This window comes from Uloborus diversus, unplaced genomic scaffold, assembly GCF_026930045.1.
Source record: "Uloborus diversus isolate 005 unplaced genomic scaffold, Udiv.v.3.1 scaffold_503, whole genome shotgun sequence".
Taxonomy (NCBI): domain Eukaryota; kingdom Metazoa; phylum Arthropoda; class Arachnida; order Araneae; family Uloboridae; genus Uloborus; species Uloborus diversus.
Window position 1 is genome coordinate 5,720 of NW_026558685.1, and position 72,089 is coordinate 77,808.

The 72,089-nt window shown below is 33.5% G+C and overlaps 1 protein-coding gene across 1 annotated transcript; it reads left to right on the top strand.

Annotated features, from left to right (window-relative positions):
• Positions 1 to 4,973: 4,973 nt before the first annotated feature.
• Positions 4,974 to 56,739, top strand: LOC129233531 (transcription factor GATA-3-like; the record flags this gene model as incomplete). Its single annotated transcript, XM_054867542.1, has 3 exons — positions 4,974 to 5,119; positions 32,216 to 32,341; positions 55,613 to 56,739. Coding segments are annotated over 3 exons (650 nt in total), but the record flags the coding sequence as incomplete, so codon positions are not given.
• Between the last annotated feature and the right edge of the window lie 15,350 nt (positions 56,740 to 72,089).

A 72,089-nucleotide genomic window follows, 5' to 3' on the forward strand; every position in this document is an offset into this window, starting at 1 on the left:
AAAAAAAAAATCTCTTATTTTAAATGTCAAGAAAGAAAAATAATAAAAGAGAGAAACAGACAAGAAAGGAAATAAACAGAAAATTCTGCTTTTAAATGCAGGTTAAAAAACAAGAAGTTCTGTCTAGAACTAGACGAGCCTACTTTCCCGTATACCCATACTACTTTCTAGTACCTGATCAATATACTCAAAAATAGCTAAAATCGCGAATTTTTTCAAACATATTTTTAAAATACTTTAAGCTGATTTCTAGGAATGAAATATTCCTCACGCATCTAAAAAAAATCGATGCGTAAAAAAAAGCAGCAATTTTTAAACAAAGCAGCTAATACACTTTTTTCCAATAAAAAAATCTTTAACAGCTTTCAAAACGAAAAAATTATAATTAACAATTCATAAGCTCATTAAAATAAATACATCATATCAAAATAATAAAAATATCGTTTCTTTTTCCCCTGTTGCCAAAAACAATTTTTTAAATGAATTAATGCACTTACCAAAATAAACAAAAACAATAAAATGTCAACTTAAAGAAATAATTTTCATTGTCAAAAAAAAAAAAAAAATCGTCTGCGCATATCTTTATGTAGAAACATAAATGACTTCGAGTTTATTCGCCGAAAACTGAATACCTAAATTAAAACTTTAGCGTAAAAATAAAAAAAAAGTCAGATCAACAATAATTATTTCACAGTCAAAACCATAGCTGTGGAGTCGGAGTCGGAGTTAATCTCATTTTGAGATAAAGCAGTCGGAGTCGAATATCTAAGAATCGGAGTCAGTCATTTGTCCTCCGTGTATAAATTTTTGCCAAGGCTACGAAGTCAGAGTCGAAGTCGGGGAGTCGGAGTCCGATTAATTGTTGGGCACAGGAGTCGCAGTCAAGTGCCCCTAAATTCTCGGAGTCGGAGTCAAGTGCCCCTAAATTCTCGGAGTCGAAGTCTGGAGTTTGGCGTCAAGAGCTATTTCCAACAAAATTTGTTTGAAGTAAATCCGCCTTCAAGTACGGAATCTACATTGACTTTCAGTTTCCCCGTAGGCACTAATGTTAAGGGATTTGAACTGTTCAAACTTGAACGGAAAATTGTTCAAATCAAAAAGATATTTTATATACAAGTTTTTCATCAAACGCTTTTTCCTACAAAGTTTGTTTGAAGCAAATTCGCCTCACAGTTCGGAATTGCCTTGAATTTCCCCGTAGGCGCTAATGTTAAGTTTTTTTGAACTGTTCACACAACAAAAAATAGTTCAAATCAAAAAGGGAAATATGGGAATGAGGTGTCCTCAGCCGAGATCTTTCGAACAAAAAAAAAGTTTGTTCGAATCGGACGATTCATTCAAAAGTTATTGGGGGGGGGGGGGGGACAGACAGACCGACAGACATTTTTCCCCATCTCAATACCTTACTTTCCAATTTTTAATTTTTCAATATTTATTTAATTATTTTATTTATTTTTGACTTTTTTTTGTTTTTTTGCGATATTTTTAAGATGCATTAAGCCTTCTTTCATGCTTTTTTCTTCTTTTTCTGACTTTAACTGGGAAAGTAGGCTAATATAATAGTGTATGCTTCGCATTTAACTGCAAGCCAAATAAAAAAGTTTTTTTTAACGTGAAATTAATTTAATGCTAATTTTGTACAGGTTTTTGTTCGTAACTCTCTTAAATCGATGCTTTGCATAAATAAGCTTTTTAAGTAATGTAAATAGATTAATTGGTGGCTATTTTCTATCTGACTGAAATCGAGTAGCTTTTCATTAAGATCACTCAAATTTCATTGAAAACGCTTTAATGAAAACTCATTGTTAACATATAGTTTTAAAACCACCATATTCTTTCATCGAATTAAGTGACAAGAATAAAATAACGCATCAGCTTCTTTTTTTTTTCTGTTTAAATTCTTGAAACATATAAAGAATCGTTTTTTTAAATTCCGACATTATCAGTAATTTGCCTCACATGTCATGGAAATATTACGCAAACGATATATTTACACCAATAACCATATACTCGTTGAAATGCATTTTGATCGTTTGTTTTCTCTCTGAAGATTTTAATTCAGTTTTACTTGTGTAATTTTCTTATTCTGACCTCAAATTCAACTTCTAAATTTTTGTCTGAATTTCAAGTTGTGTATAGTTGAAGTTATTTTTTTACATTTTAAAATATATATTCCCAAATGACGAAGCAGCGTTTCTCTTTTTCTTTTCCTTTCTTCTTTTATTATTTTCCTATCTTTTTTTTTTTTTTTCTTTTTTCAATGCTTCTTGTAGTATTATACTTGAAGAGCTAAAATCATTTCCTCTAACATGAAACACAGGACTAAGCCCAAATGGACAATAAATGATTCAGTGGTCATCAAAAATCTCAGTTTAAACCAGACCACTGACTCTTGTCCTGTAAAAGGTAAAGTGAATTTTATTTAAATCGTATTTGACCCCCAACCCTTCCTTTTATAGATGACAAGAATCTGTGGTCTGGCTATAGCAGAACTTTGACTAACAACGGGATTGTATTGTGGAGTTCTGATACCGACACACACTATTCTAATCCTTGTGGTAAGCTCTGTCTATCTGTCTGTCTTTCTCTTTTTAAAGACTCTTCTTCTATAGCTTGCACTATTTTAGCATGCATAACTCACTAAAACTTAAATTTTCTTTTTCCTTGTATTTTCTCAATCATATTTCTTTTATCATCTTCCTTTTATTACTATCTTGCACTTACTTTTAATGCTTGCTTTCTCTTCTTGTTTCCAAAGTGTTGTGTCGTTATTAGAAAATTTAGTTTTTCGTAGTGATTTTTCATTTTTATTAGTTCGTTTTTAACCGTGTTTCAGTCTTTCGTAGTTTTCTGTGATAAATTTTTGTTCTTTTGTCGTGGAGTTGTTGCACTGTTATTGAACATTAAGAATGATATGTTTATTGGCTATTAATAGTGACTTTTAATGTATTTAAAAAAGCAATGCTCACAAAAGCTTTTCACTTGGAATATGAATAATTTACTGTTGTAATTACTTGTTTAATTTTACTGTTGAGTGAGTCAACAAGTGTTATTACTAAACATTATCGGTTTTGCCTATTTTTATTAAATTTTCTTCCTGCACTTCAATTGCTATAAGTACTAAATATTTCTTTTTAAATTTTATGTGATGAGAAATTTAGATTTTATGAGAATCAGGTATTTTTGCTTAATAATCTAATCTCTCGATAAATATAAATCTGAAAATATTTTTATCTGAAATTATACAGAACTTAATGATTGCTAAATAACCTTTGTGCTTGAAAATTAAATGAATGGACTACCAACGTTTAAATGCACAAAAATGGAAAATTACTGCAGACACGTGTTTCGGGGTTACAAGGAACACCTTTTTCATTGCAAAGAAGTGTGATATTTTGGATGAAAATTCATCCAAGGAAAGCATTTCCTCGGATAACTTTTCTGGTGTGTCTGTACGGTAAATTACTTCCACGTACAAATCATAGTCTTTTGAACAAAAATAAATATTTCAGAAAGTTGAGACTTCATATTGTGATAGACAATGGTTCCTTATGTTCAAATAATAGAAATTTAAAGTCAAACTTTAAAATTCTAGAAATAAGCTGCAAAGCACACATACAGATGTTACACTCGTGCAAATGGACTGAGGAAGCTTTAAGAGTAAAAACAAATGTTAGGAATATCGTATCTGTCTTTTTTGGGCATTGTTCTCTCATTTTACATCTGTTATTCAGCATCGTAATTTGTGAGAATTGTCCTTCGTGAACGCATTTAATGTTCCCATACTCTAACTGCATACTTGTACTATTTCCACAGTAATATGTGAGTCAAAACAGTCTGGCAAACTGGAGATTTGTTCTTCATATGCTTGCATTACTAACGATGTCTAAAACTCAAAGAGTTTGTTAAAAATTTTACGTACAATGAACAGAAGAAATTAGTTGAGTTTGCCTTCTGGTGCACACAAAACTAACTGGGAGGGGGAACGCTTGAGGTAAGTTACATGTCTATAGACTGGAATAAGACTCCGTAGTTCAACTTATAAAAGCAGCCTCCATAAGCTAATCGTGTTATTTATCATTTTGTCCAGCTGTTAAATTTCAGTAAACATGCTCTATACTTTTATGATGAATGTAATTCTTATTTCAGAATGTGTCTTGATTATGCTGTTGGAAACTCTTGTCACGACTATTTTTGAAATGTCTGATAAGGCAACAGCTAAAGGCATTTAATTTTTCTTCATAGGCATTGTTTTTTCATAATTGTAGATAACAAAAATGTCAGTAATTCTGTATTCTGTATATTGACGTCATTTTCTTATAATGGCTTTCGCTGCTAGATCATGGCACTAATTATTAAGCTAAGTTTACACTCATTTAGGAAATGATAACTGCACACTGCAAACTAATCACTGGCAGAATTTCTAAACTATCAAACTTCATTTTTTATTATTTCATATTGTAGTCATATTGTTTAAATTGATTATCAAGGTGGTTGGCAGTTTCTAGAATGCTGCTGTCGATTACTTTATGAGTGTAACTCAGCTTTGTAATAAGTTGCAAGTTACCGTTTTCTCTCAAGAGCTAAGACTATAGGCATTATACCAACAGCCAGGCTACGACTTCCAGACTACAGTGTCGCCCTTGTTATGAACTCATAAGTTTTAAATTTTAGTCATTAAACGAGCAGGAGTCATATGTCCTCTCCTTGAAGCAGAGATTTCCTTCAGTGGTTCCACCTTCAGTGGAAACCAAAACTGATACCAGCGAGCGGATACCTGCCTCCAGTTCGACTGTTCCAGATTGAGGAGTTCATAACAAAGACGAAACTGCAGTCTCTGGATGTTGTAACATGGTTGTTGATATATTGCCTGCATCTTTACAATGATGGAATTTGCTGAACTGTGTGCTTCAAGTGGTGACACTGAATCTTTGACTAATGATTGTTTACTTTTTCTTTTTCTGCTGACTCAGAGGGTCGAGAGTGTGTGAACTGCGGGGCCACCTCGACGCCATTGTGGCGCAGGGACGGCACGGGACACTACCTTTGCAATGCCTGCGGACTCTACCACAAAATGAACGGTCAGAACAGGCCGCTCATTAAACCTAAGAGGCGACTGGTGAGTACACTTAATATAAATCTCTGCGTGAACATTCAATGCTTTTGACTCGTTATGAAATTTTATAACGTATTTAGTGAATGAAACCAAATGCGCAGTGGTTAGAACACCCATGTGTTTAATTCAAAGTTCGAGGCCATGAACCATTTTCAGGCACTATGATTCTTAGGAATTATCGTACTAAACTCAGTTTTTAATTACTTTTAAATTTGGTTTAATATTGTAGCAACATAGACATTATATTTTCTTCAAAGAATTTTTAGAGGAAATTCAATTTATTTTCAAATTAAGACAGCTTATCCATATTACGCTTTTTTATTAAATGTTGGTTATCAAATTGCTAGTTAGATACTTATTTTTAAAATATCAATTCGGTAAAAAGCATATGTATCGGTGCATTGAATATGTTTCAAAGGAGCGTGTTAAATGTTTCAATTTATACTTAAACCTTTGATAGGATTAAGTATCTAAAATGCAAATATTTTAATAAAAATAATGAATTACTTTTTCCTTTTTCTTTTCTTTTTTTTTTTTTACAATCTTAATTCTCACTTCACCCGTATGTTTTCTCTCACGCCACGCTCTTGTTCATTCTGGACCTGACTTAAGCATATTTACAACAAGATTATATATTTTTATGAAGAAAATAGATTATGAAGAACGAGAAAGCTAAATGATACTCCAAATCTGCTTTTTAATTGTGGTCAAAAACAAGGTAAAATAACAGTATTTATAAAGTAAATTTTGTTAATAAAATTCAACGAACGAACTTCAAGGCTGAACTTAAGCACCGTGGTTACGCTGTAAACTGATGACTTAACTTGAATTATATGCTTACATAATTAATTTATTAAATTTATTAACGAAACTAACTTTGTAATTACTATTAGTTTTCATTGTTTTTTGGCAATCAAAGAACTACTTCACTTCCGCCACACAAAAAACTTACGCATCAGAATTTCAAAACCTTCGCATAAGATGCTTCACCTTTCACATCAAAACTTCTTGGACAACAAAACTGATTTAATTATGTTAAAAATCCGTCAAAAAATGGAGAAATATTTCCTTTTTGAATAGTCGAAAGAGGAAAATTTGTCATATACCGCTTCCTCTTTGAGTCCGGTTTTATGAAAAGCTGCGTTTACAACTTCCTATAAAGCACACTCATTCTTTTCCGATTTCAAACATTATTCAGTCTGGTGTCACAGCGTGTTGCACCATCTCGAGACTTTGACCTTCAAACAAAAAAACCGGCAAGGTCTCTTCAAGGAGCCTTAAGCAGTCATCCCCATGTTCCGACGTCTTATTGTCCTGTTAAAACTTTCGTAGTTTAAGGCTCGAGTGTTTAGCATGCTAAGAAGGTAAATCGCAGGATGTGACGTTCCCGAGATGGCACGAGGGCCTCAGTTTCCTCCTGCTACCAGTTGGCAGCACCTGCCTGAAGATGTGGTCAGCAATTGCGAAAGTAACGTCTGTTTACTCCACGTATTCTGATGGTTGACATTCTTTCGAAATTTTTGTGTGTTGTTACATTTGATTTTCAGTTACTTCCAAAATAATTCATTATTTCGTAAGACTATCTTGACTGCACATGATTTCCAGGTCATTGGATACTGTGACAACACTTGTCTAAGACAGTAGTAGTCTTGTACTATCGGTACTTCGAGATAAATATTCCATCCAATGGCGTTTCATAACTTTACTAGCTGCGTCGCCAGGCTTTGCACGGTGCACATCGAAAATAATAGTTATGTCTAGTAACGCGTGTTCAACAATCAGGCTTCAGTAAAACTTTGCGGCAGATTGCTGAAAAATAACATAAAAGTAAACATTTTAAATCCTCCGATTATAAGAAAAGCTTTTAAAACTAAAAGCATAAATTTTATATGTTCATATTCGAGAAACAAAAATGGCAACAGATCTTTGATCTCAATGATTTTCTTCAGGCTACAAATTTAAATAAAAGCATTGTTACGGAAAGTTGTGATGAAGCACTGAATATTAATTTGAATGGAGAAAAGCCTTCGAAAAACAGGGATTTTATGTCGAAATCTAAGTGTTATAATTAATAGCATTTAAATGATATCTCCGCTAACTATTATCGGAGGATTATGTTAAATAGCCAAACATAAAGATGAGAAAAATAGGAATCTATCGATACCTGGCTCGATGGTCAGTTTATTGGCGTTCGGGAGAAGTAACTTGGACATAGATACATACGCTCAGTTTTTAATTATATAAGATTTAACACTACCGCTGATTCTATGTGTGTGGGGGGAGGGGATGGATTGTCTTCGTCAAATTTGGGCATTTTGTGAGACGCTATTGACAATCGTGCTTACAAAAGGTAAATATGTATATGTGACAAGGGCGCAGTTGGAGGGGGACAGGGTTTAAACCCCGGAACCATTGGGTGTTTTCCCGCATTAATAATTCTAGTATGGAAAAAAACATGGATGTTCAAGGTCTGTCATGACCAAATCCCTACAGTAGTGAGTAGTGGTGCAAAAAGTTAGTAAAACGCAATATGAGACTGGAAAGACAAAGGATGTAACTGGACCCTTTTAAGATTTAAGTTGAACGCGAGGAAAGTTAAAACTCTAGTTAAGCTTTCATCTAAAAGTTTTTCTAAATCATGCTGTAGAGCAGCATCAGGGCTACCAATTCCATGTTTTGCTCTTAAACAGATGAGTGTTTGTTGTACCATTTGTACTATCGATTGTTGTATCGAAATTTTTAATTTTATTATTTACACCCGTATACTTCTAAATGTTCCATGTAATGCATTCTAGTTGTTTCAAAATTTTTGTGAATTGACAAAATTAGCAAACTTCAACTTCTCATGAATATGCAGTCTGATTTCGGAGAAACATTCCATGAGTGTATCATATTCTAAAAACAAACAGCGTAACACTGTGGGACTTGGCCATTAGTTCAAATACATTTTTTAGAATGTAAAATAGAAAATGTCTGCTGATTCACGTACTAAACTCTTCCACAGAACACAAAACTAGAGTCAGTTCTTTAACGTTATCCCAAAGAATAGAAACAGGGTTGCTAGAGACGTAATCATTTGATCTTTTCCAAGATAATGATTTTGCAATTTAAGTTTGCCATTGAAACTATAAAAATTCTGAAAACACTCCCTTTTGTATTAATTTTTTCCTGTATCATTATCAAAATTGTAGAGACATTGCTACTGACTATGCGTTTAAATTACACATAAAAGGAAACAAGCAGTAGTTAAGAAGCGAACGTACAAGAAATTAAAGGAAATAAAAATTATGGGCATTGTCTCCCAAACAATAGCGTGTCGAAATGAAACTACAAAAGGCCACTTGAAGTAATAATGCATTTGTCATTTTATTTGACAATAAACATGCCGATCGGAATTTCAATTTTGAGAAGTTTAAGGTTTGGTATGTGATGCGCATAAAAATAAATAAAGAAAAGACGAATAAACTGAAGAAATTCTTTAAATTTGAAGCACGTGTTGAAAATAACACTATAAATCAGAAAATTCTAAGATAATAAAGAGGAAGTAGTTAACAACAGTAAAAAAAAAAAAAACCTATGAAGTTGGAAAGTAATACGTATTTGTTACTGCGGATCTTACCGTTGAATTCTATAAATAATAAATCGATATTGTGTTCATTCTTACAACAATGAACAAAAATGTTTAATTTTCTGTTTAGTATGATTACGTTTTTAACACAAGCATAAAATGAAGCATTTTCGATGCTCGAATAGTCATAAACGGCTGAAATAATCTGAAAATTAATGTTCTAATGCGAATTTTGGCTACCATCTAGCGATATCTCGCCGAATTTGAAAACAAAACTAAGATTCAAAACCCAGTACATTGATGATATTTTGCGAAGTTTCTATAGTTGTGTCAAACCGTTCTCAATAAAGTTGTAGTTTCTACGTGTAACCAATTGTGACATTTCCCCCCAACAATCTCTGTAAAACTGTTTTTCTTGCCTGTACTCTTGGTACCGCAAGAACAGCAGTACAAAGGAAATCTCTTACGGAGAAAGTTTGTTTTAAAAAAACCTTACATTTCTGTAAAAATGTGCAATGAGTGTAGGTTTGATCTCGGAAATTGATAACGTGTTTTTTATATTTTTCATGAATTATTTTTATAATTCATAATGTATTTCTTTTGGAATGAACCATTGAGAAAAATCTTTACTACCACTTTAACAACTAATCTCGTTCAATCAAACACCTTGAATTCCTCATCCCCCCTCCCTCCCCTTAGACTGTCACTCTTAACAAGTTAAAACGGTTCTGCGACAGCAATTCCATCTCTAAATTTAATCAATCATATTGTTTTATGGTATTATTCGATTTTGTATTATTTGTATTGAAATTCAATGTACATTTGTTACTCTTTTATCATAATTAATGTTACGGTAAGATAAATAAATACCTTTGTGCTGAAAAGTAAAGTAAGAAATAACAACGTCAAAAAGCACAAATTGCAGATTATCGCAATATCGATTATACAAATTGCAGTAATCTGCAATTTGTGCTTTTTGACGTTGTTATTTCTTACTTCAATGCTACGGTATTTGAGCTCGTACTTCTTTTTCATCTAAAAAGTTTTAAAACTTACATTCGTGATTATCAAATACTGCTTAAAAGAAACAGACAACTTTCTAACTGTTTCCATCCGATTAAAGTTAGCTTGTGTAAGATAACTTGTTTTCGTGATTTGATGGGCAAGCTCTGATTCCACTGCAAATCGATGTTCATCACGAAACAGAAAAGGAAACCGTCTGCTTTTTCACAATAGTATCCATATAAATAGAACACCACTCATACAAAACAGTTCTTTTCCATGCTTTTATTTTCCGTTTCATTTTCCAACTTTGTGGGGAATATTTTAAAAAGTACACCGGCGAAAATGACAAGCTAGGACAATTTTGCAACTTCCTTTTTCGTTTATTCTTGTTTTCAACTTTCAAGTTTGATTTTCTCCTCTAAATATACAGGGGTCCGAAAAATTCTTGACACATTTAAAAAAATTATAGAAAAGCAGCGAATTCTCGTTTGAATATGTGATTTGCGCCATAATACTTCACAGTTTCAAGATTTTTTTTAACACACAGTAAAAAGAGAAAAGGAAAAAAGAAAAATGTAACTGTAGGTAATCGCTGTATCGTCACGCAATGCATTGTGTATATATATAAACAACTAGATGTTTAACTTCTCTGAACTTAAGCTGTTGCTCTGAATTTTATCATTGGACTTTTTATTATGATGCAATTCGTTGTTATAATCTAAATAATCAACAACTAGATGTTTACCATCTCTCAATTTGAGCTGTTGTTCTGGATTATATCTATAACCTTTTTCCTGCGAGGCAATTTGTTGTTATAGCTAAATAGTCAATTGTTACTACATGTTAAATGTCTCTAAATTTAAGTGGTTGTTCTGGATTATGGGTTTAGATTTTTTATTGTGATGCAATTTGGTGTTATAATCTGAATAATCAACAACTACTATGACTCGACCAATCACTTACTTCAACAGGATGTGAAATAGAATACTGCTATCTTTAACCACAATGAAAACTGTTCATGTCTATAGAGCAGTTTGTTTTCGTGTTGTAAGCAAGTCGCGTGCGTGCGTGAACACGGAGAATCAGAAAGGATTGAATGTAGTAGCGTGATCGCTTATTGGACACTATTTTCCGTTCAGGCAGGACTCATGGATAGCAAAGAAAGCGAAATGGCAATTGTGTGTGCAATGGGTTTTCAATTTCGGTATTGTAATCTCGTCAGAGAGAGTTATTTAGTCGGTTGTCTGTTGGTCATTACTCCCCTCTGTCTGAAGGCATCGCACGAAACGAATTGTTTTCACACAAAGTCTGAAACGACGTATTCATTAGCACGCGAATCATCTCGAGAAATTTGAAAGAAAGATGATGTTGCTTTAAAATTGCACCTATAGTGGTGTCATACAAGAGCATTTAAAACACTTTTTGAATTTTAATTAAAAAAATAGTCTTAGTTATTCGTGACAGTCTAAGTGAAATATGAAATATTTTTAGTGAAATAGTCACAGATACTATCGTTTATTTAATGATGGCTTTAAAGAAGGAAATGCTTAGTTTTTTTTTCTCTTATTTTTCAAACTGAAATTAAACCATTTAATTTCGGTTTACAACTGATCTGGTTATTCATTATTACAGTGGACGCCGCTTATATAAATCACGTTTGTTCTAAACAGTTTTAATTCCATAAAGCGACTTATTCAAAATTGCTGGATTTTGTTCTCTTTCTGACGATTTGATTCCTTGAAGTGATTGATGCAACTAACCGGCGTCCACTGTATAAAAAAGTAAAACTAACAAAACTATTTACAAACATTTAGGCAGTACTTTAATTTCTTCTCTCAGGGTGCATCAACATAGTTTAAGTGAAAATTTAAGTGATCATTAGAAATGTCATTACTGGAATAAATAACTTGAACAGATTTGCATATTTCTTTTTATTTTGTTTCTTTTTCGTTTCCTTCAATAATTCCATTATCTAAAATTAAATTTAAAAGAAGAAGAGGAGCCGACGACACCTCTTATTGTCTTTTTTAAATCGAAGTAGCTGTTATTTTTTCTTCAGCTAAGCAAAGGAAAGAAAATGATTGGGAGTTAATCAGAAAAACCAATAAACATAACCACCACAAAGACTTGAGCGGCAGATAAGAGAGACGCAGAGTAATTGGACTGCTTCTAAATCAGCCTCTTTGCCTAAGAGCGGACGATTTGGGGGTTAGCCAAAAAGGGGGGAGGGACACTCCCATCATCCATCGTATGTCGTTTGGAGGTGTGCGTGCTAGTTTGATGATGTTCCTATCCGTGAGAAAACATAGCCCCCGGGCCTTTGCGAGACCGAACGATGCTTTATTATTTATACAGAAGGTCAACACATGATTTGTTGTATAATATGCTTTCCCTTTTCGTTAGAAAATAAAAGTTATATGCCCCTCCTTAGTTTTTAAAAAGTTACACATTATGTACACAAATACTCATACATAGGTATACACAGGGTTTAATTTGCGCAGGAGGGCGCACGGAATTTGAGTGCCTGTTAATAAAAAAAAACCATTTTAGGCTATTTTCCTTAAGAAATAAGTTGTGGGGACTGTGGGCAGGGCAGTATCTGCGGTAATGAGTTTTCGAGATATTTGAAGGAACTCGTTTTGGATTCAATACTAATACATAATAGGGAAAGTTTTGAATTAGATGTGTTTTACGCACTTTTTATTTCAGCTGAAACTAAATAAGCAAGCTTTACAATAAAGATAACGTACAATAGATGAAAAAAAAATGGAAAAATGAAAAATTTGCAGTTACTACCCCACGCCAGTATAGGTTTTTAATGCTTCTTTTGGCATCAATTAAACCAAAATCTCACAACCTAATTTATGTGTGAACTGACAGTGGCTTTTTTTTCGTTTTGGAAATTAATTCCTGACGCACACACTCACCATATATACAGTAAAAATATATGTACAAAACGTAACGGCGACGTCTTGATTATCAGAATATTAGTAATACATATTCTATTTTTCAGACTAAATAACAACAATATGCATTTGCTGTGTATATATGGATAGATTGATAGATAGATGTGAAACAGATAACAGATTTGATTCCTTAAATTGGAAAATATTAATAATTGCAGAAGCTGACTACTGAAGGAAAAAAAAAAAAAAAAGATAAAACTTGGTTTTTAATAAAACGTTTGTTTTGTGCTAACTAATGTTTAAAACTACTGACAATAGTTTTATTTACAAGATAATGTTTTATGCATTAAAATATATGTTACATGCAGCCAGTGGCGGATCCAGACTATGGGTTTGGGAGGGGAACTTTTTCAGCAATCTATGTTTATGGGGGGGGGGGATATGATATTACTGATTAAAAAAATAACCATTAAAATTGAACTATACAACTGATCCTCTGCGTCTTAATGCTTCTTATAAAAAAATTGTGCGTTACAAATTCTGCAAGTATAACTCTCAAAAAATAATTTTAAAAACTTTTGCTCTTGCTGTATTAGTATTGTTGTTTTTATATTTTAATCTGAAAATGTTCACCAACTGGTAAGGGGGTCCAGGGGTTCTCCCCCGGAAAGTTTTTGAAATCGTCGCCCTAAGAACAGTTCTAGACGGTCTGTGGGGAGGAAAGGTTGGGGGGGGGGGTCTTCGGTGGAAATGTTTAGAAATTGAAGTTTTAAAAAGCGATAGTTGTTGACGGTAAGGTAAGAAATGGGACTTTTTGGGGCTTACACCGATAGATTTTTTTTTTTTTTTTTGTAGAATAGATCTAAATCGATCACCTTCCGCCCGATATTTCGAAATTGAAGTCTAAAAAACGCAGTTACAGACACACTTTGATGATGTTACGAGCAATGGAGTTCTGGGGCTCTTCTCAAAAAATATTTCGAAACTGAAGTCTTAGAAAGCGAAGTTTTTAAGCGATATCAGTGACGAAGGATTTAAACGCTCTCCTCCCCCTTATATTTTTTGAAATTGTAATTTTTCTCATTTTTAGATTTTCTACGAGAGCATTCGAGCCCATGTCCGGAAATTTCTGTAATTGTCTTAAAAACGTAACTATGGACCATATTCGGTAACTTAAGGGTTCGGCTGTTCTTCAAATTTGAAGCTCCAAAAAAGCAATATTAAACGATTCTCGATGTTTTTAGAATGCGAGGTGTTAGGTAGTCCTCCCCTGGAAATATTTCGAAAATGAAGGCCTGAAAACGAAATTTGAGGACCTTTTTAAAGGTTTTGGCGGGGAAAGGATACTTCCAAAGCGTAGCATCATGAAGACTTTCTTATTTTTAAACCGAATAGGGAAAAGGAAAAAAAAGGGGAAGAAGGATAAAAGAAATAGGAAGCGCGGGATGTAATTAACTGATCAAAAAATCTGCCACGACTAAAAATTTTCAAGATTCTTTTCAATAGAAATTTAGATTATTTTCGCAACATTTTCCCCCTCTTATTAAAATAATTTCGTTTTCCCCAGGCACGTTCTATATATTCTTCTCTTTAATTATAATAATTTTTTTTTAAAACATTGTAATCTGCCTTCTGGGACGGTACACCCCCTCCCCTCTGGTTGTACCACTGTGGAAGTTTTACTATATAATGATACTCTACACCAAATAAATACAAAAGACAGTTTAAACAGATTTGTGTTCAAAAAGACTTATTTTAAAAGATTAGTACTGGAAAACAGCTGAAAAATTTTCCTGCACTCTGTTTTAAAAATTTTTAGGTACACGTGGGGTTTTTTGGAGGCAGGGGAACATTTCCCTAGTTCCCCTCCGTGGATCCGCTTCCACTATTGTCTAATCGCTTTTCCTGGAGATTTTCGTCAAGTTCTAAAAAACAAAAACAAATTCCTATACTCTGTTTTCTGAACAGTCTTAGGATCATTTGGGATTTTTTTGAGGGAAAAGGGGAACATTCCCCAGTTCCCCTCCTGGGATCCGCTTTTGAAATTCTCTCTTCACTTTTCTTTGTGCCTTTCTTTAAGTTCACAAGTTCTAAAAAACAGAAGAATTTTGCTGTACTCTGTTGTGAAAATTTTAAGGTACACATGAGATTTTGGGGGGGAGGGGAACGTTCCTCCAGTTTCCCTCCGTGGAAACTGGATGAATGTTTCTGTTATTTTTTATCGCTTTTCCTGGAGCCTTTCTTCAAGTTCAAGTTCGATAAAACAGAAGAATTTCCCTGCACTCTGTTGTGATATCTTTTAGGTATCTTTGAGATTTCGAGGGGGGGGGAGAGCATTCCCCCTGTTCCCCTCCGTGGGTCCACTTCTGCTGTTGTCTAATTGCTTTTCCTAGTTCCTTAGTTCTCGTTCTAAAAAACGGAAAATTTTTCTTGTACTCTGTTTTCTGAACAGTTTTAGGTACTCTTGGGATTTTTTTTTTTTTTTTGAGTGAGGGGGGAGAACTTCCCGAAGTTATCCCCTCTTTGGATCCGCTTTTACAGTTCTCTCAACGCTTTTCCTAGTGCCTTTCTTCAAGTTCAAGTTCAAGTTTAAAAAAACGGAGGAATTGTCCTGTATTCTATTCTGAAAATTTTTAGGTATACTTGGGATTTTGGAGGGGGAACGTTCCCCCAGTTCCCCTCCCGTGGATCCGCGCCTGCATGCAGCAACAAGAGTTCATTCTTTCATTGTTTGACTTACTGGATGCTAGAAGCATCGGATGAAGATTAGGTGTCGAGGACTCGACCACTTCCATCCGGCAAAATGCGTTCACGTGACAAAACAACTGACAAATGAGACACGCAGAAGCCCCGACCGGACAGCGGATGTGCCAACTGGCTCGTGCCGGATTTTCCGGTACAAAGCAATCCCCTTTTCAGCGCGGATAACAAAAGGCTTGCCTCCAAAACAAACAAGGTCCATCAGCACGATCGTTCATAAATTAAAACGGAGGCGCTTTCATTTAAGCTCATATTCAGAGTCCTGATAACGAGTAGAGGGTAATTAAATTCGCATTTCAACGATGAATTGTAACATCAGAGCCGCTGGTGGCTTTTATGCTTGCACAAGCAGTGCTTTCGGATGAAGAGCCACATTGGCTTGTCAAGTGAAGTGCACTGTTTAAAGATCAGTTTGGTGGGCTCTTGAATATCTGATTGGAGCGCCATTAAATTACCATTCCATGTAATTACGTTTTGTTCTAAGATGTATTGGAACTTAGTCGTGGCAAAGTTATTGCATGGGATTTGAATTTGGGTTAAAGCGACATGAGGGTTCTATTTGCTTCTTTTTGAAACTAACACTGCATACAACTAATACAAAATCGAAGTGCGTATTTATAAAAAGAAAAAAAGAAGAAGAAAAAACAGCCAAAGTGTCGGTGTATTTGTTGCTAAAGTGGAGAAGTCTAAAATTGAAGTTCAAAAGCGTGCCCTGCTTGTGAAAGATGCACTTAATTCAAAAAATAACAGTTGGAAAGACAATGAAGGATTTTTTTTTATTGAATTGAGAGTAGTACCAATATCTCATTTTTAGTATTTGTTTTGTTAGCAACTGGTATCTGATTGCATAAAATTACATACCAGCAGTAAAAAGTCCCTTTCACAGAGTGAGGTCCCATGTAAAGATTAGCATAAATGTGAAATTTATTTTATTTTTAAAAAAGTTCCGCGACTTTTCTTACTCGGTTTAAAGATTCAGCTTGAAGTTTACTAAAACACATAAATACACTTTTAGAGTATGTAGGAAATAAAATGGAACAAAAATCTATTATCGCTTTTAAAATGTCTGTAAGGACAAATTATCACCACCAACGTGACGGCTAAAGCCGCGGCTCAATTTTGAAGAATGAATCATGGAAACTGTGCATAATATATATATCTATCGATGGTCTAGATTCTAGAATGATAACAATGTAGCTTAAAAAATACTGAGTTTACAGGAGATGCTTAAGAGCCATTGTCTGTAAGGATCAGGCAGGTTGTGATTGTTGGGATTTTTAATTTTCTTTATTTTTACATAGGTTGTTCCTTGTCATGAATGTAATGTAAATACGAAATTTGAGCTTTGTCTGACTCACCGTTTTTGAGAAAACAATTTTTTTTGTTTAGGGGCGTCGCATATTTTTGCTAGTTTTCCAAATTTGCAGATTTTAATGCACTTGTTGCTTGAAGCGTCCTTATAATGACATGGATTTTTTAATTCCATATTACTATATGGTCTTGTTAGATACTGTTACTGCTGTCAAATCGGTGACACTACGAGGGCGACGCCCACAAACTCCGTTTAAAAATGACCGAAAATGATTTTTTTTCTATATTCAAGGCCAATTTTCTCAAAGCGCCTTCATGATGACACCAACATTTTTAGATCATTTTCTAGCCACACTTACATACATCAAAAATATGTATCAATATGGGTGTCACTATAAGGGCGCCAAAAGATATTGGAACTTTTATTCGATAAATTTCACAAAAACACAAATACTTAAAATCTAACTACAGCTGTCGCCCTCATAGGAGAGATCTGGTACTACATTAGGTTGATAACCAACATTTTTGTCTAACATTTGCACACAAAAAATCGGTGTCACTCCTATTATTTTTGGAAATATAATCGTTCGAAGTTAGTACGTTATGGCGTTTTTTTAAATATTTATTTATTTAATCTTTTCACCCCAGATAGTTGTTTTGAACATATTTATTTTTAATTTAATACAAAAAAGTGTATCTTTTAACATAAACAGCTTTGGGCTGTTAGAGCGTCTTTTTCTTTAATAGAAAATGCCTGTTTTGATATAGGTACAGGCGGATATATTGTGCATAATATGTCTAGATTACCATACCAATACTCATCTTGTTTTTTCGGACAAACAAATCTATTAATTACAATTGTTCTTGACATACATTTGACTTCAACTTGCAAATGGATTTTATACGAAAGATGTATAGAGAGAAGCTCTTACAAACATCTCATATAAATGCTTCAAATTTTCAACTAATAAACACCACTGCATTGCTACAAGTTCAATTTAATGAAATTGGATGGGCCCTATCTTTACGAGTTCAGTTCAAGTTCACTTCAAAGCAGAAGCAGTATTTATAAGAACAATTTACGATTGGTGAAAGTACTGGGAAAAAACATCACTGTCAAGTTACACACTTGATGAGAAATGCAGTTCGTAACGGGAAAAAAACTCTTCGTTGCTTCAGAGTATTGTACTATGAACCAAATCCTATCCCTTTTTTTCGATGGAAGAAACAAAAAAAAAAAAAAAAAAAAAAAAAAACGAATGCATTCTCAATACATCAAATGAGAATATTTGAAGAAAGCGAACATTCAGAATCTGAAACTGAATTTGTGGATAACGTAGACCAAAACGAAGAAAACATTAAGAATCAAATCAACCAATTTCAGAAAGACGGTCATCTTTTATTGAAAACTGCTAATTTTGTAGCATTAAAGCATGGGAAAACATGGTGTCCCAGAAAAATAGTAGAAGTTGACCATTTGCAAGTTTAGGTCAAATGCATGTCAAGAACAATTGGAATAAATAAATTTGTTTGGCCGGAAAAACAAGATGAGTATTGATAATCTAGACATGTTATGCACAATAGATCCACCTGGTACCTATATCAAAACGGGCATTTTCTATTCAAGAAAAATACTCTCTTGCTGCCCAAAGCTGTTTATGTTATAAGGTACACTTCCTTGTATTAAATTAAAAATAAATATGTTCAAAAAAACTATCTGGGGGTGAAAAGATTAAATAAATAAATATTAAAAAAAACGCCATAACGTACTAACTTCGAACGATTATATTTCCAAAAATAATAGGAGTGACACCGATTTTTTTTGTGCAAATGTTAGACAAACATGTTGGTTATCAACCTAATGTAGTACCAGATCTCTCCTATGAGGGCGACAGTTGTAGTTAGATTTTAAATATTTGTGTTTTTGTGAAATTTATCGAATAAAAGTTCCAATATCTTCTGGCGCCCTTATAGTGACACCGATTTTGATACATATTTTTGATGTATGTAAGTGTGGCTAGAAAATGATCTAAAAATGTTGGTGTTATCATGAAGGCGCTTTGAGAAAATTGGCCTTGAATATAGAAAAAAATTCATTTTTGGTCATTTTTAAACGGAGTTTGTGGGCGTCGCCCTCGTAGTGTCACCAATTTGACAGCTGTAACAGTATCTAACAAGACCATATAGTAATACGGAATTAAAAAATCCATGTCATTATAAGGACGCTTTAAGCAACAAGCACATTAAAATCTGCAAATTTGAAAAACCAGCAAAAATGTGCCACGCCCCCTAAAAAAAATTTTTTTTTTCTCAAAAACGGTGAGTCAGACAAAGCTCAAATTTCGGATTTACATTACATACGTGATAAGGAACAACATATGTGAAAATAAAAAAAATTAAAAATGTCAACAACCACAAATGCCTTAAACTGCCTGATTCTTACAGACAATGGCTCTTAAAACTTGTGAGATTCGAACTTATCCAGCAATATACATTTTTAAAAAAATGATTCTTTTTTACGGAGTTTCTATTTTTGTCTTTTTGAGATACATATTTAAAGTTCTCCATTCTGTCCGTTATAAAAACGAACAATTAATCAAATCGCTAGTAAAAAGAGTCTCCCTAAGAAACTTTCATTCAAGTCTTTTCAACGGCTATCTTTACGTCTATAGATCTAAAAATAAAACAATCAAACGGGCTCACACTTTTCAGCAGGATGTCGAGCTACAGCGCAGATCTGATAGTGGAAAACCAAAATAAAAACACACAAATTTAAACCCAGTTAGAGCAGAGGCTCTAATAGACCGGCTTCCGTTGCGTTTTAGTAACCTACTAAAAACAACACCTAACTGAACGGCGATCATTGAGGAGTGCGAAATGTCGCCTTATCTGCGAGCGTAAAATGAATAAACGAAAGGAGGGAAAAAAATATGTTCTTCGCAGATACTGATATATATCGCACGCCGTAGCCTGTAATGAAAAGTAACTTCGCACTGAGTGTGCAATAGGCTCCGAAGAAATTACTCGCTTGGCCATCAGTGTTATGACGCCCATCGTTCGATCTTCCAGCCCGAAGCGATTTAGGTTGACAGCTGGGTTAATGAATATTGGCATATTTGGCGATTTATCGCTTCATTAAAATTTCTTTTTGTTTATTTCTGAAACGAATCATAGAACGCGAAAAGTTATCGCTAACATGAAGGAAAGAGAGAAAGAGATGGAGTAGGATACGTTTACATTTTTCCACTAATTTCCGGGGAGAAATAAAGCTTTCTTTTTAAAACTAGATAGAAGTGGACAGAAATTACTTCATTGGACCAAAAACATTCCGAAATGCAAATCAGCGTTTATTCTTTTCTCCCCTACCTTTCAATAAAGCTCCTTTACAATGTTTTAAACTCTTTGTTGGGTTTTTTTTAAATTATTATTATTATTATTTAAATGTATCACAACAAATTGGAAAGATTTGTATTGAGTCAATTGGAAATCATGGCGAGAGGTCCTTTTTCTGATTTTCACAAATTTTAATGCAACAAAAATTATCATATTTAGTTAATGAAAGATTTGCTCTTCACTTCCGTTTTTTCTGGGTAAATTAACCTTTTTCAATTTGCAACTTCAATAAATTATAGGGGGCGCTGCAGCCACTGTCTAATGGCGGATGAAAAAGGTAAAACAAACGCATGCCGTAACTTATAACTTGCTTTGACGCTTAGTGAATGACAGTATTTTTCCATCGTGTTTGTGGGAAGCTTTCTTTTCTATTCTTCTGAAATTACATTACACCATAAACTGTCTGAAGCCTGTAATTTACCCCAAAGAAAACATGCGGAATGGAATGTTTTACCTTTTTCTTTAGTATTATTAATCACCGCAAGGTAGTGTATTCAAACTCTGGAGTTGCGAATAGTTTCTGAATATGTTCTAAAAAAATTACGCAAGTATTAATTTTAAGTCGTTTTCTCACATTTTTTCCTCCACTCAATCCATCTCTTATAGTCAAGAAAGTATTCGCGTCATACTTGGCGAAAGGTGTGAAATAGACATCTCAACACCATTTTATTACTTTACAATACGCATTGGAGGAAGTTTTGAAATTGCATAATGTTTTAAAAACATATTTTGACAAAAATATTTTTTTAGTAATTAAAATGTACTTAATTTTAAAAATAGAATCCCCATCAAGTTTTCGTATGTAATATTCTTATAGTATTACTACATTCCTGTCTTTTCGTATTAAAAAAAATAATTATTTGTACGGGCTGCCATTGCTGCGTTTAAGAAACGGACTGAGCAAAGTCATTTGCTTAAAGAATCGTTTATAGAAGCAACCAAACACGAGTTGCTAAAAATAAATCGCCAGTAAGAGCTCATATCCAAGTAAGCAGCATTTTTCTTCGTGTAATTGCGAGGAGACACCTTACAATTTGAAAGCTGTAATTCGATCTCAAAGCATATAATCCTTTGCTAAATATTTACCTCCGGCCCTCTAGAGATAAAGGAAGGAAGGGAGGGAAGCTCGGCCACGAGTTTCGCTAAAAAGCTTGCGAAAAGGAAAAAGGCAAAAAAGAAAGAATCACCTTTGCGCGCTCTACGCTCCCCCCCCCCCCCGCCTGCATGCATCACGATTGCGCAAAAGATGGATGCTGATCTTGAAGGGTGAGGTTATATAGAGAGAAAATTAGCGGGAGGGATGCATATTATGAATCATGGGGGGTGATATCTCTAGCCGGTTCGACTGAATATCTGAAGTGTGGAGGGTTTGACCAAAAAGTCTCGTTCTTGTGGTTAGTAATTGCACGTGTGTACTCTGCAAAGCATGCAAGTCCGCAAGAGGATGGAAATAGACGATATAGGCTGGGGATCGGGGTGCATCACGCCCCTTTACCCCCACCTCATCTTTACATTTTCGCTTCACCGCGATAGATCATTCTTAACAGCAGACAGTTTGGGCAAGCCCACCTTATCTACCAAGACAAAGGCGCCTATCCTGGAATATTATTTGCGAATACAAGGTCCATTATCACCTCGTTAGGACCTGTTCTCACACTACCGTGTCCCCCCCCTTCCAACCTGTCAAGAATACACCCCCATTCAGGGGGCCATGGCAACTAATAAGGAATAGCTCAGCAGAGATGCCATGTAAATGTATTGCTTCATATTTGATTCATATCAAAATCCCGAACTAGTGATAGGGCATATATTTAGGTAACCAAAATGTTATGAATTAATAGGGATATGTATGTTAGTATATATAAGTTCATAGACGTGATATATTTTTTTAAATTTTATTTCCCGTTGCCGAAAGGCTATGTGTATGTAATAATCAGCACGCGCTCAAACTGAATCACACCCAAATGGTTGTCAGCAGTTAAGCTAAGAATGGTCTCTGGGTTTATTTATGTTCTTTATTGCTTTCGCTTCGTTCTTGAAAGGACGAGTTCAGTGACCAAAAGGCTTTGAATGAAAGCGATTGATCATCGGTTTGGAAACTGGTAATGAATCGAACACTTTTCATATTGTTCTTCGCGAGTTAATGACTTTAAGATGGGTTGGATGTTCTCTTGACATGATATTGATAGGCAATAAAAGCACTTTCAAGATTGTTCAAAAAAATTCTCTCTTAATTCAAGCAATTGAAATGTATTGCATAATTATATTAATTACAGCTTAAGATGGGTTGAATGATGTATTTCGTAATAATTATACAGTTCTCATTGACACTTTTTTTCTTTACATTAATTGATTTTTGAAAAAAGTTTATATATGTTATTTATGTTAAAGTTTGTTCACAGACAATACGTAATTTTTAAAATTTGTTTTTAAGTATTAAGAATCTAATTTTTGCTGAACGTAAATGCCATTCTTCGTTTATCTCTTTTTTATATTGCTAAAAATGCAATAAATAAAGAACTCGTTTTCGTATTTCATTCTCTTTTTTGTTCCCTTTAGTTTCACAACCATTTTCGTACGTTTTGTATGATACAAGATAAAATAAACAAAAATAAATAACTGTAAGACTGAATGAAATAATTTTTCGATAAATAGCAAGATTTTAACATTTTGATATAGATTTTATCGATGCGTTGTAGCTGTAGAAAAGCATTTTAAGTGGAGGTTTGAGGAAGAGCTATTGAATTTCATGCATTTAACTTCTGTTGCAGAGAATGAAGATTAGAATTAACTGCTATTACTATTTTTACAATCAGGACCTTATTACCGCACAGGCCTACTAGGCCTGGGCCCCCTTCTTCCTAAGGGGCCCCAAATTACTTAAAGAATTATGCATAGCATTACAACTATACAAAAATCACGCACCTTTTTAAAATAATAGCCTTCAGGTAACCTCCAAATTATTGTGGGCCTTGGGCCTCACTTTTAGTTAGTCGGGCCGTGTTTACAATGTGCATATATTTGAACACTGAGTTAATAGAGCTTGAAAACTGTTTGTCCATTTGAAACAATATTTCGAATTGCACTTTGTTAATTTGAAGAAAAGTGATTTTTTTTTTCTTTTTAAGTCGCGAATGTTTGCACTTCTTGCTTGGTTGATAACCTTTTTCACACCTCTTTGCATTCAGTTTGATTAAAAGGATTTATTTTAATAATAATTTAAATCGGATTTCATTTTCTATTAAAAATGGGATGAATCATTTGCACTCAGTACTGTAGTTAGAGAGGGTGGGGACGCAGTTCACCAAATATCTGTTTTTTTTTTTTTAAATAATGGAAATGTAATGTACATTGGTTTTCACCACCTTTTCTTTTGGTGGATTCCCTAAATATTTTTTTTCCTACTTCAGCACTGCTTGCTGTACACAAGAAATTTAAAATCCGTAATTCGGGGCTATTTTCCTCAAAAACTTCGATTATGCTAAGAATAAAAGTACAAGTACATTTCCATTCTATATACAGGGTGTTCCGTTTTAACTGCAAGACCTTTATTTTCGCAACCGTTAGTCCTAGATGTATACTTAAAATTGCAAAAATGTTCAAAATCAGATGCAGAGTTAAGATATTGAAAGTTTGAAGTAAAAATAAAAATAAGTCAAAAAATACAAAATGTAACGTTTTATGCGGTCCCCAGGTCCCCTAACTTATATTTAGGGAATAATCTCCATTGAAAAATAATTCTCATGCAAGAAATTTGAAATTAGTCCGACCAATATTCAGCGAGATATGAAACGCAGCATTTTGTGACTTACACCACTTTTCATTCGCCGAGAATAACACCTTTTGGGGGAAAATGTAGCGGTTAACAAGAGTTTAAAGTTATGTGTGTGCATAGAGTATGGTTTTTCAAAATGTTCGAGGTTTTGTAGTGTTTTGCGTAACACGGCATTACATTTACATTTATTTTTGAACAGCAATGAAAAAAAAATACCTTGATTTTCTGACTTTGACGACCTGACATTCTTCTGAAAGGGCGATAAGTTCCAATCTCATCTTCTGTATGGTCCCTTAAAACTTTAAACTGAAATATCTCCTCGAGTTTTGGTCAAACAAACTTCTAGCTTTTGTGTCAGTAATAGTTTTCAATGGAGATTATTTCTCTAAAGATTTGTTAGGGGACCTAGGGCCCGAATAAAAAGTTGAATTTTTATTTTTTGACTCATTTTTATTTTTGCATTAAACTTTCAATATCTTAACTGCATCTGATTTTGAACATTTTTACGATTGGAAGTATACATCTAAGACTAACGGTTGCGGAAATAAAGGTCTTCCAGGTTAAAACGGAACACCCTGTATATGATGCAAATGAATCCATTTTATTTTGAACTGTTCAGTTGTTTGTAATCACGGATTATTTCGTAGAAGAAAAATCTATTCACTACAGGCAAAACGGTCTCATGTTAAAGACGAGGAATTTGAAAGGAAAGAAAAATAATCTAGTTAGCCACTAATTTTAATTCCATTTTGTGCAGTTTCCGCACAAAACAGAAGCTCCCGTGTCCGACCCAATACTTAATTATTTTTGGTCGCATTGGTAAAGGTTAGACATTAATTCAGAAAATCATCAGGAGGAAAAGAGATTTTTTTAACTGATAGTGGCTTAAAAATGCAATTATGTCTTTCTTTAGAGGCCTAATCACAATTAATATTTGTAGCTAATATATGTTGGAAACTTTCTAGAACCTGGATATGGATACATACGTACATTTCAACGAGGCAAAATTAACATTCTTACTTCGAGTCAATAAAAGGACAATATTAAGGTCAAAGTGCTAACTTAATACGGTGTCCTCCATAATGATACACCAAAGACGCTGACTTTTCGAAATTCCATTTTGAGGCTTGGCTCTTCAAGAAATTTTTTCGGATTCAGTGCTTTCTCAATGAAGTTTGGGAGCGCCCACTGATTCAACTGCCCTTCTTGTTAATAAGTTCTCTTGTTTGAAAGCATATTGAGTACGGTTTCAAAGAAAGAAATCCTGTTTGGTTGAAAGATGGAAAAAAAAAAAAAAAAAAAAAATCCTCATTCGAGCTTGTGTGATCTTTCATCAACAAGCTATTAAAATATCAAAATGAGAAAAGTCATCATCCGCTACGAGGCTGGAATTTTGCTCAGCTCAGTTTGGTTTTATGAGGAAAACCACTGCATTAATATTGACCCTGTGTCGTTTCGGTGTCGTCATAAGTTTTCCTATTTGGACACTTCTAAATAGGCGTTTTTACCATTAACTGAAACCGCTAGTCACTCGCTTTTTGGTAGACATGCACCCCACCGAAGATGCAGACTCAACCCTCCCTTCAAGAAGGAAAACTAATAAATGTAAAAGTGGGAAGACGAGAAATGCCATCAATTAACCAAGAAGGGCTGCCCAGTGCATGAGCATGCTTGTGGGCTCTCAACAGCAATTAGCAAGTTTCTCAAATATTTTTTCTCTTTTCTTTGTCGTTCTTTTGCTTTCTTCGTCTACGGATAGAAAACGTGATGAGAGTAGCACCTTCCAAAAGGGAAAAAGGTCACTACCATTTTTTCCTTTCAGTTTATGTTGACCTTAATTATTTTCAGTGTGGATAGTGGTTAGTTATTGCTTCGTAGAAGACCTTTCCATCATTTATCTTTTGTGTCGGCAGATGGGTTGGTATTTCGCTAGCTGTTGCTGTGGACAGGCGATCAGGGTGGTACAGTCACCTTCTTGTAAATGCTTGAACCAGAGGGATTTATAGGTAACAAGTACTTCCTCATTAACCAGGGAGCTCCCCATTCTTCGTACTTGGCAATGCAAAAGTAATCTCTGATAGAACGAATAAAAGGAGGTCCCAAAATGCTTTAATTTTTAATCAGAATTTATTGTTATATCTTTTAATTTTCTTCACTTTTCTTCAATAGAATCCTCAACCGTTACGCAGTTATAGAAAATGATCGGGAAGAAGTGCCGAAAAAAAGGGTTCTAGTTTCAAATGCTTTTTCCAATTATTTATACTTAATCCCTTTTCAAAGAAAAGTCTCGTATTATGTGTATCTGCGCCATGATTTGAAGACGCGCTTAAAAGTATTGTTTTCGTTAGCATTTTAGAGAATAAATAGTTATGAGTTTACATTGCTTCTTTAGTTTACACATGAACCTAGTTCAAAAGAAAAAAACATGTTTTTCTCTAAAACCTTTTGTAGCCCTACATGGTGCATGTATAGCTCGTTAGGCTGCAAAGTAAAAAACATAACAAAATAACGAAAATAAAAAACTGTAATCAAAACTTTTTGGTCCCCAAAATGTTTTTATTTGACTTCATAATGGTATTTATGAGCATAAAATTTTCAATTTCATCTACGCCGGCACGAAAAAAAAATGAAATTTTCATTAAAATATGGAGTGGGGACGTAGTTTATTTTAATTTTATATGCGAATTCAGAAATGTCGAAATTAGAGCGTAATTCCGTCCCTACACTACATTGAATATTGTTCGTTCAATCAATAAATCACATGTCCTACTTCGTCAAAAACCTTAACACACATCACATGAAAGGTTCTCAATATATCATTTAAATTAATTACATGTACTACTTAAGATGATATCGGGTAGAGTTCGAATTCAGTTACAGTAGAAGTCACCTGTAAATGCATCTCCGACACCAGTTACATGTTTGGGGATGTGAAAGGGGAGAAGACAGGGATGAAGTTGGGGAGAGAAGGTCAGAGATTCTCTCTCTCTCGTTTGGCTGTCGTTTCATGGTCGGATAATCACTGACAGAGGCTTCGGAAACGACGTTGCGGCGTCGTAGGACCTGCGCTTCTCCCCCTCCACCCTCTGTCTTCTTCCTTGTAGAAAGAAATATGATCGGGCGGGGGTTCGAATTTGGCAAATTATTGCTCTTTTCCGGCATTTTTATCCGTTTTTTTTTATCAATCATCTATTCATAAGATTAGGCAATCGAAGAGAAAAGCCTAATTTTGTTTGAACAAAGTCGATTAGTCGATTAACAGTTGGTTTAATTATATATATATATATATATATATTTTAAATATAAAACCCATGAAAGCAGTGGTGTAGTCCTGAAAATAGAAAAAAGACGGAAGGCGGGAGGGACGCTCACTTATGTGAACCTAAGTTTGTCAAAATTAGAAAGTCGGGGGGGGGGGGGACACTTCAGTTAAAATTAAACAGTTGCATGAAAGGACGATATGATGGTAAAAATTAAATGTGAGTTAACTTTTGAAGCTTAATATTGATCAAGAATGATATAAATGCACATATATATTATATCTGTGTCGTTTTAAATGCATTGTTCTTCAGCTCTAGGTCCCTTGTTTTAGAGTAGGATGCGTCGTTTTAAAACTTTTGCCTTTGAAGTATCCACCAAACTAGCAGGCGAAAACTTAAAAAAAAATCGCTAACCATTATAAAATCGGAAGAAATAACAAAGAGATAAATTAAAGGAAAAAAAAAACACCGTCAGTAACTAATGAAATTAAAGCAGGATAAAAGCTTCAAAGCATTGATGATTACGATTAACTTATACATGAAATCAGAGGCTTTTACCCAACGCCTCCTCGGCACTTGGAAATCAATTTACAGCGATATGGATGCTCAGAAACATTCTTGGATATCAATAACTGCTAGGCGGTTGTTATATGCATTATAGCAACCCATAAAAGCAAAGGCAAAAAAAAAAAAAAAAAACTTTCGTGCCTGTTGAAAATAAAGAGTTTCAGATAAATGGCATGTGAAAAGGCCTTCGTTGGTCCTTTTGTCAGAGCAACTCCACTCGTTATATCCATCCATAAAGGAATCCTAATGCTCGTTACTCAGTTGAATAACTGAGGTCAGGTTCCGAGAGTGTCTTTTCGCAGTCGGGGAACTGAAATTAGAGACTGAAATCAATCCCAAATGCGTGTGCTGGGCTGGGAGGAAAGTTTTGGGCCCGGAAAAAGGAATCAAAGTGCGTAAAGCGTCCTTTCTTCGAGGAATATTGTTATAGCATCTGAAATGGATTGCTTCGGTTGGAGGAGAGCGCATTTGATTTAGGTAGCAGGGCTGGCTGTGAGAGTGAAATTCATTTCGGAGGACTGACGTGTATGAAAACCGTGAAGAGTGGGTCCGTGTCACATCAACCGGAAGAAAAAGAAAGAAATTCTCAATCTGACCATTTTAGATTTTCATGAAACTGATAGAAGTCTCTCTCTTTGACACCCAAAACTCATGCACTTATTTTTTTAGAAAAAATCTATCATACAAGAATACGTAATTAATTTGTGAAATTCCTTGAAAAAACACTTTTTTTTTTAACTTGCAGGCAGTTTTGAAATGTTATAACAACTGCTATGGGAGCTACAGAGTTCTACAATATTTCTTTTTTTTTTCAAAGACAATTCATGTACTTTAATTTGGTATGTAAATGGAAATTTTCAAAAAAAAAAAAAGTAAATAAATAAATAAATAAATAAAATAATAATAATAATAATAATAATAATAATAATAATAATAATAACTAGATAGTGTCTTTGAAAGTTTTGAAAAAAAAATTTATGTTTTTAATGTGTTTTGTTTTCATTGATCGTGTTTAATTTAGACTATAAATGTAGCTTTTCTCATACATGTAAACTTTTGCGCTGAAAAACATTTACCCATTTTCAAGCATAAACCTTCAGAAATGCAGAGTGCCCAGCATAAAAGTGAATTCACTACTTTACCAATTGAACCTTAATAAGTATTTTCTTCACAGACATAATTCATGTAACTTTGCCACAGCTCTCACTTCCGTCCAACTTAAAGTTCATCTCAACACTCGTCGTACCGTAAATTAAAGCACTTAGCCCAACACAACATATGCAAGACATATTACGTCTCTCCCGTATGGGTACGTCTAATAACTCGGTGTACCTTTTAGTTCAGGGTACGCGTAGAAATGCGGTAGCGACAGCTTTTTGACGCCTAAAAACACTTAAATTTTCAACGATCGTTAGTTAGGAGTTGACCCATCGAAGGAGCCATTTCTTTCTCTGGTTGGAGCAGCGCTCAACTGCGAAAATTAATGATTCCCGAATCGACGTTTTTAGAAACCGTTCCACGTACTTCCCTAGAACAACGGTCGTCGGTAAGACTGGTTCAGCGAAATAATGGTATAAAAGGAATTGCCGGTAGTTTTCTTGCTATAAAGTTCCCTCTCTGGATGCAATCTTGGCTTCTCGGAGTTTAGGTTCACTATTTTTATGTTTTACTTAAAAATAGTTGAAAATAAGTTAGTTATTTTGCTTACGTAATGCAAAAGTAGTAAATAAATAGCAAATAAAGTTTTTTTACATTTAAAAATTTTTTAAATTGTGTAAAAAAGTTTTTTTTTGCTTTTCAAAAATTTTAAAACTGTGTTAAAAAACTGGTTGTTTTTACGTTTTAAAAATTTTAATATTGTTAAAATTTTAAATATTAGATCAAAATAAATGAATGACTTTCTGATGTTGAAGATGATGAAATTTGAAGCATTACAATGTTTCTAAAAGCTGTAAAAGAGTTACCTTTTTCCAAACTATCACGTGTTAATATCGTTACAGCGAAAAGCTTTATTTTTAGTCATTACACCTCTTTATGAAATTTAAGCCTATAGCAATAACAGTTAAACGAATACAAAGTATTTGAAACATTGCAATTTCTCTACATATCATATTTTATTAGTTAAAACATGAATTGTAAAAAAAAGTATATATGAACCAAATTTGGTCCGTGTTTATCGTAATATTTATTTTGGATAATTGGGTATATTAAGAGACATTTTAGAGTTACTAGTGAAAAAATAAAACATTGTTTAAAAATTACAATATTTAAAACAGTCAGAAGTTTATAAAACAGAACAACACTTTTTGCAATAAAATTTTCTTATCGTATTCCTTTCGAGGTCAAAATCCTCTCTATCTTACACTTTGCAATAGACACCAGAGCCTATGTTCAAGAATTCAGTTACTTTACCTTTAGTGTCATGAAAAACACTTGAAAATTGCCCTCTAAAACACTACATTCAAACCACACCATTATCCTCCAAACTGGAGATTACGCAGGGGAAAAAAACAAAAATACCAACCAAGTAAAATCGAAAATATATATTCCAGTGATGTTTCTGTGATGCTGGAAAATTATAATTCTGTTTATGGCAATGGTACAAGCTTGTGCTATCAAGTCCAAGGAGAAACAAGGGAAGCATACTTATTAGCCGGGACAGATATTTTGGTGCTCATCGTTCGAATGAATTGAGCAGGAAGCTGATGACTTTGCTATTAATTCTTATAACTCTTGTCTATTAGACCATATCACAGGATGTTTTGGCAATTAAAGTTAAATTCGGAGAATTAATTCCATTTAATATTCTCGTATTGTGATGTTATGCACGAAGTACGAAAGTGTCCGAAACTAAAAGAAGAATTGCTGAAAGTTTTTATCTTTTCTCTTTCTTTTTGAAGTGAAGCATCTGATGCGAGGACTTCGAAGTTCTGATCTGCAAACATTTTGTAAGGTGGAAGTGCCGTAGATGTTTTTTAATTGTTGCCAAAAAAAAAAAAAAAAAGAAAAATAATAGTTATTATTAATTTAGTTTTGTTAATAAATGTAACAAATTAATTTCAAGACTGAAATTAAGCAAGCATATAATTCACGTCAAGTCATCAGTTTGAAGTGTAATCCACATTCTTAGGTTCAGTTTTGACTCTCAGCCTTAGTTTGTTAACTTATATTAACAAAAATTAAATTACTGTTTTTTTTTTTTTTTTTTTTTTTTTTTTTTTTTTTTTTTTGGCAATTGTTAAACAGCGGATTTCGAGTATTGTTTAGTTTTCTCGTAGTTTAGAATCTATTTTCTTCATCAAAATATACAATTTTATTGTGAATATGCCTAGTTCAGACGCAGAAAGGACAAGAGCGTGGCTTGCCTGAGAAAACATGCGGGTGAGGTAACAGTTCAGAATGCATAAAAAAGAAAAGAAAAAAGTTTTACTTCTATCACATTTCTTTATAACACACATTTTTTTTTTCAATTAATTGTTTTTCTCGAGTACAGTAACTTTCAATAAATATCAAAAACAACATTTATATAAGAATCAGTGAAAAAAAAAGTGAATCAGAAAATTTTGTAATTTTCTGATTCACTTTTTTCAAAATTCAGAAACCTAAAATGAATATAAAAATGCAAATGCTAACAATGATGGTGTCACTAAAAACTATCTCGTTTGTTTTCGTGCGCTAAAACTAATAAATTAGAAAGTTTAAATCTTAAAGTAACTCCAAGAGAATCGTGACTGAACACTTCTGCGCTAGTGCTCGATTACGACTTTCTCGTTGTGTGTTGAACAATTTCTGCAGTGCTAAAGGGACTCCATTCTACCCAGCATTTTCCTAACAATTAGTACTTTATTTATGTTTATTTATTTTTTTTATTTATTTTATTTAAATTTCAATCATGTCCGAGTACACGGCATTTTTGATACTTTTTTCATTTTTTAATGTTTGGGCATACTTATAGATAGTGAGTTATGAATTTATTGATACTGATTATGTAGTGTATGGAAAATAGTATTTTATTGCATTGAATAATTATATCCTTGTAATAATAAGGATATCGTTTAATTAATTTATTAATAAGAATATCCCTTCTCTAAATTTATATATATTTTTAATTTCCAATGGCGGTCACAAAAGATAATACTGATATCCAAAACAAATTAACAAAGAAATAACAAAAGAATGACTGTAAAAAAAGTCTATGAACCCATTCGGTCTCTTACTTCCCATCAATATCGTTGCCATAAACTCTTGGAGTACAACGTAGGGCAGCGCTTCAAATGATTACAATCCATGGGTTCCAGAAGAACTAAATGGGGCTTGGATCACATGGGGGAAAATTGTAGATCACTTAGCAGCTATGCGTTTCCAGGATTCACCACGAGGAGGTTGATCTACGTTGCACCCAATTGAAAGATTAAAAACATTATAAGTTTAATGTTATTTACCAGACAAATTTAAAATATTTTCATTTTCTGCACTCAGTTTGATCTTCTTATTTTGCATTGAAAGTGGGAAATCATTATTGCTTTGTTAATTTTTTCTTTTCTTCCGTTACAGTCCGCGGCGCGGCGAGCAGGGACGAGCTGTGCGAATTGTAAAACGACCACAACCACTCTCTGGAGAAGGAATCAGAACGGTGAACCAGTATGCAATGCCTGTGGCCTCTATTATAAACTACACAATGTAAGTATCAGTTTAGTTCTCTTTCATCGTTATTGTCTTCGTCGTAATGAAAGTCCGATTGCTTTTTTAAATAATTCCGCAATAATAAGCAGCAGAATTACGCTGATTAGAATGCGAGTTCAACTTTATATAAGGCACGCGTGAAAAAATGCATCAAAATCTTGGAATAAATCGCGTGCATAAGAATTCAAAACTTCAGGAAGTCTTAATTCATCTACACGTCAGCTGATGCTTCCTAAGACTTTAAAAGTGACTTAGCTGTTTAGTATTATCTTACCTGCTAATGTTTCTTCAAGCTAAGCCCAATGGACGCACAAAATTTTAATTTTTTACACCAAAAAAAAAGTAAGAAAGAAATTAAAAGAAAAAATTACATTTTAGTATTCTGTTAATAAGAAAAAGAAAATAAATCTTGTTTGATATTTATTCTATCAGTGTCAGTTTTAGACGACCCCTTTTTGTTACATCATATTGCTGATCCCTCCCCCCCCCTCACATAAAATTCCTCTCTCTTTCCCACTCACGCCAGTGGCGCAGTCGCATTTTTTTTCCTGAGGTTATAATTATTGTCTTCACTTGTATACATAATAAAATACTAATATTGTCAACGAGCTTCAGTGGTCGTGCGTAGTAGTGGAAGGAATCAAACGTTTCTCCTTTAGAAGGAGCCTTTTAGCTTTTCTGATTGCTCCATGATAAACTGAACACACATAAAATATAAATTACTTCGTCCCATTTTGTTTTATTTTGTGACATACGCACTTATACTACTTGAGAACGTCTTCAGCTTCTAACGATTACACACTCAAGCACACCAAAACACACCGAAATTGAGCGACAGTTAGTTTGAACCAAGCGCGCAAGCACAAATACGATTACGCTTCGTATGAAGAGGTATTAGAGGGGAGGGAAAGAAAGAAAAAAAGAGAGAGAGGAATAAAAAAAGTGGGTGAACATTTTTGAGCGTAATATGTGTCTGCGAAATCGTCCTTTGATAAACTCCAGCCAAGTCCCCCGTCTATAATTATTTGCTCAGTGATCATAAATCAGAAAGGCACCGATATATGGGGGGTTGCAGAGGGAGTGCACTGAGGTGCGGGAAAGGCGTGACCTTGGGGTCAAAGCTGCCTTTTCACCCCCACATACCTGTCTCGTTACGAACTTTTACCTGAGATCTTTCTGCCACTGCTATTCATATCCAGTCGAGGCGAAGAGGCTGAAGTTTCATTTTTTCTGATGTCTTGTTGCCTATGCGTTTCATTTTTGGAAAGTTATTGAATGCGTTTGGTAATATTCAACTTTTGTTTATTTTTCTTGGAATTACGCTTAGTTTCACGTCACTAAAAATATTTGGACTCTTATCATCTAATGTCTTTCTGTTTCAAACATTTCTTAGAAAGAAAAGCAAAAACTGAGCTAAATTGTTCCTAATATAGTCGAATCTTTTTATAATGAATCATAAACCTCAATATGTCAGCATTTCCTCATCCACGCATATTGTATGCTCTAAAATATTTATATATTATATATTACTTCCTGTTGAGGCACCCCACCATTTAAAACAAAAAACAGACCCATTTAAAGTATATTAGTTATTTTTAAAACAGCAAAATATTGTTTTCTTTGTTTAGTAACTTATGTTTTATATTGGGGAAAAAGCACTGATTTATCAAATTTTGTATTTACTATTCCGTCACATTTTAAACGGGTGTGATGAATAAAACGTTCCGTTAACCGATTTACATTTGTTTATGCATGAATTTTTTGGGGCGTGTGAGTGTGATCACAATCTCTCTGAATCTTTGAATAACTCTTTATTATATAAAAGAAAATTTCTTCACTGTAAGAAATAAAAAGGATAAAAATAAATAAAACTGTCAGTGAAAGCATCTTCTTTACAATTTTGTCGCTGTTAGTAAACAATCAAGCGTAATTTCCGCTCAGTTATATGAATGCAGACGAGTCATCCCTTCAAGGGGGGGGGGGGATTTCATCACCATACGAAGTTAGAGATTTTTATCACCAACATTCGATCTCATGTTTTCTTTCCGGGTGAGTAGTAGCACCAATTAGTCAAGATGCTTTACGCTTGGGACATTATTGCTTTTTCTTGGTGGATAACGAAGTGGCGACAAACAGACAGAATTTACGGCGTCCGATGGCGCCTCGACCCAGACAGACACCCTCTTCCTGAAGCAAACATTGGGGGTATACAGGAAAAGGGTCGGAGGTAAAGTTGGTGGTCAGTTTGACTCTGATGGCGACATTTTGACAGGAAGAGGCAGTTTACTCTCCAGGGGTCAGTTCGGAGTTGAATTCTTCTCTAAGTGACCAGGCTGTTCTTCAAGCTTTCTTTTTTTTTTTTTCTTCCCCCTTGCTCACTTTTTTTTTTCTTGAATTCAGAGGTTGTCAGTGTTATAATGGATGGATTAGGAAAACTTACAATGAGGATCACTCTTGTCATGTTTGGAGAGAGGAGGAGGACGAATAAATCTGTTGGGATGTGTTTGTTTTTCTTACCAGTCAAGGCGAATAGGGAGGGTGGGACATCTATTTTTTATTTCACTCAAAGCACTAGAATGATTTCGGTTCTTACATACACAATAATAGGCATTTGTAATAATTATCCTAACTCAGCAGAAAAAAAACTTATTTTCTGAAGATGTTTTTTGTTTCATTTTTAAATTTGATTTTGAGGTTCTAATTTTATCTATTCTCCTATAATAAATTCCGTACTTCATATTTGTGGAGGCTTAAGTTTTTATAAATTCCTCCTCATGAATAATTTCTCGAATTCAGTATTTTTTTTCTTCTTTTTTGAACGATTTATTTTCATCTCGTTAAAAAAATATTTCTTTCATTTTTCTACTTATTATAATTATTTTTTTCTGTGGTGATTTGCAATCTTATTCAAACGCTTTTTATACTTTGTTATAAATCAGCATTTTAAATAATCGCCCCCCTCCCTCCCTTTTTCTTCAGCTCAATATTACTTTTTTTTTTTCTGCTACTTTTCAGTCTTATTCAAACGATTTTTATACTTTTCGCTACATGTAACAAACTGAATATCCAGCACTAAAAAATCCTTTTTCTTTTTTTTGGGAGGGAGGGGGCAACTAATATCTCTTTTATAAAACTCGATGCCTGCTGCCTGAGAGCAAAAAAAATAAATAAATAAATAAAAATAAGAAAAATCGGTATTCGTTTGATAAAATTTGGCACATTTTTATGCATTTTAAAACTGTAAAACTGTGTTAAAAGTTAATGTAACGCGCGTTTTATTTAAAATTGTTTTTATTTATTTATTTATTTATTTATTTTAATGTTATTATTTACTTAAAAATCTTTTTCTTCGATTCAGTTTTTTTTTTTTTTCATATTTAAACCACTCTCTCCTCTTTTCTCATAAAACAATTGATAGATAATTCAGCAAACATAATTAAAACCATTGAAAAACACTTAAAGAAGTCATTTGAATGATCATAAAATCTATCGAGTTGCTTTTGTTCTTATTAAAATCAGTTTCGCTTAATGACCATCGAACACTGCGTTCAGAATTGTCACATCTCACAAATTTTCATCCATATTTTGTTTAGTTTATACTCCACTCTATACTTGTATGATACATTGTATCAGATAGAATATTCCTGCTCTTTTCATTGGATTTCTTAATATTATAAAGTAATGTGTTACGTGTTAATTGCAGCTTTAAAAAAATAATAATAACAAAATTATTATGGCAATAAAATATATTGCAATGGTAATTGTAATTGCATCATAAAAGAATGGATGACAGTAAATTATTATTTTTAATGAAATATATGAGCTATCATGTGCGAGACTGAGGGTCCTTTTTGCCGCGGAATGGCTCAAAGGAACCAACTACAGATAGATAGCTCAAAGGAATTTCTTCCGCTGTTAAGGACAGACTGAATAATTCCTCAATTGTTTGATATCAATATTTGCTATAACGTGCTTATAAAAGTCCCGATCACGACAATTTTTGCAGATGCGTTGAATGATCACTATACTTTCCGCCACACCACACTCATGGATGCTTCAATTAAACAATTTTTTTCGATAAAAATCAAGGCAATTGAACTTGAAATCGTTCCCATTGATATTTGTGCGTGACTACGACTATAATTCGACAGTTAAGTCCCCCATAATACTCACATTATGGCGCAACCGAAAAGCGGCTGCCGAAATTTTGACGCACTTGAACAACTGTATTAGAATTGCAATTCAATTGCTTCCCTGCTTGGTCGCATCTTGCCAAACTTACCTAATTTAATGACCCGTTTTATTGCTTGTCGCCAGTACTCGAAGCACTGCCAGGGTGAGAAACCACGCCCTTTTCTTATGTTTTCCCAAATTTCGACAAAGAGTCATGGCGTAACTTATCACTTCGTGAAATGCAGGAATCTAGCAGGATTTATGCAAATCTTTTAGTTAAACTTTTATGGATTTATGACTTAATGTTTAGGATTGAGGAAACGAATTGTGAAGAACTTCAGAGGGGCAATTAGTAATGTACTGGTAAAAGCGGAGCAACAAGTAAGTTTTTGCCTGCGCTTTTAAAGACCGCTAAGCTTATTAAAAACATTTTTTGTAGCTATAAGTTGATTGGCACGAACCATTCCCTTCTTATGAAGCTAAAAATTGAAAGGTCTTGAGTAATTAGAGGAGAAAAAGATCGAGTACTTCATGAATCCAATTGAGAAGTATAATATGTTTTTTCTTTCCAAATTATTCTTACCTTTAATCTCAGGGATAACGTGCAGTTATTATGTGTAAACTATCTGCCAGTTTTTTTGAATATTATAAAAAATCGTTTTGTGGGAAGGCAGATGTGAAGATTCTATAATTGTTTAATAATAATAATCATTATTACTCTTAAACAATGTAATAATAATTATTATTATCACTAAACAATATAATAAAAACAATATCATGTTACAAATAATTAAAAATAATAACAGTAACTAAAAAAAATAAAAATTTAAAATTAGATCACTACATGTGTTTGTAGGTATCTAAAAAAAAAATTTCATCCAATTTCATATATTTACTTCTTAAAATTATATTTTTAAGATAACATGCGATAATGTCTAATAACCCAAAAATTGCGTATGAAACAATTATTCACGTTACACAAATGTTTTCATATGCCTTTCAAAGTTATCACACTTAATTTCGTTAAAACTCTGATCTGACACCTACATTTTTGTTCAATCTATCCTTATTTTCCAAAATAAATCCTCTCACATTTTTCCAGTTATTGTTTTTTTCTTAACGAAATATTGTATATAATGATCGCTATGTTATTCTTTACGTTGCTTTTGACATGCATTTTCATCACCCGAGCAAATAACAAACAGTTAAAGCAGGAATGTTCTTTTATTTTCTCAAAAAAAAAAAATTCAGAAAATTCTCTTAAAAAAGATTATTCAATTATTAGTTTTTTAAATAGCCTAACACATATTTTTTCGGCACTATTCTATTCTTTCTCCCGACTATTCTCCTTTCACCCGGGCACACGAGTATCTGGCGCCGGCAGTCGTTTCGGGTGAGGAGCCCCGTCGTGGGGCATTCTCAGAATTCTCTAGGCACCTCGCACGCGCCCGAGCCCCCTGCCGGTTCGGCCTTCTCCCGTTACGACGCCGACGCCGAGGTTCTCGGCCCAGTAATGGGGCTTCCGGAATTCAACGTTCCAAAGGATTACGATTTTTTTTAAAAAACTTAATCGCCTTCTTGTTTCTTTTCGAGCTGACAAATCCTGATGGGACACACATCGTTGTGCAGTGTTGAAAAGTGTGGGAGTTTTTATGACGTTTTATTATGAAGAGCACACAAATAGTTCGTATGAGGCAGTGAGAAGCAAAGGGATGTAAGTGGACTTTTTAAAGTTTTGCGAAAAACGCGTTTTTAATTTCAGATTGTAGGAGACTTTCATTGACTTTTTTTTTTCTAAATCTTTCTGTATTGCAGCACTTAATAGGCGAGTTCTTCTTACATTGCCAGATTATCTCCGATTTTGGCACTTTCATTCCTTTGCTTCTCACTGCCTCATAATGTCACATGTAGTTCATAATAAATCCCTTGACTCTAATTTGTCGATTTCGGGAGTCTAGCAAGAGGTTGGATTTATGAAGTGATTCACAGGTTTAAGTTACCTTTAAATAATATCTCCAAAATAGCGGACTTCAACAAAAGTGAACCTAAATTAGCCCCGTAAAGTGTTAATTGCATTTAAGCGTTAATTGCAGACGAGTTTATTCATAAATTAAATACATGTGTATTCGAAGCACCACAAAAAAATTAATTAATTAATAAAATAAAATAAATAATTTTTTGAGAGCTTAGGTTTAAAAAGAAGCTTTTTACAGAACTCTTGAAAGCATTCCTTTAATAAGACATGCGCCCACACATATGTGTGAGTGAAAGAAAGAGAAATCGTGGCAGACCAAGATACACGAGGATAGTGTTTGACATTGGCGAGGGGGTGGGGCGTTAACCCCCAGATCCCTTGGATTTAATACAATTGCCAATCTTAGTATGGTAATGTTTGAACTGCTGTAACCTACTCCCGCCCAAGAGAGAAATTTTGGTTGCGCTACCGCTTAACATTATTTAGTTTACAACAAGAAGCATTGTGATACCAAATTGTAAAAATATTTAAACGTTGCATGTTTCCAGAAATAAGAGTAGCTCTCCTATTTTGTGTAAATTGTTGCATATTTTTAGGAGGAAGTATTCATAAGACTTGCTTAGGAAAATTTAAGTTCTTTTTTATAACGAAATAATATTAATAGAATGGGAAAAGGCGAAATAAAAATCTATCTTACAATAGTTAATTATATACGTGCAAAAAAGGGAAATGTTACCCTATTTATGCTTATTATTTTACTGCATAGGATTTAATGATGGGGGAGGGAGAGAGATAGAGAAGGGAAGGGGTGGGGGACATTAAGCCCAGGAAGTTATTTTGAAGCCTCCACTCAACAAAAATCAGGATTTCTTTGGATGATGTATGTGAGTTCGAAACCTGATATGTTTATGTTTGTTTTAATAATTGTGTAAAACTCAACCGCATTGTGCGAAACTCAACTTAAAATCCACATAATTTGAGAAACACAGATAATCTCTTGCTATTTATCTCGCTAGTAAACACAACTTTTGCCTAAATTCTGAACTGGGGACCTTCGTGCAAACGAATTACCTGCCTACAAATCAGAGCTAAACAAGCCTTCAAAACGAAACAGTCCCCCTTAGCTTCTGCGAAAGAGATAATGCCTGAAAGAAAGGGAACGTTGTTTAGGGAGGCATGCCACACTGAACTGAACCAATGCTTCTTGTCAACACGATGTCAAGAGCACCCCTATTGCGCGGGCCTGGCGCCAGTGCTCGGCGCCAAAAGAGTGGTTATGGTCCTAAGGAAGGACTGAAAATGAAGAGTTAAACACACTTAAATTTAATGCACAAATGGTTTCACGATCTTTTATTGTAATATTGGGAATTATACCATATTGTAATGTTTTTTGTAACTATAGAAATTATTACAACTATAAACTTAAAATTAGGGAAATGGCCTGCTTAGGCGTAATTTTAAAACAATTCTAATATCTCAAGCCAGATTTTTAACTTCTAGATGTTGCAATAATCTTACTAGCGGGAAAAAGTTTCTTTATGGTAAAGGGAATATTTATTAACATTTGTAATTGGAAGCTACCACAGCCCTAATACATAAACTTATCACTAAGCATAAAATTAAGATCATCAAGCTAATTGTTTTTTTTCTATGAAAATTTAGGTGTGAAAAATTTTAATTGGCAATTTCATAGATCCAATATAATAGAAAAATAATTTTGAAATCTTTTTGACGTTAATTTTTCTGTAATTGTTACATGCATAAAATTGCAAAGTAATTAATAGAAATATGGATAAACCATGCATAATAATAGAATTATTAGTAGAACCGTTGCATGCTACTGTGTCTCACTCACATCATTTCAGTTTGCATTTTAAATCAATATTTTCCTTTTAATTTTAACAATTTTTTCTCTTCCTCTTCGAAACTTTTTCCCCTTTTTACTTAGTGAATGCATTGCGTCAGATAATCTTCACAGACACTGAAACTCCAGTCTTACATTCGATGATCATGAACAAATGTTTTGAGTTCTTGTCAACAATTTCAGCCTTTCACTAGCTTTTAAATGATCCCGCATCATTTTTTGCCCAACAGTCGTTCCATTTTTTATCCAACTTCCGCTTCTTTTATTTCCCTCTATTCTATTTTTCTTCTGAGCAGAATGTGCAACAAAGGGTCTTTTTAACTGAATCACTGTGCAACTAACACAGAGCGGGCCAAATGTCTCTAAAACCGAACACAACTCACTGCTTTCCCTTGGATTTGAAACAACATAAAATGGCTTTAAATTTCGACGCTAAAAATTTGCTTAACGCATAGAAATTTCACATAAACTACGAATGCGATATCATTCTTCAAATTAACGCGTGAGATATTCCTCAAACACGTGCAATAATTTCCACCAAGTTATTGAAATTAGTGGCAAAATGGAGAGCTGATAGTCAAATTTAAGTTTCAAAGAAACATTCAATATTAAATAAATCAATTCCAAACTAACAGATTGCTTTAAAGTGTTTTTTTTCCCCCTTGCAAACATACAAACTTCATCTCGCACTTGTTCAAAAGTTTCAGCTTCAAGAGGCCCAATTTTGTAATTTCATTTCGTTTACATCTTTGAGTCTCAGTTTCATTTTTTTTTATTTACTACTATTTTAGTGCTTTACATTTATACACAATACATATTCTAATGTGTTCTTATAAAAATTCCTATTTTTATCCTTTAACACTTCTTAATTCTTATTTCTACGTTTTAACACTTTTAATGCTTCTCTTTTTATACATATTTATGTAGAATGACCTAACGCAGTTAAAGTATAAAATTCAAGGATGGGGGAGGAGGAGGGGTAGCCATTACAGTCCTTACATACATAAAAAAATACCATACTATGATTGTATAAAACTTTCGATATTAATAGAGTTATAGCGTACAACAAAAGCTGATTTATGGTTAAAGAAAGGTTAAATCAACTAACTTTAGTTTAACTAAATGTGATAGTAATTTCTAATTGCAATAGATGTAACAAAGTACTTTCATGAAATTAATTCAGTATTTGGTAGTTTTAAGAAATTTCGATATTTTTTAATTTATAACGTAGGCTATGATGATTTATGGTTTAAGAAAGGTTTTAAATCAATCAACTTCAGTTTAGCTAAAAGTGATAGCAATTAGATGTAACAAAGTACTTTTATAAGAATTCAGTATTTTTTGACACTGCATGCATACACACAGTAGTTTTTTTTTTTTTCAAAATTTAAAATTATAATTTTTTCAAACGCTTCTGAGAACAGCTATCATTGGTTGGCAGCTATCATTGATGTATTTCGTAATGAGATAGATAAAGAGAGAGAGAGAGAGAGAGAGAGAGGGGGGAGAAAAAATTGAAAGCGTTCACAACGGCTGCCAAGAAGTTCTCGGAAAACGGTAAAGATGCCGATGAACGGAAACGAATGTGTGAACAGGCATTGGAACAGCATACGTAACGACTCTGAAGAAAGTGCGCGTATTCAATGGAAAGAAAAGCATTAAAAATACTCTGCCCCACAGCACAAGAGAAAGAAGAAATTAAACGGAAAAGAAAAACGCTCTTTCAGATGAAAGGGGGGAAGGTGGTTTCTTCGAAATTTTTACACCGACCGCTTGTGTTGCCGTATAAGAGTCAATGGATCAAATGTCATTCATCACTCATTCCGGCTGTTAATGAGAAAGTGAAACCGGTTACATAGAACCCGCGCCGCCATGAGGCTACAACTGAAAATATAAGCCCCATAATTGTTTCCAATTGCGGGTAGGAAGTCGGATGATTGAGAGTATCTTAAGTTCGGTTTTAATGCATTGCAGATGGAATTCCAGTAAAAGGGTTGGAAGAAGAAATTCTTGCTCTGTTCATACAGTCCCGCCCGGTTATAACGAAATCGAAGGGACCGAATAAAAATTTCATTATAGCTGTAATTACGCCACAAAAAGTTTAATAGAGTAAAATGAAACAAGAAATTGCAACTATTACGTAAAATTGCTGTGGGAGAGCAGTATTTGCGAATTCTTAATTTTTCTTTTCTTTTCTTTTTTTTTTTTTTTTTTTTTTGCATTTTTCTTATCGGTTATAATAATTATAATCAAGCTTAATTATTAAGCTTTGTTGTACAAGCTTGCTTATTTGATTTTTGCTGAAAGTACAGCACGAAAGACGAATCCCCCCCCCCCGTAAAATTCCAATATTTCTCTATTATTAGAATACAATCTAAAACGTACTTCTTCAAACATCTCAGAAAAACATTTCTGTAAATACTGCGCTTTGCCTTCCCTTGGCAATTCGAAATAAATACGCTTTCTCAGCTTCGCTATAAAGGCGATAGCGACTGCATTTTAGTGTTGCGATTAATATTTAATAAATGAACAGCGAAAACGCTGGAGAAAGCACCAGTAGCATTCGCATTAAAAATGAATTCATAAATAACGCTTTCTGCACTCCTTTATCCAAAAGAAATTTCTTTGATTTAGTGTATGAATAATTCGTGTATTATGTAACAGAAAAGTTTAAACATTTTAAATAAAATATTAAATTTTTATTTCACGACCTAGTACCTACTGAGCTAGCTGTATTTTGTGGCTCTGATCGTTCAACCTTAACAATATTTGCTTCTTTCTAGGTTATTCAGAGGAAAAGGGTTGAGTTGGAATACATTCACTGAACTACTACTAAGTTACAGAACTCAACTCAGCCCCAACAACTCTCCCCTATTACCCCCCAAAAGAAGTAAAAGATTGTCAAGGTCCAACTTGAACATATCTGAGCTATATTATATAAAGCCTAATCTTGTTTAACTGAAATGATACGGGGAGAACGTATATAAGCAGTTACAGAGAGAATGGGGTAATACATCCTAAAGAAAATAAGAAATCTTGTGTCCCAATGACTCTTTCATTCTACAGTTAGCACTTAGGTGTGATGATAATAATAAAGCAATGGAGTAAATGTATGTACAAATAAGTAGTTATAAATACAGATAGCCAAATGCAATCCAAGTTTGTTTTTTTTACCAGTTCCTGTAAATATTATTTACAATCCCAAAGTGAGATTTTTAGTAACGCATCCCATTTAATACTATTTTGTGGGGATGCAAAAAAAAAAACTTTGAAATCAATTTTTCACTACTCTACTCCAGGCACGAAGCAATGCAAGTGAGCCGAGATTATGAAGATTCATTTATGCATGATCTACTGAATAAAAAATGATCAAGGGTTCGGCAGGAATGAAGGTGTGGCTTATCATCAGCCGTGAGAACTTGTACCTTTTAGAAGGAGACGTAACTCTTGGATTCGAACCACCAATAAATCACATTATTTAATACAAGCATTAAGGGAAAGATTATTTTTCAACTAACCCGAAATCTTTCTCGAATATAAATCAATAAGAGAATGAATTGCAAATCCGTTAAATACGAGTAAAAAACGTTAATGATACAGAAAACGAACCGTTTTCCTTTGACGTCTCCTTTTTACTTCCTTTTACAAAAAAGGAAGTATTGTATTCGCGAAAAAATTTTCACTCAAAAATCGCCCTTAATTTCCATTTTGCTCACCCCCAAATGAATGTTGAGTTTTTTTTTCGATTCGACCACATGCGGAAAAGTGCCTAAGAATGTATAGACACGCGAAATATCCATTTTGACGATCACCGAGGTAATTACAACGACTTTTCTCGTGACGTCTGTATGTATGTGCGTATGTGCGTATGTGCGTATGTATCTCGCATAACTCAAAAATGGTATGTCCTAGAAAGTTGAAATTTGGTACATAGACTCGTAGTGGGGTCTAGTTGTGCACCTCCCCTTTTGGTTGCTTTCGGATGTTCCTAAGGGGGTCTTTTGCACCTTTTTGGGGGGAAATCATTGTTAATATCAATGCAAACTTAAGTGGTGTTATAATTTGGTAAACACTTGGTGACGTATCGCCAAGCTTTTGGTCGCCAAGTTTTTTCGCCAACTTGGCGACGATTTTTTTCTTTTTTAAATAACTTGGTATTAACTTGGCCACCGATGGAAATATTTAGAGAGTTAATCATTGAATCACATTATTTTTATTTGTTTTTGAAAGTACAGTAATTCATTTTCAAAATTATTTTTTGGCAACAGGGGAAAAACAAACGATTTCTTTTTTCTTACTTTTTTTTTTTACTTAAGTATTATTTTCCCGAAAGAATTTTCACTCAAAAATCAACCTTAATTTCCATTTTGCTCACCCCCGAATGAATGTTGAGTTTTTTTTTTTTTTTTTTTCAAATCGACCACATGGATAAGTGCCTAAGAACGTATAGACACCCGAAATATTCATTTTGACGATTCCCGAGTTAGTTACAACGAATTTTTTCGTGACGTCTGTACGTACGTATGTATGTTATGTATGTGCGTATGTGCGGATGTGTGTATGTGCGTATGTATGTCGCATAACTCAAGAACGGTATGTCCTAGAAAGTTGAAATTTTGTACGTAGACTCCTAGTGGGATCTAGTTGTGCACCTCCCCTTTTGGTTGCATTCAGATGTTCTTAAGGGGGTCTTTTGCCCCCTTTTGGGGGAAATCATTGATAATTTTGATGTAAACTCAAGTGGTGTTATAATTTGGCGAACACTTGGCGATATATCGCCAGTCTTTTGATCGCCAAGTTTTGTCGCTAACTTGGTGACAAATTTGGCGATTTTTTTTAAGTTTTAAATCTGGTTTCAATTTGGCCACTGTAGGAAATATTTACAGAGTAAACTATTAAATCACATTAAAATTACCAATAATGGGAAAATGACATGAAATTGGAGTAAAAGGAAGTCATGTGATTCACACATCAGCTCGTTTTTTTTTTCAGTAAAGTCGTTTTAAAATATAAGTTTTTTTAAATAATAGACTAATGTAAAAGTTAGCAAAACTTGCGTTAAAAATTATACTCTTGTAGCTCAAAACAATGTTGAGTCCTATTTCACTCTTTGCACTGAGTTTGAGTTTGACAAATTTCTCTATCTTCAGTCTTTTCAAAGCAGCAAACACTGTCTTGCGAGTTTTTTTCTTGATTGGGTAGGCATGAAAAACATCGAGATGTCAAACTATACTCACATTCAGTCTTAAATAACCTGGATAAGGTGTTAAATACGTGAAAAATTCTTGCGCGTGAAAATCACGGATGATCAAATTCACTACTTGTACGTTGTCCGTGGAAATCGTGGGATAAACATCTAGAAGGTTAAATACATTGTATTTACTTCATTTTTCTGAACTTCTTGATTCAATTTCTGAAACTGATTTACTACTATGCCATATTGCGAAGTACTACAAGGATTTAAAAAAAAAAAAAAAAAAATTACTGGCAGCTTATTGAATGAATTTTGATTTAAATATTTCATACGATAATGATTGAATTGAGTAAATTTTATTTACATATACACTTTTTCTACTAATAACTTGTATGATTTTGGAAAATTACAAAGCAAACTTTTATTGAATTGTGTGGGATAGTTATCTCGGCATGATACTTTGAAAAGATTCGGTGCTTTAAAATAACAAAAATGTGGTTTTAGACTGATCCCGGTTGAAATGGATAATTTCGACATTAAAATTATTAGATTTAGTGCTTTGGAGAGGGAAAGTTAAATTTGATATATTAATACCTGTGGAACTTGCACCGAGTAGCTTATTGTCTACTTCCAATACACAAATTAATTAGCTCCTTTCTTTTGTGCATATCTGCCTACAAAAAATTACATTCTTATTAACTCGAAAGAATTAGCTTTCATCAAAACGGATGAGACTGATATTTAAATAATTTTCAGCCCTATAATTGATTTTGATCGATGGGTCGATCCGTCCTTTTCATCTTTGCGACCGTTACATCATTCTCGGTTTCAGGATCAGAAAGGAACGATCGCCCAGGGCAATTTCACCACATCTCCTCACAATTATTTCTCTCTCGCTTCACCCCAGTTTGAAGGAACTCAAAATAAGCTGTCCTCTCTCACAATCTGTGTGGCATAGGCGAAGAAATAATGACCCTTCAATTGTTAGCCAATTATTATTGTGTGCGTGTACACAGTTTGCTTTCTTGTCGTTTTTTTTTTCTTTTTTTCTTTTCTACCTAACTCGCATCTTCCTTTGGTGGATGTCGAACGGAAACTTGTTAGGTAATAACAGTTAATTTTCGAGCCCGAGATGTTCGTCAGAGTGAAAGATCGTAATTGAGCAAAAATTATCCCTGGCAAAAACAGTAGCTCTAGATGAGCACTACATCTACGGAGCTCAAGGTAGAAATATTATTTTTATTACTTTTCATTGTGTTATTTTTCTGAAAATTTTCATTTTCCAAACATTTTTTTTCTTCCAGCGAGTGCATTTTTAATGAATAGGTTTTAAATATTGAGTCGGTGGCGTCGCTACGGGGGGGGGGGGGTCCACCCCGGGTGTTACCCGTCCGGGGGATGACACCCAAAGTGGAATTGCAAGTTTTTGAAAAATATGAAACTAAAATGCATTTTTACGACTACAAATGGGAAAATTTTCCGCGGGAAAACTCACAGATCTTTACTTGTTTTTTGTACATTAGCCCACTTGAAATTTCGTTATTACACAAATGTAGTTGTTTCTGAAAATTGCATGAATTTCATGTTTCTTTATTTTTTTTTTCCTTTTGCTTTTGTAGGGGGGTGGGGCACACCCATGCTAGGTACGCCACTGAGTAGAATTGATAGTTTTCGTAACTGTCGGTTTTTTGGAAAGTGATCAAGAGGTCAAATAAAAGGAGACAATTTCATCGCAATCTTCCTGTTTAGTATACTGGTATATTGAATTTATGGTCACCTTTTTTCTTGCCATTACCCTATAATAGCAGTGTCAAAAATGGGATTCTTCAGTGAAAGTTGTGTGACGGTCACATAAAGATCCTCGTTGAATAACGATCACGAAAAGTCACTATAAAGCCATTAATAGGTTACAGGATCGTACTTTTGTCAGTCCGTGGTGACGTCGCACTATTGAATGTAAAAATGCTGCATAACTCTTGATAAAGATTTTTTGAAAATCAGTATACAAGTTTTTTGAGGATTGATGGGAAAGGACGTTTTTTGAGAATTGATGGTAACTAACAGGAGCCCTGTGCAATTGTGCATTTGTCCATTGCTTGTTTTAGAACGAAGGGTTTTTAGCAAATTCTGAACTATCAGACGCTGAACGTGTAACAGACGACAAAGCACGAATTTGCATTGGGACACATGCAGAAAGATCAAGTCTGTTTAATACATGATTGCTATTCAAATAAATTAATTTGTAATTATATGTCGTATCTTTTCAGAAAAAATATTTTGCACTTAACTGTGCCCAGTTATGGATATAAAACGTAGGTTTAATCAAATCAGAAATGAATTATGCAGTTTCTCTATCAATAGTGTTTCGTACATAAACTTTTCTTGCTCTGTAGGTTTTGATTATCCGCTACCCTTTCAGTGGATAAAGAAAAAGACATGCCACTTCATTAGCAATGATCCAAACAAAATTTCGCATCAAATACCCGAATAGCCCTAATGTACATCCTGGTACGAGTGCAGGTGTGTGATGTATATAAGTGTGCTCGATGACTTCTTTCATCTGTGTAATAAACACCTGCTCTTCAGTCTAAAACTCTCAACTAATCTCACCTCTTGCTGAGTCATAGTGCCGAAAGAAGAAAATAAATGACGCATGTTTTTTTTTTTTCGTTAATCTACGAATCACTGTTTCTGTGAATTATCATCCAAACTAATAGTAATTTTCCCAATTTTTCATCCTACATCTGGAAAAATAACGGTGTATTTTTTATTTCATATTGTTACATGCGGCATTAGCCAAAATGAGTCTCTTCAGAAAGTGAAACGATGCAGTTTCCTTCTTGAAGTACTTCAGTGTTTGCGAACCTTCAATTTACTAATTGATTTTTAAAAGTATATCATCCCATATATAAGCTAATGTATCAGAAAAAAAGCATTCTATTTTATGCAGAGAAATTGACCCTTTCCTACTTTATTATACCCAAAGACAAAGAGAAAATCTTAATGTTACTTTTCCCCCCATTTAATGTGTGGAATAAAGTGATGATTTAGTTAGTTATTAGTAATGCATCGTCTCATGTTCGTCCTTATCTTTTTACCCATTTCATTCATTGATTCCATCTCATTTTTCTTGGGCAATGTTAGCCACAATTGCTGGTCCATATATAGGTAAACCTGTAAAGTTCACCACCTGTCTAAATTGACCGCTTTTGTGTGGTACAAATTTAGTTTTGTATCAACCTCCATAAGTTGACCTCCTGTCCAAGTTGAGCACGAAAGTACGACACCGTTAGTGTGCAACTTATACAGGTTTCACTGAATGATGAACAATACGACAGAAGGTTGTGCACTCAAAACTATTTTTCAATCTAATCAGTTTTAACAGTTCAAGAAACCAAATTATTAGTATTCTCCAACTATTATGCGATTACTTTAAGTTTTCTTATTCTGAATAAGTTGTTTTAAATTGCTTCTTGAAGAGAGAAGAAAATGAAGATAGTACTTTAAACCAGGGGTTCCCAAGCTTATCCTAGTCGTGGCACTCTTCGAACAATTAAAAATTTCTCACGGCACCAATCAATTATCTCTATTGCATGTGTAACTCTTATCTACCTAATCTATCTATACATATGTACATATTTATATATATATGAATAGAACTGTATAAATGCGAATGTAGATAGATAGCCAAGCATTATTTTCATTTATTTGCATGATTTTGAGGAAACAACCAGAAAATATGCAGAAACAGGGTATCCACTGATTATATCTTTCATGAAATAAGGACGACTTCTTGTAGGTTCTTAATGTAGAGGAATGTCATTTCGTGTTTTTGTTTTCTCAAGTGAAATAATATATGAAACCGGGTGAGACTTTTATGAGTAACTACGACACTTTTTCTGTTTACTTTGCAATTAAGATTTGATATCGTGGACTATCTCTACGGCACCCGAGGGTGTCGCGAAACCCACATCGAGAACCCCTGCTTTAAACCATTTCAAAACCTTTTTTTTTTTAGTACCAATTCTGAAATTAGGTCATAAATTAAGACCATCTATATTTATGATATTTTCCGAACTGTCGTTAAACTTCTTCACTTTACTTCTTCGCTTACTGAATTATCCAGAGTTCATTGCGGTGTCAAAATGTGATCCCATTCCACTGTCTCAATCGCATGTGAAAAGAGCGAAAAGGCTCATCCACAGTTTAGTCCTTTCTACTTTTCGGACAAAACAGGACACTGTCGAACGATTTGGGACACCACCAACAATACACCCAAAAAGAACCGCATTTCGGTTGTTCTAACCGACGACAATGTAACAGGAAGGCAGGTTCATCGTGGCGCGACTAAGAACTATTATGCCAGCTCGCCTGTTCGGCCCACCCCTCTCCCTCGTCTTTAATTGGGTCGTTCCCTCATTGCTATTCTTGACCACCCTCGCCGATTATTATTTTTTTTCTCTCTTCTTCAGCTATTTATTTAATTTTATTTCTTTTTTTTTTCTTCTTACCTTTCCTTCTCAACGCTGTCACCAGCGTTCCTTTTTGTGCGTGTTCAGTGGACCTGACGCTGCTTCTCTCTCTGTTACGTTCGAAATAATAATAATATACGAGGTATAAAGAATGGAGGGGTTGAGATTCAACCTCGGACTGTGTTCTTTATTATTATCATCCTTTTTCTTTATTTATGGAAGATTGATGAACACGTGCATGCATGAGTTGTTTCCATACAATTGATAAAGGCTTATTAAAGCCGTTTTCAATTATTTCATTTTTGACATTTGAAAAACTTCATTCAAATGCTCGCACTACAATTATTTACTGCCTGCAAAAATTTCTAACAAACACAATTACGCTGCAATTACATTTAATCAAATCAGATACCTCTAAATTCTATTGTGCTTCAATGTTTTTTATGCTAATCAATAATTACTTTTAATCTGTTTTCGAAGATATTTCTATTTTATTATCACTGGAACGGAGAATTAAAATAATTTGATTGACCTACTCGCGTGTATATTTATTTTTAATTGTGCATTGAATGTAATGCTATCTTTTTTCTGCTCTTAATTAATTCTTAATCTCCTACTTTTTGGAAACCAAATTTTAATTCCATAGTGATGTGAAAAATTTATTGCTTGCCAAAGTTTCTGTTTGATTTTTTTTTTTTTTTTTACAATTGAATCATGATTGAAAATTTTTGAGGTTGTTGAAAACGAATAGAGCTGTTCAATTTTAAAAAATTCAAAACTTTCGAAAATCTCAATTTTGTAATTAAATGTAACTGCAAATTTTTAGCAATTGTCATTTTAGAAGGAGATTAACACTTATTAACACTTACACAGATTTAATATAAAGCACAATTACACTAATTATAAAGCTATAGAAAAATCCAAGAGAATTTTTGCGAAAAGAAAATTAGCATATTAGGATTCCACAAACGTTTATATCGGCTTTTTATTGCAGAAATATCCCGGTAGAAGTAAATTGAACAAAAAAAAAAAAAAAAAAAAAAGTCAGAAATGTAACTTACTGTCCAACCTCGGATTGTATGGAATTTTCAAACATCCATATAAGACGAATCTATCTGAATGAGGGGAAAAGTAAAAATTTGATGCCGGTATTCCGCTCATTTGAATGAGATTCTGCTTCTGCAAAAGCTGGCATCGCTAAAAAATAATAGATTCGTCCATTTCGGGCTGTAAAACGTTTTTTTTTTTTCCATACAATCCGTGGTCAGACAGTATAATTATGCAACTTTTCACTGCTTACGATGAAAGAATAAAATGTAGTCAAGAGCGTAAAATGCAGCATATTTTACGCACAAAATCACATTTTTCTTAATTTCTTGAATTGAGGAAATGGATAGGATTGAGAGTGAACCATTTTAAGTTTTGAGTAAAACGTGGCGAAAATGCAAAACCTATTAGTGAGCTTTCGTTGAAAAGCTTTTCTAAATCTTTTTATATTTAGAGAAACACTTGCCAGGGCTACTAGTACCATCTTTTACCCCAAAACTGATGATTACCATCTTTTACCCCAAAACTGATGATAGTTTATTCTACCATTTGCAACAGTTATATCCAAATATTTTAATCGTGACACTTACTCTTTTGCTAAGCTCTGAACGTGTTTTGCTCGATGTCGATATAGACAGTTCCCCCGTTTGTGTCATCGATTTAGGTAAGAATATTCATCGTAATGATGTCTACTGAGTAGACTATAACGACTACTTCGCCTTGCAGTAGTCCATGTCGATCTAATTATTTGTTAACCTTTTGACCCGAATATACTCGTGCTGGGCTATATAATTTGCATGGTGCTGCAGCACGATAGGTACTTGTAAAAAAACAGCTCCGCATCTCCACTTAGTATTTCATTTTGTATTTATTCTTCAATCTAAAATCCCATATTATATTGTTGCTAACGACAAGGCCAGCATATTTCATAAAACATGTTCTTCGTGAAAGCAGTATTAACTACAAACATCGGAAGTCGATTGAGGGAAAAACAATTAGACAAATTTTTCAGGATTTTTTTTTTTCAAAAGTTTTTATCAGTTTTACTTGTCTTATCTGGCAGATAAAAGTTATAAAACATTAATTATCACTCTTAACATGCGATGAAGACGAAACAAAAACAATGTAACTCCAGTTGAATAAATCGACCTTTGCGCATGAAAAGTAAAAATAAGACATAACAACGTATAAAGTTGCACAAAAATTGCATATTACTGCATGTGTCTTTTCATCACAAGCTTTCTTATTTTGCATTGAAAACTGGTGGTTCTTTGTAACCTCGAAACACGTATATGCAGTAATCTGCAATTTTTATGCAATTATACGCTCTCATTTTTTGTTTTTACTGTAACTGCAGTTCTATCCATGACTCTGACATTGGAAACGTAATGCCAGATAAAAGCAAAAACCTACTACCCCCTCCCCCCTCCATAGCACAAACAAACCATACTATGTTCATTTTTTGGTCGAGAAAAAAAGAATTGCAAAGCAATTTTTATTGCGACGCCTAAATGTTTTGAAAGAAAGCAGCTCTTCTCGAAGAAAATATCAGAGAGAGAACGAGAGATGGGGGTGACAGGTGACAGAGCAGCAGCGGCCTCCCCGCCGCCGCCGCAGATGTGTCAGGGACCTTCGCGGAGGAAGTGTCCGACGCGCGCCGCATACCTAATCGCGTCACCCCTCGGCCCCGTGCTGCCGCCAGCCTTGGGAAAGAATCGCGGCCGCTTCGAACTTCGCGGAAAAAACAAAAGCCTCTCCAGCCTTTGGCTTTTGGTAAAGTACAAATTTTGGATCAGGCTCATAGAAAAAGTGGTTTATTCTTTTTTACTTCACTATTTTTTAAAGTTATTATTATTATTATTATTTATTTTCTTTTTCCAAATCAACTCCCTTTTATTACTTTTTTACGTTTAAGAATTTCACTCCGAAAAATGACAGATTTAAATTATACATAGACTGGTGAGTCCTAAAATTTAAATCACACTAGGGACTCTCACTCTAGGGACTAAATGATGTCACATTTCTTTCAGTAAATGCGGCCTCCCTACTGTCATAAAATGTCCCACTTCATCTAACGCCCTGCCATCCCCTTGTCACATGCCACGCTGTTTTCCATAAGCACATCATTATAAAAATATGTAACGTCACACTTCTTGTTTCCCCCTCCCTTCTCCTTTTTACAAACTTACACTTTCACGGACCCCTAACTCCTTTAAGCGTGACATCACTTGTGGACGACCCCTCAATTTTTAGATGGATTCCTTTTTTAAGAAACAGATAAAGTTACTGCTTACTACTGAATTTTGTTATAATTACTTTTATCAATTTTTATGCATTTTTTTGAGGATTTTTTGAATACGAAATGCTCAACTTAATTCGTAAATGAATGAACTTTTCTTTCGATAGTTCTCACTCATACTTCTCATACTCTTTCCACACATTTAACAGTACTTATTAAAAAGCCCAAGTTACATTTAACTAACAAAAGAAGAAAAAACTAGTTTTGTATGATGTTGATGGAATTTTGCACTTCATTTAGAAAAAGGCAAAAGAATTTTTGAACCCTAATTCATTCCTTTTACCTTAGGCCTTTTCACAATATCTGTTTTTAGATTTGATGCTCATTCCTTTTCATTAAAATTTCTATTCCTATTTACTATTTTTTCGCCTACTAATCTTTGTATTTGCTTTCTTCTACGTATTAAGATTCATAAATATTCTATTTCCCCTTAATTGGTGTTTCGATTTCTCATTTTTGTTCTCTTTCTATTTACATTGCTCAGTATTATTTAATTACCAGTCATAAGTATTTATTTCTTTCAGTACACCAAATGTATTCTAATGCTTGGTATATTTGTCATTCTTATTTACTTAGCTTTTATCTAAATTTATATATCCATTAATATTTCTTTACCGTACACCCATACCTCCTCTTCAATTATATTTTTATTCCTTTATGTATCTCTATCCGTAATTTATGCTCTTAGACCAAACCAAAGCCGAAACTCCACAAGGTGCAGCATGCAACAAGTGTTCGGTGCGTGCTCGGATGCTACATCGCGTGACACGACCCATCACTAATACTTCCTGCCACCAGTGTTAATTGGAGGCTGAAGAAACAAGAAAAAGTTAAGAGGGAACAATATAAAAAAATGTAGCGTTGGGGTTCACCATCAATCTGCTTATTTTTTACTTTTCTAAATATATAGTAGATCCACGCTTGACTTTCTCACAGTACGCCGCCCTTTTTACTGCCTGGACAACCGAATTTGCGAGCCATTTTCGTTGGCAATGACCACTGCCAGGAACAATGCAAAGCAAGGGGGGTGCGATTAAGACGCATTACCTTCAGCATCGCAGGTAATTATTATGGGAGTTGTGCTGTCTTTAAGGTCCGGCTGTAAGGCCTGTCACAGACGTCGCTCACGCAACGCAGCTTCCGGAGTTCTTGTTGGTGGGATTGTTTATTTCCTTCGCATGGGCCCGAGTTTTTTTTCTTTTTGCCTCTGCTGTCTTCTGGTCTTCATTGTAAAATAACTAAGTAAGTGAAAAAGAGTTTGGCGAGGATTGTTAGTCGTTTCCGATTGTAGTGTTGATGGTCTTGAGTGGCGGTGTATTTTATGAGCAGCCTTGGGTGCTCATAAACAATAGGCTTAATTCAATGGTCTGCGATTTTGTATCTCTGCGGAGAAAGAGTTAAAATTTATTTTTATTTTCAGAAGAAATAATTGACGACTCAAAAATAGCTATAATTTTTTCAGCAACAGATGGCATAAGAATACAGTTACTGTTCGATTTATTGACATCACAAACCACATTCTGATTAACAGGGGTGTGCACAGAAATTTTGGGACCCCCGTCACAAATGACTTCTACGGGCCCCTCTCCCTATTGTCCAACAAGATTTCACCCCTCTTTTTGATCATCTCGGAACCCCTTCAAGGTTGTTGCCCGGGCCAATTAGTGTCCCTTCTCCCCCCACCCATGTTCACGCCTCTGCTGACTAATCTGCCGATTTTACGTCTATGAGGAGAAATAGTTTAATAATTTTAGTTAAATCATCGGAAATTCAACGAAATAACAGTAATTTAACGAAATGAAGTAGCGGTTTTTCATTCAAAAACTTGCTACTTTTTCTGACATAATATTGCTTAACAAATATTGAAGTACTTCAACAAACCTGTTGAAAGCTAGAAATGTAAGTAAAAAATGCCATGTATAATTCATATTTCTCCCTGCACATACACCTAATTGTGCGTGCTGCTTTTATACATCTTATTTACATAAAACGCTTAATTTCTTTCAAGTTACTTTCAAAAATAACAGGAGGAACGCGTCAATTTAACTATGTGTTGAGCATCAACGGGTCTCTTGAGCTAGATTCAGAATGGGACTGAGGCGGAAACAAAACAAAAAAACCGTTTCATAGATTCTGTGGTTGAGCAATGATTTCAATATTTCATCTTTAAACTCTGTGTGCAAGCGCAAAATTTGAGTGCCTGGTATTTTTCTGTTGTTGCTTATGTTTTAAATTTTATTTCAGGTAAACAGACCTCTTACGATGAAGAAAGAAGGCATCCAGACCAGGAATCGCAAGCTTTCATCGAAAAGTAAGAAAAAGAAAGGTGGTCTTGCAATCCCGGAATGTCTGAAGCCCCTCGACAAGCCCTTCTCCAGCTTTGGCCCTGCGGGACAGCTCGGCTCTATGTCCTCAATGTCAGTGACCATGAACCATTACATGCATCAGGGCAACATGCCCATATCCATGGCGGGATCCTTCGTCACGTCGCCGCCCATGCACATGAACAGCGCCCCTGGACTCTCTAGCCTGTCCCTCAGCTCGAGCGGCGCCCCCCTGCAACTAGGCACAGGTGGCCTAGGTTTGGCGACCTCCAACAGCATGGTAGGGGCCATGGCTTGACATAGGGCTCCGCCACAGCCGAGCATCGGTTGTTGGGATGTCGGTCATAGACATCATCACGACAAACTCGCCTCGTGTGCGCAACTCTGGACTACTCAATTTCCGAACTCTCTGTCCGGGGAAGGGTCGTCCCCCCTGTGTTCCGGACTGGTGGACTACAAAGAATGATTTTTTTTTTCATTCGAGTCAGAAAACTTATGTTTGAAAAGAATGCCGATACGTTTCGCTGGAAATAATGGTTCGTTCCCGGGCGCTAGCGGATATAAATACTGGAAAAGTGCTTTCCTCTCAGCTGAAGAATTTTGAGTGAAGTCTCTTTTCTATGCCAACCCAGTGACTCGAACGTGAATTTTGAATCACGCACATGTCCTGAAGTCCGTTTATTTTCAAGTACTCATACCATCCGAACGCAGATATCAAATTCACTGATACGTCCGAAAGCGAACCATGGACACACGGAAGTGCGATGCCTGTATTTGACAATTCAGCCGGATCTGATATTGAACTGGCCGGACTGATAAAGAATCTGGATTGTGTTAGGAGCGGATAAGTCTTCCGAAGACATGGTTGTACAATGTAGTAAGGACTCTGTTGCCAAATCCGGCAATTTCTTAGGAACAGACACTGCAGTCTTTGAAAGACTTGTGAATAATTTTTAACTTGAATATTTTTGTTGTCACGTTTTCTTTCATCATGTGTGTTGTTTTCCTCATCATTGTCAGGTCATGATCAAAGACGGCATTTCATCATTTTCAGCTACACGAAGAACAATTACCATTACCTTCAAAACAAACCCTTAGAGTTTTACATATTTAATATTTATTTCAACCATTTTGTTTCGAAGAAATTCCCGAGTTTACAACTCAGCATTTAGATTCCTGTTGCTTAACTGGTTATTGTTGATTTTTCATTCATGTTCACTTTTAACACATCAATTTTTAAATGCATTTTGAGCATAAATAACATTTACAAACGGAGTTTACTGATATTTTTACATCGAAGAGTTTTAGTTCTTTAAGTTGGAAATATCAACAGCAGTTTAATTCATAAATCAGCAATGTAATATAGTTACAAGTTTATGTTTTCTGCTTGATAAGAAAGTATTAAATTAACTATGCAATATTTTTTATGCTTTTTTTTCGTTAAAAGAATGACAGGGTAGTTTATAAATTCGCATTTATTCTTGTATCCCAGAAAATATCTATTTGTAATTTGTGTTTGTCTAACATTAAATTATTGAAAAATATGCAATAAGTTTCCCGTTTAGTGTTTTTGTAAAATTTTGATCAAATCACATCTCTTCAAATGTATTATGTGTTACGATTAATTGAGAGAAAAAGATATTATGAATATTTCTATGAACAAATAATTTATTTTATAAATGTTCTTGTATGCAATAAATATGGCTTCACAACCTTAGTACACGAAATACTTTTATTTTTAAAAAAGATTAGCAGTAAATTTGCTCCTTCAAAAAAAAAAAAAGGGGGAGCGGGGGGTAAGGGGGTGTTCATTATGAGGCAAAGTGTGAAAAAAAATATTTTTCTAATGAAATACTTTCTATTTGATTGTAAAAACAATTTTTGATCAAATTAATGAGTAAATAAAAGGATGAATGTATAAATGAAAATGTAATGTAACAGTAAACGAATAAATAAATTAATTAATATGTGAGAAAAAATAAATGAGTGAATAAAATAGTACATAAAGAAGAAAATTGGTGAAAGAATGAATAAATAGCTGAACTTTTTTTTTTAAAGATAGCAGAAGGAGCAGCAAAATTTTTTGTTCATTGTCATAATGAACAAAGTTCTTGGGTAACATACTTTTTGGTACTTAAGTTTCTGAAGTAGCTCACTAAAACAGTAAACAAACGACTTCTTCTGATTTAATTTCTTTCAAAAACAAAAATGTACTTAGTCTACTATGGTTGTGAGCTAACTTAATAATTTATGGAAAAAAAACTTTGTTTCTTTTATACCAGCACAAAAGCAAGAGATTCTACCTAAATACAAACGAATTAATGTGTAAAAATAGTTTACTGGTCTTGAAAGGTTTTCAGTCAAACTGAAATTCTCAACGCTTGTAAATAAACAGTAAGAGATCCCTTATTTGATTCAAGATGAAAATTTCATTCAATTGCACAGAATGGATGAAAAATATTAAAGCATTCAGAGAAATATATTGCCTGGTCAATGCTTCATTCTCCTGTTTTTTTTTTTTTTTTTTTTAATAGCAAATCGAAAAATTTTGCATTTTTAAAGTTCAAGTAAAATGGAAAGTTTTTCGGTTATGCTCAAGATTGGAATTTCTTTTTTTTTTTTAAAGAAAAACTCATTTGTTTTATTGCGTGAAATATAAAGTTAAACTCTTTGAATATCTTTATTAAAAATGAAACGATGATTAAAAAAATCTCAGTATGTGTTATTGAAACTTTATTGTAAATATTAATTTATGAAATAACTCACGAGATTTTATTGCGGTAAATTATGTTACTCTTGGAAAAAGAAAAAAGAGTGTAAGCGATACTATATATATATATATATATATATATATATATATATATATATATATTAAATTGAGAGAATTCATGAGCTAGATAACTTTCTTGCTGATGCAATTTCATAATTTCCAAAATGTATTGTGGAATTACAATGATAGCATTACACCAATGTACAATGTACTCGCATACATCATTAAAAACAAATATTGCGAGCTTTTTTGCTTTCAAACACGGAATGAATACAATATGTATTAAATTGAAACTACCCTTGTTAAATTTTAAAAAGTCGAACAAATATGGAAATTGGTAGACAGTTCAATTTGAATGCAAATTTGGAAAAAAAAAAGAACTCATTGAGCTAATGAAAAATGGTTATAAATGCATTGTATTTGATAAAAGCAAATACTGCAAATTGAAAATACAAATATTCAATACAAGTGCTAACAAGTGTGAAATTAACAGAAAAACTAAAAGAAAACAAGTAATAGTTTCCCAACATTCTTAAATATTGAGTAATTTAGTTTTATTTCAAGCTTTATTTCAACATTATGAAAATTTAGCACGATTAGATAACATCTTTAAATAATAATAATAACAAAGAAATCCGAATAATTTACTTTTCTTAAATTTACAACCTTTTTCATGACATTAGTATAAGTAAGATTTTTGAGAAGAATTTTCTAAATCATTTCTCGATAATTTTATTCTAGTCCTATAGACGAATTACAGAGGCACAAAATTCAATGAAAATTGAGTACATATGCACATTTTTCGAAGCCACGGGAATATATTCTTGAGTAAGCTTTTGTGCAGAAGAAACATAAATGTCCCCCCCCCCCATAACTTTACTCTAAAAAGACATAACTTGTGGGTAGAAATAGAGACGATTGAAAAATATAGCTCTAACGTACCTTCATTTCTATACACAGCAGTTAACTCCTTGCAATATGTAAAATTTCGTAGTTTCGTTTGCAAATTAGTGTCATCAATCTGCTTTTACGTGACCTACAAAAATTATCAGTCTTACTTTAGAATGAAACAGCAATAGAACGGTTGTTAAATTCTGTTTAAAAACTTCTATGAATTCTATTACAGCACAAAATAAATGCTTGACTAGTTATTTTTTTTTTCTTGTTTTGTTTTTAAAATGTTGTATATTTGTATATGTTTTCCGACAGAAGTGCAATTCTAGTTTTGTTATAATTTCTCTCTATTATTAATCTTGAAGTGATAAGTTTCAAAAGGGGATCTCTTTCTGCGAAGATTAGAGACATGTTCCGTATCTCATTGTAGTTTGGCTGACTGTATCTTTTCATACTCGTAATGTGCATTAATAATATATATATAAATATATATATACATATATATATATAGAAAAGTTCCTTCTTTAATGACTGCATACTGATGTACATAAATCATTTCATCTTGCACCAATAAAAACAAAAGGAAGGTGGTATTTTGTAGTTTTGTTTTCTTAATTTCTTGTTACAAAATCACTTTTTTAACATTAAAAAAAAAAAAAAAATACTTCGCATGGAAAGTGCAATTGCCTGAATTTTATCGATGTTAACTTATGTGATACATTAAAATGTTTAACTAAGCAAATAATTATATTTAAACTGAAAGCCTACTTATTCTTTCATAATTATTCAAATTATAATAAAAAAAAAAAGAACTGTAAGATTACTTGGAAATTTGCTTTGAAAATTACTGTATATAAAGGATGAACAATGTATTTCATATTAAAATTTGCAGTGCAACATTATTTGTTATTTTTAGCAGTAAACTTATACCTTCAAAAAAAGGCAGGAAAAGTTTCACTTTTTTTTCATAGGGCAAACTGAAAAAAAAAAATAATAATAAATAATATAATATGTTCGATTATAAAAAATATTTTTGGCCAATTTAATGAGTAAATAAAAGGATGAGTGAATAAATGAAACTATAATGAATCAACAAAAGATCAAATAAAAAAATAAAATAATTAATGAAAAACTAATTGAATGAGTGAATAAAATAGTGAATGAAGAAGAAAATAAGGGAATGTATGAATAAATAACTGCATTACTAAATGAAGGAAAGTAAATGAATAAAGGAATACATAAGTAATTTAATAAATAATTGAATAAGTAAAGGAACTGAACCATTTTACTTTGCTCCATCCACTTTTCCTCACATGCACTTATTTAACTGCGTAAAACATTTAAAATACAAATAAGATTAACATTAACTAAATAAAAACTCCAACTAATATTAGTAGGCCTCAATTAAATTTAAAGTGTTAATTACACTAGTTTTACCATTTTATAATAATAAAAATATTTTTTGACTTACAACAAAATATTCCAATATGAGAATCAATTTTTGAAAATTGTTTGTAGTACTATATGCTTTATTTTTCAGAGATAACTTTTTCCTGACTGGAACGTAAGTTACTATATAGTTAAAATATTACCAGACAGGTGTCGCTGAAAGCTGTAAATTTTTAACCGTTTCACCCACATTCCCTTATATTTAAGTCTATAACTTGAAATTTTTACAGGTAAACACATTATTAATAATTTTACAGATTATCTTTCGAAATAAAAATATATGTAGGGCAAAGTGAAATAGTTGAAAAAACTTACTTTTTTCAAAACGAACAAATCGGAAATGTGTTCTGAAAATTACGGTACATAAAGAAAGAACAATATATTTTATGATAAAACTTGCATTGAAACATTTTATTATTTTTGGCAGTAAATTTGTAGTCAAAAAAATGTAGAAATTTTTCACTTTTTTTTTTCATGGGACAAAGTGAAAAATAAGATATTTTTCTAATGAAATATTTTCAGTTCGATTATAAAATATATTTTTGATCAAATAAATAAGCAAATAATTGAATGAATGAATAAATGAGGAAATTATTAAATGAAGGAATGTAAATGAGAAATAATTAATAAACAAATACGTAAGTGATTTGAAAAAAAAAGGAAGATTGAATAAGTAAATGCAATGAACTGTTTCACTTTTTCTTTGTCCCATCAACTTTGCCCCGCATGTACTCGATTAATTGTAGAAATCATTAAAAATAGAAAAAAGCTTAAAATTAAACAAATAAATACTGCACTCTGCATTAGTAGGTCTCAATTAATATTTAAAATGTTAATAACAAGAACATTGTCATTTAATAAAAATAATTATTGAATTACATTAAAATATTACAAATGAAGTGTTTTTTTCGAAGGGGGAAAAACAATAATCAGAAAGCCCTTCCTGCGAATAAATCGTTATTAAATATATTAAAAACATTCTCAATGCAAAATAACTTTCACTTGCTAACTTAATTACACATATTTAAAAAAAACAGTTTGATAATTAATTAATTTATTAAAAGTGCTGAACATTCTTGAATTTTATCTATTTTTTTGTTTATTGATGTATTTTAATTTTTATATATATATATATATATATATATATATATATATATATATATATATATATATATATATATATATATATATATATATATATATATAAAGAAACACTATCATATACTGTATTTAAATCTGGACAAGTCAACCAAAATGAACTTCACTACTCAGTTCAATAGGCGCCAAAGGCTGCTCTATGATACTGGTAGACAACACATTTGAGAGCAATATAAGGATTGAACAAGCAAGTAAAATTCTATTAAAAGAACGAAAAAATTAAAAAATCCCAAAATACCCTGGGGCCTCATCAGGGGGTACTCCCCAAGGGTAGGGAAAAACCATGAGATGTTTCGTGAGTGCTGCTGGCGAAAATTGCCTAAAAAAGCAGCATTAGTCCCCCGACATCTCACAAAACTAGTAATGGGGTATATATATATATATATATATATATATATATATATATATATATATATATATATATATATATATATATATATATATATATATATATATATATATATATATATATATAGTGCACTTTTATGCCTTTAATTTCTGCTTACAGAAAAAACACTTTTCAATGATTTTTTCCCCTCAAGGGTTAAATTAGTTCATCATGTTCTTTATGTAGTATCTTTAATTCAAAAATGTCATATGCAATGCCTTTCAAGCGTTTCACTTCTTTTAATAATGGATCTTAATTTCATTACAAGACCTTTGTTGCTGAGTGAAAAGATTGATTTGAATGAAAGGTGACGCTTTTTTTCTGTTGAAAAGTTCACCGGCACGCATTAAAACTGATTGCTAACAACACGATCAGTTACTAGAGATCTAACTCTTAGTGTTTTAATTAACCTTCGCTTCTTCGTTTTACGACCAAGCTTTTGGATAATCTTTTTTCTTTATTTTTTAGTCTGAAAAGTGTACTTACAAAATGTTCATGTCTTAAAAAAGCATTGGTTGGAAAAACTTTTTTTTTTTTTTTTTTGTAGCGAATTACAACTACTTTGTCACAAATGTAGTTAACTACAACTACTTTTTTTAAATGTAGCAACTACAAGCTACTTTTGAAATGTAGTCGCTAATTAGCTACTTTCAAAAAATAAGTAAATGAAGAGCATACAAACTAGGGTGTATTACGAAAACTGAAAGTCGATTTTTCAAGGCGCATACCCTTTTATATTTTTCCTCTTATGTCACAACAGTTGTGAGAAACAGTTTCACACAATTAGAACAACGGCAACTCCTGCCGACTTGCGTCCGAAAATGTAATCCAGGCACTTGTATGCTAAGCCAAATCTAAAAAAATAATATTTAGAAACTTGAAATTTCTGTTGGTAAAACGTTACCCCTATACCTCACACTTCCCACAAAAACATTTATTCAAATTAAAAAACACTTAGATATCCCTATCCCACACTTGGCCTAAAACTTATAATTTTCTTCAAAAAAAAAAAAAAAATTTTTTTTTCTGTGTATCTTTTTAAAAATTATTAAAGGAACACATTTTCAAATCAACATTTTCAAATGAATAATAAAAAAACAATATATTTAAAATGAAAAATTTAAGTTAACCATAAAAAAATACATATCTTTGAGTACTATGTGGGAGACTTGAATATTGCAGGAGAGCAAAAATTTCTATTTAAACGCTAATTATCTACTTTTTATGTTTTTCAGCTTGATAGTTTCGTAAAACTAACCTTACATTTTTAAAAATATGTATAAAAAATCATTTCTTTGAAGAAAATTATAAATTTTAATCCAAGTGTGGGATAACTAAATGTTTTTTTTTTTTTGAATTGAATAAATGTTTTTGTGATGTATTTGGGGCATAAAGGCAACGTTTTATCAAGAGAAATTTGGAGTTTCTAAAAAAAAGGGGGGGGGAGGGAGTATTTGGCCTAGCATTACAAGTGCTGACTTGTTGTAATGCGAGGCAAGTTTTCGACTGCTTTTTTACAAATTACAAGTGCTGGTTCACACTTTCAGATGGAAGTCGGCACTGGTTGTTGGTCGTTCAATTTTTGAAACTTTTTTACAATCTTTTGACGTAAAAGAGAAATTAAGAGGGTGTGCGACTTGCAAAATCAAATTTTGATTTTTTTGGGGTACCCTAATACACACACACACCGTATGAGGATTGCACAAAAAAAGGTTGAGATCTATAAATTTGCTCATCCGAGCACGGAATATTGCTAAGAATTACCTATTTTCTTTTTTCCCCCAAAAAATGTCCGTTATCATACTCTTCTATAACACTGTAATGCTCGCATGTATTTTAAGCCAGTCAGGCAGATTAATATCACCCTTTTCTATGCGCATTTACAGTAGCTTCTTTATTTGGTGAATAACTGTAAAAGCACTTATTTTAGCGAGACTTTACTTTTTGCGATTTTCGCGTGCGCGTCGTAATCACGAAAATTTAAGTCTCGCGAAATAATTTTTCAGTTTCAATTTTTGATCTGTTCATATAAAATTCACGAAATTTTCAATTCGCGAAATCACTGATACATTCATTTTAGCGAAAATAAGTGAGTGCTTTTACAGTATTCGAACAATAATCTATTTGACATCTAAAACGTTCATCCATGAGACATTCTCGGCAGCCTAAAAAAACAAAAGTGGTACTAAATTGGCGGTTATCGCTCCTTCATATACTTTTCTTTTTAAGTTAATGTCTATAAAAATATTGGTGAAATATGAAAATTGCAATGGTAAACAAACTAATGGCGACAAACAGAACGTATATGGATCAAAATGGTATGTCTGAGGTCAGCTCGTGTTTTTATGCGTCTTATTTCTCATTGCATGCGCTAATGTACTTGTGTAAAATGTGCGCATATCAAATTCGTTTGAACATTGATCCTTTTTACTTCCTTTTACAAAAAAGGAAGTATTGTATTCGCGAAAAAATTTTCACTCAAAAATCGCCCTTAATTTCCATTTTGCTCACCCCCAAATGAATGTTGAGTTTTTTTTTCGATTCGACCACATGCGGAAAAGTGCCTAAGAATGTATAGACACGCGAAATATCCATTTTGACCATCACCGAGGTAATTACAACGACTTTTCTCGTGACGTCTGTATGTATGTGCGTATGTGTGTATGTGCGTATGTGCGTATGTGCGTATGTGCGTATGTGCGTATGTATCTCGCATAACTCAAAAATGGTATGTCCTAGAAAGTTGAAATTTGGTACATAGACTCGTAGTGGGGTCTAGTTGTGCACCTCCCCTTTTGGTTGCTTTCGGATGTTCCTAAGGGGGTCTTTTGCACCTTTTTGGGGGGAAATCATTGTTAATTTCGATGTAAACTCAAGTGGCGTTATAATTTGTCGGACACTTGGCGATATATCGCCAGTCTTTTGGTCGCCAAGTTTTGTCGCCAACTTGGCGACAAATTTGGCGGAGTTTTTTTTTTTTTTTTTTGGTTTCAATTTGGCCATTGTTGGTGATATTTAGAGAATAAATATTGAATCACATTAAAATAGCGAATAATGGGGAAATGACATTAAATTGGAGTAAAAGGAAGTCATGTGATGCACACATCAGCTCGTTTTTATATGAGTTTATTTAAAAGTAGTTTCCAGAAATCGCTACAAACTACTTTTTTTTTGTATTAAACTTATCACTACACTACTTTTTTTCAAAAGTAGTGCGCTACACTACAAACTACTAAAAAATGTAGTTACTTCAGTAGCGTCGCTACAGAGCGCTACTTCCAACCACTGGGTGAAAGCATTAATTAAACGACGTTACTTGAAAGTTGTCTAGCAACGAAACTACTTAATGAATGGATGGGAATTTGTTTGAGCAAATAATAATAATTGAAAAAAAGCTCTAAATTTCGCCATTAGAGGTTTTTTTTTTTAATGAAATACACATTTATGAGTGGTTCATTATTAAATTTTCACTATCTTTTTCATTACATTCATCAGATGGAACTCCTCCACACATTGACCTTCGTGTTAAAGACGTTCTCGAAAATCACTTCACAAAAGATCATGTCTTCAGTTGCCTCTTTCAGGATCCGTGGCAATCCTGATCCCCAAACATCAATCCATGTGACCCTTAGCTTTGGAGGCATTTGAAACATCTAGCAAATCATGATAATCGCAGAACCGAAGTTTTTCCCTGAGCACACTGCTATCAACTGTAGAACACATGTGCTATCTTAGGATTCCGAAAGGTAGCCGAAAATGATGGTGGTAATGTTAAACTTGAATCGATTATTTCAGAAAGGGCATTATTCCAACGAATGTAACTTTTCAGGAATCAATAAAAAGTGATTATTTCATTCAGAAATGAACTAAATTCTACGAAATTTTTTACGACTAATTTAGACACAAGTGGGATCATTAGGTCATCGTAAATTACATTTCATTTCGTCACTGAAATTAATTTTTTTCTTTTAATTTGGACTTATACCCTTTCTGCAATAAATATCCTGGAAGACTAATTTACAGCGGTGAAAATGAAAATCAGTGAACCAGATTTGCTTCAAACTGATTTATGATAGTAAAAATAATATTCATAAATTCATTATATTAAGAAAATACATCGTGTATTTTCCTCTTTCTCTCGCCTTGTTTTAGTGAAATAATAAAATCTTTCGTAAAAAAATGAAAAAAAAAAAAAACAAAAACAAAAACTAACAAACTGAGATAAAGAGCAAAAGTTTTTGTGTGTGCAGAAAACTATATTCATATTCATCAAATACATCCTCCATGGAAATTTTTTTGTTCTAACCTTCTCTTGTCTAGTTTTGTGTACCAAGTTCTATGTACATATTAGTATGACTATGTTCAAAATTGCACTGAATAATCATCTTGATATTTGTTATTTCTTTCAACAATACGAAAATTTTCCCTTTATACTCAATATTGGCAAAGGTAGTTCAGCCGACAAGCGTTACTTTGCAATATTCTCTTGAAAATCGTCTATAAAAGAGTTAGCCTGAAACCATTCCTTTGGTGTCTATCGAATATTAAGCATCATGAATGTTGATAATTCAAAACATTTGTTGCCCAGTAGAATCTTTTTCCAAAATCTCAATTTGGGAGATAAGTTCTCTTAAAAAATGAAGGGCACCAGTTTAAGCAGTTACAGATTTCATTGTTTTCAACAGATATGACGGTGAATCTTGATGTCATTTCAGAATTTCACTTAATAAGAGATTGGATTTCACATAGTTATAATCTGTCATATCTGTTTAACATTCGCTTTACTGTCCCAATCACAAGATCCCGGTCGCAAAGAATAAACGAATGCCCTCTCAGAGGAAAGTCATCAGCAATCTTGTTAAATTTCTTCAGTGTTTTTTCTGGAAAAAGTCTCCTGCAGTGTTATTCTTATTTTGACCAGCGTACATCTCACTGAAAGCATAGTTTTTCCCGCAGTTCCTAGAGTGATGTTAATAAAACCTCTGAGAAATTAGTTAGTTTCATTCGTATTCCGTGATTTCGAATCCTCCCCCCTCCCCAACCCCTCGAACTGACGAACCTACTGTTACCGAAATTATGTTAGATAAAAGGAGTTATTTGTTTTTACTTCATTGCGCCAAAAAATCTAGTTCTATAATCTTACCAGTGCGTCTTACTATTTCTTCCTTCGCGTTTAGTGCAGAAAGGGCATAAGTCCGGGACTTACGCCCTTTCTGCACTAATAGAAAAATGTGACCCCTAAGTAGTGTGCTTTGTTGTACAAGAATTGACTTCCCTGCTACATTAGTCGATGTCTCTACATATAAGCATGGGAAAACCACAGTTCACTCAATTTTGAAAAAAAAAAATGTGATTTATGCCCTTTCTGCAATAATGCAATAATCTATTCACTTGTCTCGTTTGAAAATATTTTTAAACTGTCATAAATGTATGGCAAATGTGCAATTCAATAAAAACGTTCACAGATTGGCAATACTTGCTAGTAATTCTTCAGAGTTTTTAGGGTGTGATTCGCGATAAAAACATCATCCCTTATAGCTGGGGAGCTAACCGATGGAAAACTGCAAATTATGACAAGAAGATACCACTTGGTAGGAATGTTGTTTATGACTATAAAATAAAATTAAGACCCAGAGGCATTTTCAAAAATCGTTTAAATGGCGGCGTTTTTCAAAATGGCTATCTATATTAGAGTTTTTTTAATATATGTCGTAAGAGGTTTTTGTATCGAATTATTGGTTTTTCAGATAACAGATTTCATTTTTTATGTTGAAAATAAGCTAAATCTTCATTTTGGTTCTTTTTTTTTTTTTTTTTTAAGTATAATTTTATTACTTACAAAAGAAATGACGTGTTTTTCAAAAAATAGAAAAAAAATTACGTGCTTATATAAAAGTAGGAAAAATATTAAATGTAAATATGTACCAAAATATTAGTGCTATATTGTTAGTCAAACACCGCTTCATTCTTCGCATTAATTTTTACATAGTGGTGTGCAGAACAGACCAGCACCTCTGCAGCTACACTTGTTTTTGCAGATTTTGCAGGTGCACTTAATGAACTCAGTGCACGAGTCAGAAATTTCCAGTAACTCTGACCATTTCAGCTGCCATCCAACCCTATTCACTTGGAGATGGGGCACGTATAACATGTTTGTGAGCTTGTCCCAAAATGTGTTCAGTCTGGAAAGCACTATGCAATACTTTGTTGGTGGCAAACTTTGAAGTGGCCGATTTTTTGTCACAAACAACTCTTTCCTTGCTTCATTTACAATTACGCTATTACTAGTGGAACAGTACAGTAGTATTACTACGTACCTTTCAGGTTGCGAAATAAATAAAAACGCCACAGTTGCTTCTTTGAATATCATCCATGCCTTCCAAGTTGATTTTTTGAACTTCCCAGTAAAGCTAGGAATGCTGTCACAAAACCTATGAAGGCATGAAATCCTGGTAAAGCTTTTCTTTTCCAATAGCTTCATATATGGCATGAACTGTAATGCATTTGCTGTTGTTTCCTGTTACAAAAGCAATCCAAAGTTTATCCAGACTTAATGTCGACAAGGAAAAAAAGTAAGATATTGCAAAAACTAACACATCTGCATCAACAATACACACGAAAATATTCCTGAAACGGTTTTCTACCATGTCATGAAGATGCAGTATCATTCTTGAGCTTGTTTCTTCTGCGCCAGGGCAAGTAACATCAATGGGGTAAGTTTTTGCAGTACTATTTCTTTTGATGTCTTCATCGAAAGTCGTTAGAACCTGCACATTTGTTATGGTACTTACAGCTAACGTACCTAACAGCAGTGGTGACGGTCGAGGCTTATAAGTGGAGTAGGGGGAGGGGGGCAAAAAAAAAAAAACAAAAAAAAAAAAAGAAAAAAATACACTAAAAGCCATGGGATTTCCAGCGGCAGCAAAAGATGAAAAAAAAAAGTACATAAAAAAGGAATTGACATCACTGTGCACAATAATCCTGCTATCGATTACGATAAGGTTTTGGTCATTTTCCAAAAATGGATTTCCAAGTTCTTTCAAAGTGCTACAAAGAGCTCGAACCATAGTAAAATATTTAACTTGAAATGAGTGGTCAAGATGGAGTCGACTATTTTCTTCATGTTTTAGCTTAATATCACACTTAAACTCTTCTATTATTAATCGGCTTGTTTGTGGTCTAGAAACCATCCAACGCCTAACTGCTGATGGATCCTGTGTCAATCCTATTGCACCGCCATCTCCTTTCACTATTGCATTATTTTGTTGGTGTGCTTGGACAATACTGATTGCTGAGAATAATCTATTAGATTTTCTTATCTTAAACTGTCCCGAAATAAATGATCGATGTAGCTCTGGTAGTTCAATCTCTGCATCATAAAGATCTTTTTAGATGGATTGAAAACGGACGTGCGGAATTTAAAGCCACAAACCTCTAAAATATTTGATGATTACTATGAAAACATATTTAAACTTTACGTTTGTAAAGATATTGAGACTTTCCAATGCCAGAGAATTGATTTTATTTGGGGCATATATGTTACACCAACGATTAAAGGTCAAACTAGAGAGAAGTGGGGAGCAGGAATAAGAAGACAAGTGCTTTCACATGGTACTTTACCTAAAAATTGGCCAGGATTTTTAAGAAATTCAAATAACAAAGAAGGGTTCTTTGCTCTTTTAGGTACGTTTAGTTGTAAGTACCTTAAAAAATGTGCAGGTTCTAACGACTATAGGTAACGACATTACAGGAAATAGTACTGCAAAAACTTCCCTCATTGATGTTACTTGCCCAGGCTCAGAGGAAACAGGCTCAAGAATGAAACTGCATCTTCAAAACATGGTAGAAAACGGTTACAGGAAGATTGTCATGTGCATTGTTAATATAGATGTCTTAGTCTTAGCAATATCTTACTTTTGTTACTTGTCAACATTAAATCTAGATAAACTTTGGATTGCTTTTGGAACAGGTATCAACAGCAAATCCATTACAGTGCTTGCCATATATGAAGCTATTGGAAAAGAAGAGGAAAAGAAAGGCTTTACCACGATTTCATGCCTTCACAGGTTTTGTGATAGCAATCTTAGATTCACTGGGAAGTCCATAAAATCCACTTGGTAAGCAAGGGTGATATTTAAAGAAGAAACTGTGGCATTTTTTATTTATTTCACAACCTCAAAGTTCTATACCGAGCGAAATTTTTGACATTTCTGAAAGGTAAATTGTAGTACTACTGTACTTTTCCACTAGTAATAGTGACACTGTAAATGATGCAAGGAAAAAAATGTTTATGACAAAAAAAAACAGGTCACTTGAAAGTTTGCCAGCAACAAGTATTGCGTAGTGCTTTCAAGGTTGGACACATTTGGGGAAAGCTCAAAAACACATCATATGTGCACCATCTCCAAGTGAATAAGGTTGGATGGCAGCGGAAATGGTCTGAGTTACCGGATATTTCTGATTCATGCACTGAGCTCAAAAAGTGCACCTGCAAAATCTGCAAGAGCAAGTGTAGCTGCAGAAGTGTTGGTCTGTCCTGCACACTACTAATATGCAAAAATTAATGCAAAGAATGAGGCACTGTTTGACTATCGACGTAGTACTAATATTTTTGTACATATTTGCATTTAATATTTTTCCTATTTTTATATTGGTACTTTGAAAAGCACGTAATCTCTTTTGTAAGTAATAAAATTATGTTTAAAAAAAGCACCAAAATGAACATTTAGCTTATTTTCAACATAGAAAATGAAATCTGTGACCTGAAAAACCAATAATTCGATACAAAAACCTCTTTTGTACGACATATATCAAAAAAACTCTAATATGGGTAGCCATTTTAAAAAACACCGCCATCTTGGTTTTAAACGGTTTTTGAAAGTGCCTCTGAGTCTTAATTTTATTTTATAGTCATAAACAACATTCCTACCAAGTGGCATCTTCTTGTCATAATTTGCAGTTTTCCATTGATTTTTGTCGTTTAACTCCCCGGCTATTATGCTTCATCGCACTGCCGAGAAAAAAAAAAGACAGCTCATTAGATTGCCGATATCTGCCTAAGTTTTTAAGTTATTCAACTTGAATTTTTTTTTTTATGAGTTGCCACATCTACTTGAGTATGAAAATATGAAAGTTATGTTGCTCTCTCACGCTGATACACAGTGAAAAATTAATTGCTTTGAACGTTCATACTTCATCAAATTTGAAATATTTTTATTTCAAATTTATACTCCATTTGTATGGCTGTCAAGTTCTCTAAAAGTATGGCAAACTAGGACCATTCGGAAAACTCTGCGTGTTATGAGCTAAATAATTGCGAACGAAATTGGTATTTATAAAGGAAAAGCTTGTATCTTTGTGAATATAAGTGGCTTTCACGAAAATCTATAAATTATTTGTTCATAGCGTGTAAATTTATTTTGGAAATTTATAGATTATTTCCCGCTTTTTACGCTGAAGAATGAACATTTTTTTTTTTTTTTTTTTTTTTTTTTGCATCTTGAATTTGTTGTTGTGCTGGTCACCAAAGTGATTTGATTTTTACTGCAAAATGACAGCTGGAGCTTACCGTTTATGTGACAAAACTTTCAGAACAATTGGTCTCTTTTTAGCCTACTTTCCCAGTAAAAGTAAGAAAAAGAAGAAAAAAAGCATGAAACAAGGCTTAATGCATCTTAAAAATATCGCGAAAAACAAAAAAAACGTCAAAAATAAATAAAATAATTAAATAAATATCGA